Here is a 60,948-nt window from a genome sequence, read left to right on the forward strand (position 1 = left end):
CAGAGCCACAGAGCTCCAAGAAACCCCGAGATCCTTGGAAACGCAAAACGGGAAACTCCTCTCTGGGTCTTGCACCAGCAGCGTGTGGTTCTTAAAACTATTAGAGATGGCATTTGAGAGATGAGCGAACTCAGGCTGCTGCAGGTTTGCAAAATACCACTGGGCTCATTTTTTTCCCCCTTTGAGCAGCACTTTGTCCAATCCATCAGTTCGATATGTCCACAACGCCCGCGTCTTGCCGTACCGCACTGGCAGGCATCGCTACCAGAACAGCCGCAGACGAAGTCAGTCGCTGCCGCAGCCCCGGCGATCTCCTCTGCCGCAGGCGCGGCCGCCCCGCACGCCGTGCACCCACATTCTGCCGTGCACCCACATTCTGCCGTGCACCCACACTCTGATGGCTCCTGCGCGAGGTGACTGCTTTATCTCCACATCTCTGACCCCTGCGTGCCAGGCAGACTCCAGCCCGGTCAGAAGCGAAGGCGCTCTGGCTCGAAGGTCACAAGTTACTGAGCCGAACTGGGAAAGAAATTCCAGCAGAGCAGATTGGGATTGTTTTAATTAAAGGAGAGGGGCAGGGGAAGGGGGGCAAAGAAACACTTCAGCAATCAAACAATGTTTTCCCCTCGCGAAGATGAACGGTCTGAGGTAGGATTAAGAAGGCTGAAATTGTCTTTTTAAAGGAATGTAAAAATGTGGATGTTGAATGATTGACAAATAAAGGGCACTCTCCTTTAATTTAAATATGCTCCCAGTTTGTGCAGAATATGTTAATTTATACATTGCCTAAATAGCCAGTAGCTATTGTCTGTAAAACCACATCAGATCAGGGCAGCAGGGCAGTTAATGTACTGGCTAGATGTTATGGCTGGTCAGTGAAGCGATCCGAGCTTCCTTCCACTGGCTCCCAAGCCCTAAATGGAATAGCTGAGCTGTAAAAAACTGCCAGGGGCATCAACTGAAGTTCATTCTGTCAGCCTTCAATAGGACGCGGCTCTCCTTCCCACAAGGACCCGTTCGTACGCCCAGACCCAGCCCGGCTCCTGCGCCCCGGTGACCCCAGAGCTGCTCCCCTTCTGCTGGGGGCGAGCAGAGGAACCCCCGGAGCCCTGCAAGCCCCGGTGCCCTCCGCAGGGCTGTTTCCGGAGTCTTGGGGTGCTTAAAGCACATCCCAGGAGCTGGGGGACGCAGAGGCTGCTCACAGCTCTGCAGCGCCTTCCTCCGTCCCCGGTGCTCCCCCCCTGCCTCAGTTTCCCTCTCTGCAGGTTTGCCCAGCCCCTCCAGCCCAGCTCTCCCAGGGCTTGGTCACATCTTCTCTCTCTCAAGGTCCCACTGCGGCTCTTAGCCTCTGCACGACGTCCTCCTCCCCTCCTGCCATGCCATGCCTCTGCCCTTGGGCGTGAACCATCCCCGACCTGTACCCCTGCCTTCACGTGTAGCCACGACTTGGTCTGGCCACTGGAGTAATTTTTAATGCAGAGAGGCTTCTAATTAACAGGATTCTGAAGTTAATTAAGACAATCTTTCTCATCTCATTTAGGTCTATCCACAAGCGCTCACCAAGGCATGGCTGCTTTCCCGGGCACCTAGGGAGCCTCCGCTCACGTCCCAAGGGCTGTCAGGGGGCTGGGATGTCACCTCAGAGGCTGACAGGCCCTGGAACATATGTTTGTCTACAGGACCAAGTGATCGGCACCGCATCTCAGGCTCCAGAGGTTCCAGGACGGTGCCTCAGCCTTGCTGGTCCCCTCCTTTCACACCCTGCACAAACCCGCCGGCCGCGCTGGCTCCCGAGGGGCAGCTGGCCTCCTGCCTCCCATCTCAGCCCAGTAAACTGGCAACGTTACGGACTCATCCTGCTCAAGAAGTGTCCATCTCCTGCATTCCCGATGCCTTCCCATAGATCAGTCTGAATTAAGTTTAGAGTGATATGATAAGTAGTAATAATACCGCTGCCTTGCCCCTAATTATTTTCAATATAATTACGTACCCTCCAGAAACCTTTTAAATAGCGCACTCTCATCAGCGCTCTGGTCCAAGGGATTCATTTGTTTCGGGAAAGTAATATTCTTGGGGCTGAATCCCTCATTAGTCGTTACTTGAGAGACTCCCACTGCAGTCAGCAGGGCGCGTGTGCCCCGTCGGAGACGCGGGGCTGCGCCCGTCCGGGCAGCTGGCCACCAAGGGCAGATTTCTGCAAGCGCCTCAGAATTCGGTTTGTTGGCAGCATAAAGCATTTGGCAAGAACAAAAGCCTGGAAGTCTGCTGGAGAGTATCAACGCAAGATTCTGAGTTTCACCGCCTTTTATCAGCTTATCGCGCTTTCTTCTCTCATGTTTTAATCCCAGAGAAGTGCTGCGGCTCTGATGTGTGAAAGAAAAAGAGATTGGACCCCTTGGCTGCTCGGCTCCGAGTGTGAGCCGGCATTCCCGGCGTCTGCCCGGGCACGGGAAGGTGCTGAGTTGCTGTTTCACCTCTCGGTGCCCTCTGCACCAGCTGGGCCGGCCGGAGACACGGGTGCCCGGCGGCCGTGCGCCTGTGCCGGCCGCGAAGGCTGGCGAGGGAAGCTTCCCAAGGCACGCGGTGCCTGGGTGACGCCTGCCCGTGCCACCACGGCCGGTGTGCGTGGGGGCTACGGGGGCATCACCGTGGCACACTGCCCTACTGTGCGAGCAAAACTGGGAAGGGACAGCAAAGGCCAGTGTGTCTGGAGAGGAAGAATTGAATGCATACGTTGAATTTATGCAATATATTTTAAGGGGGACCATTATTTTACTGAGCAAATTGACTCTTCATCCAGGGTGCTCTCGGGTGGGGTCCTGGCTGTGGCAGCCCTGTGGAATTTCCTGTAAAAGCAAGAAGTCCTCAGCTGAATTTTCCGCTGCCCCCGTTCCCCGCTGCCCTCCCATCCCACCGCTGGCAGCCGGTCCAGGGGCCGGGAGCCCCACGCATGCCCACAGCCCGAGTGGGTCCCGACGCGCTCCTGCCTTCCCCGTTCAAACCTGCGCGATGCTCAACGCAGAATTTGGTTTGTGGGCTTTAAGCAATTCATGATCTTTTCAAGAGGAAAAATCTGTATAAACAGATGTTTTCCCATGATCTTTGGTTTTATTTTCTTGCTGGCACAAAGGCTGAGAGCCCACCTGGACTTTGATACTGCAGAGACTCTTCTGTGCCTATCGGGGTGCCCTGAGAGCTCCCCCGGAGTCAGGGGGTTATTCCTGCTGAGGGAAGCATCTGTGCGCGTCAGCGCCCGCCCGAGCCCCTAGACCAGGGATCAGGTCCAGCAGCATCACCCAGCCTGGATCCCTGGAATCCTTTTGGGAAAGGGAGGACTCCAGCTGGGAAGCGAACGCCCAGCCCAGCCCTCTCCGTGCATCCCTCACAACCTTCATTTCAGACTGTCTCTTCTCTGCGCCAGGGTTCGAAAACCAAGGACGAGTTTCTGAGGAAGTTACCTCACTGAAACAGTTAATGAGAAATTATACCATCCCCCACCTCTCTCCCCCCAGCTCACCACCCCTCTGAAAAAAAATCAGAATAATAATTAAAAGATGCCTAGAAACGCTCTTGGAAGAGCATAAATTCTGAAGATGAAAGTAAATGATTAAAATAATTAAATACTTCAAGTTGACAAGCAGAAGCAGAATCTTGCCAACGGACATTTGTCGGTAATTAGTTAATTAATCCTAACACAAATTATAAGCCATAACAAACCAGTGAGGCTGAACGCAGCCGGCTGTTCAGAATTAAACTTAGAGAAAGAGGGAGTGAGAGCAAGAAGAAAGAAAAGTTTTAAGATTCTTGCGGATCGGAGGGAAGATGCTGGGCAGGAGCTGGCGTCCTCGTGGGAAGAGCAGTCGGGAAGATGGGCTGGCTCGCTGGGGCAGGGGAGCGGCCGCTGGAGCACTCCCCGTCCCCCCTCCGCTCTCGGGGTGCTCCCAGCTGTGCTGCCTGCCCAGCCCTCCGCCTTCCCCGCTCGGCTCCTCACCAGCCTGCCCCCAGCCCTGGCTTCACAGGGGAGACCTTCGAGCACCCCTCGGTCCCATCCGCTGCTCCGGCACAGCATCTCCGGGGAGCGCTCAGCCTCCCGCTGCTACCGGCACCCCGAACCTGGGAGGAGCTTGTGTCCTCCCTGCATCCTGACATCCCTATGCTCCCATCCCATCCCATCCCATCCCATCCCATCCCATCCCATCTCATCCCATCCCATCCCATCCCATCGCATCCCATTGCATCCCATCCCATTGCATCCCATCGCATCCCATTGCATCCTATCCCATCCCATCCCATCCCATCCCATCCCATCCCATCCCATCGCATCCTATCCCATCCCATCCCATCCCATTCCATCCCATCCCTCCCATCGCATCCCATCCCATCCCATCCCATCCCATCCCATCCCATCCCATCCCATCCCATCCCATCCCACCCCATTCCATCCCATTCCATCGCATCCATCCCATCCCATCCCATCCCATCCCATCCCTATGGTGCTTGGTGGATACCAACAGCAAGCACAGACAGCAGCACACCCACCGGGAGAGGGGACGGCAGGCGCTGGTGGCCCAGCGAGCCCCTGTAAGGCGCTTGGAGGTGATGGATAGAGCAAGGCCGGGGCGATGAGCTCCGGGCTGGGCTGCGTTCCCACCCAGCAGGAGCACAGTGGGATGGGATGGGATGGGATGGGATGGGATGGGATGGGATGGGATGGGATGGGATGGGATGGAATGGGATGGGATGGGATGGGATGGGGATGGGATGGGGATGGGGACGGGATGGGACGGGACGGGACGGGATGGGATGGGATGGGATGGGATGGGATGGGATGGGATGGGACGGGATGGGATGGGATGGGATGGTTGGAGCGGGCAGCACAGAGCAGGACGCGGGATTTCCACCCTTTTTCTGTGAGTAAACATGGAACAAAGGCTTCCCAGCTCTGTTTCCAGCTCTGCCACCGACGCCAGCGTGCGACTTGAGACCTCTCACTGAGCCAGCCAAAACACCGAGCTGGTCTGCGCCGTTGGGGTCCCCAGCTCCCCGGGCAGAGCATGACATTAACTTTGTGCTTTCACAGACAGGAGTGGGCCAGCAGCTCAGAAGGGCTCCGTCTCGGGGGGCTGGGAGGGGGGCTGCAAACCAGCTGCCCATGAACACCCTGATCTAGAAAGCGTTTCCAGGACAGGGTGACAAAGCAGGGTCGGTGCTTGGGAGCTGGCTCCAGCCAGGGAAACTCGGTGCAGACAACACCGGGCCACGTGTGTGGTCAGCAGGGACCCGGCAGGAGCCCGGTGCACGCCAGGTTGCTGGAGAGACGGGCAGGACGGAGCCGCTGCTTCCCCTCGTGCGATGGGAAGAGGTTAATGAACCGCAGCCTGGTTTCCCACCTCCAGCCGCCCTGGCTCAAGTCCAATTTTCAGCCCCAGATTGAGCGAGCCCAGTGATCCACGGGCAAGACGCGGTGAATGACAGCTCGTACGCGGCAGCGGACCTCTGTATTAACACGTCGAGCCGGGACTGTGGACGCGCTGAAGAGCCGGGCTTTGCCCTTCCTCCGGCACAAAAAGGCTCTGAACAGGCAGGAGCTGGCGCTCCCGCAGAGGGGACCCGCGCGTCCCCAGCGCGGGGACACCTCTGTGTGACCAACCCGGCCGAACGACGGCAGGCAGAGCGGTTTGGGTGAGAAGTGGGACACACGAGTTGCAAATGGGCTTTTATCAGTAAGGAGAAGCAGGGAGGAAATGTTGTGAAAGAATGAAGAGACGCCAGGGCGGCGTGACGTTCCGGCAGATTCCAGGCTGCCAGCGACGGATGTGCCAGGTCTGGGCGTGCGCCGCGTGAGTGGAGGCGCGACCACGCGAGCACACGTGACCGTCTGCTGATGTGTCTCACACGCAGAGGAGAAAGAGCTAATTTACAAACGATAAGAACTTCAAATCGAAGAAACGTAAGGCTCAGCTTTTAGGGCCAAAATTCCCCGAGCCGCACGCGAAGCGGGTTCCTGTCTGCCGCAAGATCTCCCCAGAGCTCCGCTGAAGAGAAACTTTTACTCCGCATGTGTGTGAGCATGTGTATGCGTGTGCTCAAAGTGTTTTGCATTATGTGAGCTCTGACCTTCAGAGGGGAACAGAAGGAATATTTCCCCCCCTGAGGCGAGAGTTGTCAGTGAAATGTCTGTCTTTCTTAATAATTTCAATCCGGGTGACAGGGGACAGGGCATTTTGCTCTGAACGAACGTACTGTAAAATCTGTCAGATGGAATTTGTCTCAAGAAGCAACATTTCTATCTATTCAGGGTCATAATTACAGGCATCTTCTGACCTGTGGAGCAGCACATTTTTCTCAGCCGAGAAAAGGAGTCCTAAAATAGGCGGTTTGGCCTTCTGCAGAGCTTTGGGTTAAACCTAAATGGATTCTAACCAGTAATGGTGATCTCCAGCAGAACGCTTCCTTCGTTTGTTTGTTGGCTGTTATTTTTTTAAAATCCAGAACAAACTGTGCACAGAAGTGACGTAGCAGAAAAGAAAGGCTCTAAATTGCCATTCACGGGGCCGGAGTAATGGCCTATTTCGTCCTATATCCTGTCTCCTAACTGCCTGCCTCTGAATTTCCTCCACACTGACAGTGGCCAGCGTCTTTTTAATGAACTGAATAAGTAACTAAATGGGTAATTAACCAAATGAGCATGACGATAATTTGATTGTGCTTTCCTCACTTTTAAAGCACAGGAAATAGTAAGAAAAGTAATAATTCAGTGACTAGCAGGAATTCAAACCGAAGGACTGAGCTGGAGGAGCTGGAGAGCTGTCGCTAGATGTTGCTGTCTATGGATCTCCCCCAATACTGCAGAAACCTCTCTTTGTTTTGTTAAATATTTTGATTTCTTGATTTGTGCCTCCTCAGTGGGGAAAAAACTATCTGATGATTTGAAGCAGCTTTTCCTGTTCTGATTTAATTTTACAATTAGCAACAGCTATGAAATGGGTCGTCCCTCTGGACCCCGCAGAGCTGTGCGGTTGTGGGTCACACACCGCTCAAAGCGAGACGTTGTACTGGGATCCCCAGCCTGGTTTGGCATAACGGAGCTTTGACAAAGTTTGCCTGCAGTGCCCATAGCTTCCCCGCCTCACCAAGAAGGTCTGAGCAGCAAACCAAGCCGGGAGAGGGAACCGAACGTTAACACAGCAGGAAGGAGCCGTGATGCTCTGCGCTGCTGGGGGGGCTCCAGAAATGGGAAAACTGGGCAAGAAGGCTCCCCGTCCCTGGGCAGCCCAGCTGCCTGCGGTGAATATCTCCTCGCCCACCACAAGCAGACAACGACGGCCACCGCAGAACCGCTCAGGCAGGAGCATCCCGCTGAGGAGCGCGGCCCCAGCTGGTCTCTGAAACATTCTCACCTGCAAGATCAATCCTGCCAGAGACACACACAAGCGCTAATCAGCTCCATTGACACGGCGGGTGACAATCCATTTTCACCTGCACACCCCAACGGATGCCCTGTTCTTGCCTTCGCAGGTGGAGGGTGAACACCCCGCAGCGGGGCCGGGGAAGCAGAGCGGCCGCTCGCCCACCGCCGGCACGGGGGCTGCCGCGGGGTGCCGCGGGACTGCCGCTGCCAGGCACTGACGCTCCCTGATCAGTTCGGTGAGAATGAGGGCTCTTCGGAAGCTTTGCTGGCGGTGGGCAAGGAGGACGCACACCCTCCATGCTGACCTCGGCTTGGGGGTGTTCAGAGCAAAGCAGGCAAGCGCTGCGGGGAGACGCTAACAGCCCGCTCGGCGTCCCAGGAGAGCCAGGCTCACCATGCAAATACCACTGACAAAACCCCTCCATCCCGGTGGTGTTGGACACCCACCTGTCTGAACAAACATGTAAAAGAAAGACTGTGCCACTTTCGCTAGCTGAAGCGTCAGGACGAGCTGCTCTGCGGTGCCCCAGAGGCATCGTGGTGGGGAGCACAGGGCCAGAAGCAGACTGGCACCAGGGGCTGCCCACCAGCCCAGGCACGGAAGGAACAGTGCAAGGTGGGTCCCTGCCCATCCCTAAGGAGAATCTGTTTAAATATACCATGTTTAGGCTGATAGAAAGTCAGCTTGAGGAGCTCTGCAGAGCCCAGACGGACAGATTAAGAGCAAAGCTCCACGTAAGCCTCACAGAGTTCATTCCGGGGTTGTGTGATCCAAACGGCACGCTTCAGCAGCCAGGGAGGAGCTCAGTGAATCAAGACATTTCTATTCCTGTCCAGTCCGCCAGCCTGCCCTGTGATCTCCACTAAATCACTTCTCCTCTCTGCGCCTTCATTTCCTGCACCTGAAACAGCAGGAACGTGAGGATCCTTTTCTTCTCTGGAAAGCCATGAGCTCCTAGCAGGGAGCCTTGTCTAGGCGTGACAGTGACTGTAACAGCGTCTTTGCTAATACCATATTGAGACAGATGACAGCAAAGGGCAAAAGCCAGTGCAAACACTAGTCAAGCAGCCCCTGGAATTAACAACATCTCCCATACCGCAGCCGTGCGTCACACTGCAGCCCCATGCCAGCTGCCCTGCAAGCCGGGGACGGAGCAGAGAGCTGAGCCCGGGTGTTTCAGGCCAGCACTGCCCAGCTTTGCTTTAGCAGAAGGCAGCGGCGATGCACCCGGGAGGGCTCAGCATCGCTCTTCTGGAAGGGGAACGGGAACTCGGGATCACCAGACTGGGAGACAGGAGTAGAAACCGCAGAGCTTCCCTTTCCTCTGCCGCATTTAGGGAACTGTGTCCCCTCTAAACCACGTTCTGCTGTTGGAAGAGGTGGAAGAGGGGGGGATGCCAGTCGTCAAGCAACTAGCCAGCGGTATAGAAAACATGACAGCTACTCATCCTTGACAGCTTTTCCATCTACTTCTCAGCCCTCCATTTTTCCGTTCCCCAACCAGTCTGGCCTTGCTGAGTTTCCTTCACTGCGTGTATCTTTACGCTGGTTTGTTGGTGTAGAGCGGTCCAGGGAGTTATGGCAAGGCACACAAGAAATTCAAGCTGCTTCCCCCTTTGTGGGTGGTCTCTTTTTTTTCTTTTTTTTTTTTAATTTCAGGATTCCTTACAGGATCAACCTTCCTTTTTAAGAAGATACCACAATTCCAGCTAAAGAACACTCTACCTGCTAGAAGGTGTGACGGGCGGACAGGAGGGCGAGCTCCCCTCTCTGTCACAGCCTCTCGCTCTCTGTGCTCCCATTCCCGCTTTACACTGGGATGCTTCAGCTCCATAACTCACCTGGACCTACTGAGAAAAGATGCTCCAAGGACCACAGGGTCTTTGGATATCTCCATAGATTGGGTATAGGATGTCAGGATCAGGAACAATATATTGTATAGCAGGTATCTCAGTATGTGGAAGAGTGTGACGTAGGCTGCTTAGCACCCCTGTGCTGTTCACAGCTTCTGTTCTTGGAACAGCCCCCAGCGAGGCTGTGTAGCACACCCATGTACAGATACACACAGCTGCAATATTTGTCTTGCAAATAAAATGGGCAAAGGCACGTTCAATTTTAAGATATACTGGAGCCTGGACAATTTCCCTTTAATGGTGGAAAATATTCCCCAATTTCTGCTCGGCAGAGATGTCCTGCTGCCCTTCTTCTACCAACGCAGCGATGTCAGCGTCACCCTCACCCCAGGAGGAGAGGTAGGTGTGTACTGGGTGCACACGGTCTTCCGAAACAGGGAAATCCAATCTGTCAAGAAAATGCAATAACAACCTTAACATTTAATTGCACCCTAGGGCCCAATAAAAACCAACAAGGATGGTAGTTGTTGATTTTTCATTAACCTTATCTTAAAAAGGTCTCAAAAAATAGCAGCTATGTTAGACTGGCTAGCTGTATGTACATGTGCAACGCGTCTGGAGATCTATAGGGAAAAATACGTTTAACACTTCATGTGGGATCCGAGCAGAAAATGCTCCAGCGCTGGCGCAGAGCTCGGCCATTGTTAGGCACCAGGAAACATCCTGTTCTGATTTACGCACGCAGCACTCAATTTAACAAGTGTAGCTACAGGCAATTGGAAAACAGTCAAAATGGTGAATTTGCTGCTTACACTCATTTATACTGTTCCCTGAAGACAATTTGCTGTTGCTTTTTGGCACATTTAGTGTTTTTTAAACCACACAAAGGTTATGCCCGGTTCTCGTAACTGCACAGCACCTTCCCCGGTCGAGGTGCAGTTGGGCGCTTGCCACGCGCTGCAGCGTCCAGGGTTTCGCGTCCTGGGGCTGCCTCCTCTACGGCATCCGCCGCGGGGGCTGAACGCTTCGGCGGCCCCTTTCATAGCGCGGGGCTGGGCCTTGGCGGAGCCGCACTCAGGGAACGGGCTCGGGCAGGGGCAGAGTCTATTCAATAAACCAAGCACCAAGCTGGAGTTACTCCGCTCGTCAGGATGGCGCCTGCAGCCAGACGATGGCCAGGCAATTAGAGTATTCGTTTTGTTTCTCTTGTCATTAATTCTCTAAATTACAGCCACACCTGGAAGCTCCTGGGTGCTGCAAAGCCACCTACGATGAGACATTTTCTGCCCTGAGAAATTTAAGTAGATTGAGAGCGGGGGGAAAAGAAGGGGACAGCAGAGAACAGCATCTGATCAGTGGCTGTCAGCAGCCATGTCCAGCCAGGCGACGAAACTGAGATGCCACCCAAGCTCTCCAGCTGAGCCCACGGAGGGGGTCTGAGGCTAACAGAAATCCACAGGCACTTCTGCAGCTCAGGGGTTTTCTATTTCAACAAAAAAAGTCCTTTATTGGCTCGACAGGCGGGTCAAGCTAGGGCTCGTCCCTTTGATCGTGAGGGATCCTGCTCAGGGTGGTGTTTGGGGCGGCCGGAGGGACTCCGGGCTGGACGGGCTGAGCATGCCCTTGCAGTCACCGGCTGCAGACCGGCAGGACCGGCAGGCCGTTACCGCAGCCGGGCCAGGAGCCGCAGGGACCCTGCGCAGCAGCTCGGGGCTCGGCTCCGCACACAGCTGGCACTGCCGGCCACCGCCGACGCAGAGAGACGGCAGCACATAAAGCACTCCATCGCCCCGGGAGGGACCGCGTTTCCAGAAGAATCTGGGCCTACAAACAGCGGCCCTACGAGCAGGGTTCATCATAGAATAGAATCACAGAATCATTCCAGTTGGCAAAGACCTCTAAGATCACGGAGTCCAACCCTCAACCCAACAGCACCGTGCCTGCTAAACCCTGTCCCCAAGTGCCACATCTACAGGTGTTTTGAACCCCTCCAGGGATGGGGACTCCACCGCTGCCCTGGGCAGCCTGGTCCAGTGCCTGACCGCTCTTCCAGCACTGAAATTTTTCCCAATATCCAATCTACACCTCCCCTGACGCAGAGGTTTAGTGGTTTTCTTCCCAAGGGGGAAGAAAAAGAATCACAGAACGTTCAGGGTTGGCAGGGCCCTCTGTGGGTCCCCCAGCCCAACCCCCTGCCCAAGCAGGGTCACCCACAGCAGGCTGCACAGCACCGCGGCCAGGGGGGCTGGAATATCTGCAGAGAAGGAGACTCCACAGCCTCCCTGGGCAGCCTGGGCCAGGGCTCCGGCACCCTCAGAGGGAAGAAGTTCTTCCTCGGGTTCAGCTGGAGCTTCCTCTGCTCCAGTTTGTGCCCGTTGCCCCTTGTCCTGGCTGCGTGACCGCGGCCACGCCACTCCCGCACCGGGGCCGCGCCTGGCGGCCGCGCTCCATCCCGCTGTGCCTGCCCGAGGCACCGCACGCGCCGCATTCGTGTCCCAACAGCACCAACCCGGCACAGCCCCGCCCCCCCAACGGGGCCATAAACCGGGGCAGGGCCGCCGCCGCCCCACGTGACCCCCCCCGCCAACCGTGACGTCATCGCTGCGCGCCGGCGCATGCGCGGAGCGGAGGAGGCGCGGGGAGGGGGGGCCGGCGGCGGTTCGCTGTGTCACGGCGCGGCTGAGGGGACGGCGCGGCCGCCATGGAGTACCTGATCGGCATCCAGGGCCCCGACTACGTCCTGGTGGCCGCCGACACGGTGGCGGCCTCCAGCATCGTCCAGATGAAGCACGGTGAGAGGCGAGGCCCGCCCGGCGGGAGCAGGCCCGCCGCTGCCCCGGGGGGGGGGGGGGGGGGTGTCGGGGGGCTCTGCCCGAGGCGGGGCGGGCCCGGCGGGGGGCCAGGGCCGGGCTCCGCGCGTGGGGTGCGGGTCCCTGGGTGACCGGGAGGGCGGGGAAGGACGGCTGGCTGGTCTGTCACCGGGGTGGGCCCGGGCCCTGCCCGCGGGGGGTCCGCAGGCCTGGCGCGGCGGCACCGTGCTGGGCTCTCACCTCAGCTCCCAGCGCAGGCTCCTTAGCCGCAGCCTCGCCGGGCAGCGCGATGCGGTGGTGTGGAAACGCTGCGCAGGGACAGCGGCGGGTGAGGTTCAGTGCTCGGCGGTTCCCTGGCAGGAGGTAATTCGTGGAAAAAAGGGGATGCTGGAAGGAAAAGCACCAGTGAGGTTGGTAGCACAAGGCGTACGAGCCGAACTGCAGTGTGGTTTTGGTTTCTTTACATGCTAAGACGTCTGGGGCATTATCAAGCCTTTGAAATTCTCTAAAATTAATTTTTCTGCCTGCTGTTGCAGTAACCTAGACTGAAGTTGTTTGCAAGGTGTACTGATCTTTTTAATCTAAACACTGTGGTTTAGAAGCTCTTTTTAAAAAAAAACAATAAAGTGGATTGCAGTATTGCGAAACATCCCATAAATTGTGAATGTTGTAGTAGTGCTTTTACCTAAGATATTTCACGTCAGGTCTGTAAAAGTCAACTGGAGCAATGTTAGAAAGATGACTCAAAGGTGGTGGCACACACAAAATACAAATACCACTTTAAACAATGTTTTGTAAGTTAACGTTGCTTCCAAGGAGGCTTATTCATAAACTTTAAAGAAATGTACTTAGCACATAGCATTTACTTGTCTTTGGGAGGGGGCAACCCCACAAATTTCAGGTATTTGTTTAGAATATTGGCATTTACTGGCTTTAATCTATAAATTGGTTGCAAGGGCTGATCAGTGTCAGTGGCCTTTCCTGAATTCTCAAGACCTGCAGCTTCTGTGCAGCCGCTGCGCACTGTGAGAACTCCCAGAGTCCTGTTAGAGGATTGTGACACTCCGTACTTGCCTTGCAGCAGGGATTATTCAGCAGCATTTAATAAACTGAAAGTTCAGGGTTCAGAGGTGGCAGGTTAGCGCTGCTCCTCAGACCTGCCTTCAGTACAGAGAAGTGCTTTTCCTTTCACACCAGCAGCTGCTTGAATTTTTCTGTCTCGAGTACCTGAGAGCCAGTCTGCTCTCGTCCAGTGAGACTGCAGTGTTAGAGTGAGCGCAGAATTGTCTTCAGTGCCGTCATCGTGACGGCTTGAATTCCCTCAAATACACACAGACAAGTTTTTTAAACTGCTATTATGAGTAAAAGTGTAGTAGCTTACTGTTCCTTAATTTCCGTGTATATCAGTGGGCTGCTTTGTGATTTATAATCAATACTTAAGTGTTCATTTTTTTACAAAAAATAATGACAGGCAAAAACCTGTTTGTGAAAAAGCCTCACTCACCTAAGTTGCCAATTTCTGGGACAGTCCTGGATATCGGGAAGAGAGGATCATTTGACATGGAATTTGGTTCTGGGTTTCCGAAGATTGCTTTCGCTCAGTGTGTTGATATTTCAGCATTATACTAAAGGATTTGCTTCTGATGCAGCATGTTTAGGTAAAGTGGAGTGGCCACGGAGCAAAATTCTTGTTGCTGACCCCAGGAAGCACCACGTATAATGCTGAACTTTGTCTGAAGACAATATTGTGTGTGAAGTTTTAGTCTGTTTCTATGTGAGAAAGACCATGCCTCCCTTCCTGAAAGAAGCACTCTGTGCATTTCGTCTTTGTTTCTCTTGGTGATGTGTTTAACAAGTCTGGTGCACTGTGCCACCAGCTGTGAGAGGCTGAATGCCAGGTTTGCTCAGGAAGACTTTTTTGGTAGAACTCCAGGCCATAATGTAGTTCTCAGTGTCTCTTACTCTCTTATGAAAGAAATCATGTGCTATGATATTGTCAAAATAGTATATTCTTTCTTGTGACCATGGCTCTTAAGTGTTACGTTTCTTTGCCTAGACCATGACAAAATGTTTAAGATGAGTGAAAAGATCTTACTCCTGTGCGTTGGGGAGGCTGGAGACACTGTCCAGTTCGCAGAATACATCCAGAAAAATGTTCAGCTCTACAAGATGAGAAATGGTGAGTGAAGGAGAACAGTTACTCACTGAGGGTTTGGAGGCAGAGTCAACCATGGGTGCAGTTTACAGTTGAATGTTATGGAAAGTGCTGTTCTCAAAGCTGCTCGAGCTTTAAGGGTTTCTGCGTTTTTAGTGGTAGTGAAGGCAGGATAAACAAATGGAGATTGGACTATATAGCATGAACCAAGAGGTTTATCCAAAGCCCAGCTAACCTGTCTGTAGTTTAAATGACACGGTAATAGGTTTGTTAGTAAAATATTTCTGTTAATAAGTCCATTGCATGACAATATTTACAAGTTTTCCCTGATATACCTGACTGAAAAATTCAGGCCACCTGCCCACTGAATTTTAGTTTTTTGAATCTGGGTATTTTAGTGGTCTATACAGATATGAGCTACCTGGATTTTGGGGGCCCTTTTTATGCTTGTAGCTTTCAGAATAAACTGGAATTAGACAAATGACACTTTGTCATTCAAGAACATCGTGTTATTTTGAAATAGGAATGGGAAGTCAGGAAGTGAAACATGAATATGGATTTGTACTGTTATCAAATACACACATTTATTCTCCAGGTTATGAATTGTCTCCTACTGCAGCTGCAAACTTTACACGACGAAACCTAGCTGACTATCTTCGGAGTCGGGTGAGTAATAGCGGAAAGATTCTGCAAAGGCTTACAGGGGAAAACTTTTCCATTTTCAAGTGATGGAGTTTGATGAAAAGGTGGCAGCTTCTGTCTTTAGTGATGAATTCACTTTGCTGAAAGGATGTTTTATTAAAATATAACTCGATTTGCTTATTTAAAAAGACTTATCACATCACTTATTGATAAGTGATACAACTATAGTCTTATAATTGCAGCCCGGGGCCCGATAAACACGTTGTCACAAGCACTGCAGACAGCTAAGTGAATTAAGCCTCTTTAACATCGAGATAAGGTTGTCAGTTTTCATGCAAATGCACTGAATCCATTTAATCTTCTTGGAAAATGATTTAATAGAGCAAAGCTGTTTGATGTACTTAGCAAAACATGTCCCTTTTGTAAACAGCAACATGAGGCTTTCAGTAAATATCAAATCCAAGCTGGAGCTGTATTTTCAAGTTACTAAACAGCAGTTACTGATTTTTCTCATGGTAATTTTTTCAAAGTATGAGAAGTTGTCATGAAGGGGCACACAGACTTTTAAAGATCCGAGGTTAGGAAGCATTTCATTAGTGTTCTTCTCAATGTGCTATGTGAAAGAAAACGAGAAGGAATAGCATGTGGGGATGAAGTTGAACAGCTCTGTCACGGGTAGGGCATGGGATAAATGATGTTGCTATTTGAACAGTGCTGCACAGGCCTGAAATGAGGTTTGACAGCAGCCAAAAGCAATGTTAACGATCAGAGCTGTATTGCTGGGAATTACACACGTGTGGAGTGGGGCCCAGACCCTTCTTCCAGAACTCATCCGCAGGAACAACCCAAGATCACTGTTCTCATTTCTGACATGGATGACCGCTGAAGGTGGCAAGTTTTGAAGTTACTGAAGTTAGAGCGGGTTGGTGGAAGACCTCAGTGCGGGGTCCTGTCTCAGTCTTGTACATGAACCGCTACTCTTCTGGTTTAAATGACTGCAGCCAACTATGTGGATTAAGCGTGGCTGGTAGATGATGGCTGGCAGTGACACTGCTTGCTGTAGCTTTTGTTCAGATGTGATGTGGAAGCTCTGTGTGTGTTCTGTGGAACTCTGTGTGGTTTTTGAGGCTGGTGCGAGGGGGTAATGCTGCTTGGTGCCTGGCCCAGATGGCTGTTGGCTGCCTGGTGCTCAGGGGCCTCTGACCTGCGCAGATGGTGTAGGTGAGGCTGACACTGGATGTCCTGCCCACTTGAACAGAGGCAGCTATTTCTTACATACGACTTAAAGTACCTCTTACAGGAGTTATTTAGCAGGCTTTTTGATAAACTTAGCCAGCAGGATGTGGCACTGCTGTCTTCCCTTGCGTCATGTCCCTTGAGGCCTGATCCTCCCTGTGTCTCCCCTCCTTCCTGAGCCCACGCCTGTCTTCCAGCTCACCTGCTCCAGATGGGCAGCACAGTGGGGAGGACACTGGCAAAGGCAGATGTGTTTATTTACTGGAGACGAAATGTTGTGCTGCTGCAGATGGCGATGCCCTGGAGCAAGCGGCGCACTCTGACACTACCGTCACACTACAGCGATCTCTGTACTGTGGGGAGAACTCTTTTTCTTTAAACATAGCACTTAATGATTTGTTTGTGGGATTTAGAATTTGATGATACAAACCTTGCCATCAGAATTTTTTCCTGTAAATTTTGTTACATTTTCATCATAATTTGTGGGATACCAGAAGGATTAACACTAGCTCTCTGTATTTAAATTGCATATGTGATTCCTGGAGGCTACTAATTTAATTATGTGGATGATAAAAATAAAAAAGGAAAAGGTAAAACATGCCACCACTCCTGTTAGGAGTGGGAAAATAGAAGTAAAAAGTTTGGTGGGGGAAAAGGTAGTTTGTTGCTGTATTGCCACTCACCGTGTGAAGCTGTTTCTGTCCTGGAGGGCTAGAAGGTGTCTGAAGCGGGCTGGCGAACACTGAAACGGGGCTTTTTCGGGCGTTAAACTGATGTCGTGGCCCAGCCCAGAACAGAGCTTGTTCTGCGTTGTTAATCACTGTCTGGGTTCCTCCCGATGTTGTCGAGTTTGAGTTCATTTATGAACCTTGTGGCTCACGTAGGCCGGGTTCCTGATCTCTTGGGGATGGATGGCTGCCGTGTCAGGCAGTGCCTTGAAGTTGTTCTTTGGGTGGAAAGTATCAAATGTAATGGGGCTGGGCTTGTAACCTAAGGCCATTACATTACTGTGCTCTTTTCTTTTACTGAATAGTCAACGTGTTTTTTCATGACATTTCTCTTTTTAACATGAGGAGTTTGTGCTCCAGAGTAGGATCTGAAAAGAATCTTTGTTGATTTCTGTTCGTATGTTGCAATTGAAGCAAACCTAGAAACTGCTTTGGAGCCAGCAGGCTTCGCATCGGTGAGTGGGGCTGCAGTTCCTCTTCCACTGTCACCTGCCCCAGCATCTCACCTGATTCACCTGCTGAACCGAGTGCTGGGTTTCGTACGTTTAAGACACTACTGAGGTTGTGTGGTGGTGGGGAGTAGGAAAAATAACCCCCTGCCCCTCCAAACCCGATGAAGTTCAGTTTCTTGTTGCGGTGCTGTGTTTAATTATAGGTGAGAGGGTCTGGCCTGCGTCCAAAGGCAGGCTGTCAGTTCCTCTCTCCTGTCCACGCTTGGCGGGATGCTTCCTCACGCCCACCTTTCCCCCCTTGCTGTGGCTTTGGCTTCCGCCAGATGTCACGCCGCTGCCTGTCACCGTCCCACCTCCCGCTGCAGATCTCCTTGGGTTGGCGTATTTGTCACAGCTCTTCTCTTCAGCTGCAAATTCTGAAGAATTTCACACATCTCTTAATTGCTGTAGTTATTTTAAATCAAACAGCATGAAGTGCAAAGCTGCCTGGGATGAGAAATATTGCCTCTAATAGGAAGGTAAGTTTGGGGGGAAAGAAAAATGAATCTCTCCTGGAGTGTCAGTCACCCACTCATTTGGTAGCGTTTTAATTATACCAGGCTTCTAAATGAGTTTAGAACTGTTGGCATGGATTTAGTGACGAAGTCCAGGGCTGCCTTTGGAATGGACAAAAGGGTTGAGATGTCGAAGGAATACTGGTCCCAGCACAGAGGTGTTAGTCCCACTAAGACAGCAGGGAAAGGTGCAGTCTGCAAATGTCATTTGTAATCATGGAAGTAGTAAATAGATGATATATGTTTTCCAATGTTTAAATCCTGCCTTTCTTCAATAATAATAGGAAGGCATGGAGGATGCTTGATTTACATTTGAGTTTTAAAAAGTTGTCTCATAGACCATTAGCGGGAGAACTTACAACTGCAAAACAGCTTACAGATTTGTTCAAGTCTGTATAACACCATTTATTTATGGTTGAGCATCTCGCATATGCCAATGTTGGTAATTCAAAGTCACACAATAATTTGAGTGATCTTGTGTCACGGCTCTTAAATACCAACTTGTGTGATGTTTCAGAATAAATAAATGATGAAATACAGACTAATTAAACGAGTACAGCTGCATGGTAACTTGGTTCCAAAGATTCTTGAATGCTTTGAAGATTAAATCACACGATTTACAGTGATGTTTGCTATATAACTGTAGCCTGCTTTATTCTTTCTTACTATCTGGTGAAAGTCAAAATAAAGTATCCTGTAATATTTTTTTAGTGCAAATTCACTGTGCTTATTATCAAAATGAACTTTTTCTTGTAGTAAAGCTAATGTTTTGGCTTTAGGGCAAAGTTGTGCTTGCTTGTTCTAATCTGTTGTTAGTTGCATCATCACTGTTTTCTCATTTTGTTGCTTTGTTGATCTAAACTTTCCAGCATTTGAAGAGATATCCTGTTAGTATGATTAATAAGAAACATTATATAAATATGAAAATATTGGAAGTATATAAAAGCAGGTTTTAGAAAATAGATAAAATTCCAAAATTTTCTTCTGAGCCTACATTTAAAAATAATACAGTGCATGTGTGTTTCATGATCTTACGAAGTACACATCTTAGAAGAAGAGGTATAGGGATATCTGCTTTATTTGTTATGGTGCAACACACTAAACCTAAACCATGAAGGAAACAGCTAAGGAATCGCTAGACTTGTAAGCAGAGCACAGTAAAAAGGCATGGTTACATTAATGCAGTTGCATGGTCTTTTTGGAGAAGCTGTAGGTGTTTCTCAATCTTGTTTGATAGGCTCTTGCTGAAGTCATAAACAAGAATCAGAGAAGGCAGCAGATAAGGCAGACTAAATTTCTAGTTTAAGAAAACTGTTTCCAACCAAACAAGAAAGCCACTGCTAACGTGATGTTGCAGTGTCTCAGTAGTCAGTTTTGAATAGAAACAAACCAATTCCTGAGATCTTCTTCACTCACTTGGTCAAGTTAGCCTAATATTAAAGATTAAACTTGGTACGTGCAATAAAAATCTAACTGCTAATTAACAAGACAGCGCAATACTGTGCATAACTTTTGCACTGTATGTAAGCTTTCATACGTGCTAAAATGGCTTATGGTTAGCTGTAGTGTGGCTGAGAAAAGAGCATGCTAAATTAACAAAGAAGTTCTTATAAACGGCAAAATGTTCACATTGTGCTCACATGTTGACAGTAAAAGTCCACAAGTTTTATGCTGAGGTGAAAGAATCTGTTGTGAAAACATAATTAAAGTTTGCTTAAGTTTGAATGTGCTATGAAAGCTTTTTTCAAAAAAGCCCAGAACAACTAGTCTTCAGGAGAATTGGAGTTTTATGTTTTTACTGGCTTTTGCATTCCGTATTACCAAAAGACCTAATCATTTTTAGACTGAGATCTGTAATCTCCTGCAGACAGCGTGGATGTAGTTGCTAGCAGCATTTTGTGGCAAAGAATTGTGAAACCCATATGTCTCTGTTCTGTAGGTGGCATGGGGAATTAAGGTTCAAAGATTTGGGTGTGGCTGCTTTAATGAAAACATCGCTTCTGTCTCTAGACCCCTTACCACGTCAACCTTCTCCTGGCTGGCTACGATGACCACGAAGGTCCTGCCCTTTACTACATGGATTACCTTGCGGCTCTGGCGAAAGCTCCTTTTGCAGCACACGGATACGGTGCATTCCTTACCCTCAGCATCCTCGACCGCTATTACAAACCGAGTAAGTGGAGTCTACTGAGAAGAACATTCTCCTGTTGACGATTAATAAATTAAAGGCTTGAACTGGGAGACTGATGTTTGCCGAGTCGATCGTCTAGCACAGTGGCTGTGGTGCTACAGATTTGAACTTGACTTGTTAGAATAAATGCAGCTTTAAAGATTGCCTTCTGGTTTTGCTGAAATGGTAATGTGAAACTAGTCAACTCCTGAAAGTGTTTTCGTGTTTGAAGCATAACAGGCTGTAAATGAAGGAAGTTTCAATTTATTCTGAAAAAATGACTAGACTTTCCTGGACCATTAGCTGCTAGTAGTCTGGTTTTAATAAATAATGTTTTGTTAACTTTATCTTCTAGTTGCTTGTCTGCTGGCTATGACATGTACATTTTCCCAGAGTATCAATCTTTAGAGGGCAGTCCCAGATCCTGTTGCTCCATATCTTGGATAAGCTTTGTGTGTGATGTATTAAAAACACACAAGAAAAAAGATATTCCTAGCAAGATGGTCTTCAGTACTCTGGAGCGGTGGTGATAAAGATTGGTTGGTTTGGTTTACAGTTTTAAGCCCGTGGTGGTGTTGATTGTAGTTTTTTTTGTATGTCTGTACCTGTCGAAAGTTCTAATTTTAGAATCATTATCCAGTTCTTACACTGCCAAGGAGTAAACGTGGCCCCATCCCTGCTTTACTGATGAGGAAATGTATAAAGCTGGGAATGCTGTTAGTCTGACAGCTTTGGCTTTAGCTACAAAACTGCTTTACTCCTGTGTGGAAAGCTGAGTTTAATCTCATAGCAGAGATGTTTGCTTCGTAATACTTTCATCTATGTCCTGCAAGAAATGTAGCTATAAACTTGAGAATTCTGTTGTGATGGGACTTCTGCCTGACTAGTGGATGCAGGTCTGGAACAAACTCTAGAAACAGGTTTTGTGAGATCCACAGAGCTTAGTTGTTTTTCTAGTCATGTCCCTTGGAAATGATGCTGCTCCATTTTCACTGTTTCCTGTGAAAAGAGAAAAATAGTGAGCTACAATGCCTTGTCATGGCTTGCCATCCCTATAGAGTGCTGGATTTTATCCTAATGTGTGAGAATAGCAGGGGCATCACACACGTGCCTTTCCCGTTGTTAAAACTAATACCCAGCAGGGAACGTAGCCCTAAAACCACTCCCCGCCTACTGTCACTGACTTGCAGCCAGCTGAGGACAGATGGAGCTGATTTAAAACTGTAATAAACTCGAGGAGAGAGAGACGGCTGGACTTCTCCGAAGCCCGGTCCCTGGCCATGGGAGGCAGAATTCCGTCATGCTCCCCATTCAGTGTAACAAATCGATTCTCAATGGCTTGTTGCAGTGTGAGTGCTTTGGTGCAGGGCGTCCTCAGTACATCTGGAAAGTGTTTTCTGTGAGCTGGGAAGGAGAGGTTTTGGTGCTCAGCTGAAAAGTTGTTTAAATTTAATAAAGTTTCTGTTGAGAGAAATGGCCTCTAATTCAATCAATCTGTGGATGTTTTCTCTTTCAGGTATCACACGTGAGGAAGCTGTGGAGCTCCTAAAAAAATGTCTAGAGGAGGTGAGTTGCCAAACTCAGGCCCTCACGATCTTGAGAAAGGAATGTTTGTTTGCATTCATTTGCTGATATTTTCCTGTTCCTCCTGTCGCATTTTTTTGCTGTCTTTGCCAGAAGGGGTAATAAATGCACATTGACCAGATGCGGGATAGCTACTGAGGAAAAGGATTTGTGGGCACTTGCATTGCCTTAGTATGGTTCATGTGCTCCAGAATGTAAACTTGAAGCTTAATTGCTTTTCTTTTCTTCTGCTTCTTCCATGCTTAGCATAATATTGATACAGACGGTCTTCGAGTTTTTCCTTTTATGTTGCTTCTGAACATAACGCAAGCATCATTCTGCTACTTCTACTTACACTTCACCAGTCTGTACTTCTCAGTGCACTTCTCTTCCAGCATGTGAAGTGATATCTAGCTGAGGAAAAGATTTGACCTTAAAGTTTGTGATCAATTTTAGTGTAAACATAAATAACATAAATAAACATTTCAGACTCCAAGGCTTTTATTGCAGGAAAATATTCTTTGGCCTTGTCTTTAAGAGATTGAATTGAATGTAATTGGGAAGAAACATCTAGGGAAACCTCAGGAAGAAGTACTTGAAAGAAGTTCTGTTTGAAGTAGCTTTCTGATACGTATGCTTTGTGCCCTAGGTTGTAGCCCACTCTAGTCTTCCTGCTTAAATGTCTCCCTTATTAACAGGCTTCTCTGTTTTGCATCTCTAGGCTAGGCTTGTCTAACATGGATAGTCTTATAGCAGAGAACAAACTCGTACTAACTGATTCCTAAGCAGTGAAAAAACCACTCGTATTTCCTAATATTTCAGGTCACTAGAATCAGGATGGAAATTTTGATGTGCAACAGCACATCCCTTAAATTATGCTCTCCTCTTTTATTTAAGCTTTGAATGACTCTCATCTCTTTTGTCTTTTTTGTCTTTTGTTGAACAGCTTCAGAAACGCTTCATCCTGAATCTGGCTTCTTTCAATGCCCGGTTCATTGACAAAGATGGCATCCATGAAGTGGACAATATACCCCTTCCAAAAGCCATGTCCTAACCCCTGAGATCTTTCTTCAGCAGTCGTCTTTTTTTGTTCACTTTCATCTTTTTCTATTCATTTGAGGCACACAAGTCATGTAGTGCACTGGGAGATCGAATAAAGATTGACATTTATACAGCCGGTTTTATCTTTTTATTCCACTGATCCTTCCTGAGTTTCAGTAAATCATATTTAAGTAAATCGTGCTGTGGTGAAGGTGAAACTTGATTTATTGTTCATGGGTGCACATTCAGGTTACTTATCTTTCTTTCCTCTTCTGAGATTTTGACTCCCACTCCATAAGTTTTCTTATGTGGGGGCAAACTGTAACTATCAGTGTGCTGTCATCCACTCTCATAACTGAGTGTTAAAGCTCAGCAAACACCGGGCAAGTGTTTCATGCTAAACAAACAGCATCTACTTCATTTTTCCAAAGATGTTACTACTGTTTGCTTTATAAAAAAATAATAATTAGGTTGTCAAAGACTTCATCTGCTTTTGTTGTAATCTAACATAGAATCTTTTGTTTCAGTCTAATCCAAGTGAAGGGTGAAAGAACAGATTTTCAAGTGGAATGGGTTTTAAAATGCTAGTGTCATTTTTAACTCACCTGGCCATGGTTCTGTTACTGCAAAAGAACATTCTGCTGCTGGCACAGTAGGCTCATAACTACGTTACATCGGTTTGTACTTAAAATATTTATCAGTTGCATGGTTTTTCTTAGTTGATGTGTCTGTACATTTAGAAGAATATGAAAGAGGTTCAGTGAGAAATAAAACTGCAGCAATTCTCAAAGATCTTTGAATTACTCTTAACTAGCTGGAGCTTTCTTTCCATGAGAATAATCACTGATCTGTCTAGGCTCCAGATGATGCTTCCATATCAGAACTCCATTCACGGAGCAGCCTCAGGTAATTATCACGTGGCTGATGGCTGCACTCTGCCCAGAAGTGCCTTCTTCTGAGTAATTTTCATTGAGACTGCTTCCCTACTTGAAGTTGCATTGAAAGAGTTAACCATTTAAAATGCTCTTGCTTGTTTGACGTTTCAATAACCTTGGAGAAAGAACCTTGGAAATAGAAGGACGGATGTGTACAAGATTGTGTGTTACTTGTGTGGCATGGCGTAACACCCGAGTTCTCAGGTGGAAAAGGTAAGTGACAGACCTAACTGTTTTTGTCAAAGCTTTTCTGGTCTTGCCTCAGCAGTGTGTTTGAAAATGTTTGTTAGTCTCTTCCCCAGTAAGTTACTAATCTTAAAGACCAAGTATTCCCATTTTACTGAACATGAAAGAACTGGATTAGAGACTGAGACTCGCTTAATGTCATAAAGAAGGTTGCAGCTCCAGTGCCTTAACTCTTCTTGCCTCTTACGACTGCCCTTACTTAAAGCTAGTTCTTAACTGAAGTCCCGTCAGGGCTTATAGTTTAACTCTTACCAGAAAGAGTTGAATTATCAGCTGGTTTTGGTGTGGTGATTGCTGCAATGGCTTTTATTTAAGGCCAATGGTATATAACTGTCTGAAACAGTTTGTGAAAATTTATTTTGTCATCTTAAACATTCGAAAAGGTTTTTGAAAAGGAAGTCCCCAGCCTGAATATTTTCTCCTGGCAGGTCACACTGAACATGAGCAGAGTCTGACTGTTCCAGTTCCGTGGGTGAAATCTCACCCCTTCATGTTGCATTAATGTATTTGTTAAGCTTAATATGCAGCATTTCTAATTTATTTTACCACTGCTGTTGAATGTTTTTGCAGGTTTCTTGTTTCTCTTCTCAAAGTCATCATTGCAGGGTGGCTGAGCTGATGTGATATTTTTGTCACTGCATATCGAAGCAGCGATGCCTCCTTATTGGAGTTACTCATTATTTCAGACACCCAGACCGGGGTGTGGTGCTATGAGATCGTGTGAGTCTGGCAGAGAGTCTGCCTGGAGTTGGTATTGGCACCTATTTGCATGCAGGTGATTAATAAACATAAAACAATTATTCCCTTGCAAACCCCCCTGTTGGAGTCAGGTTGGAGTGGAACATATGTTTTGCCTGGGGGCAGGGCCCAGGATCTGAATCCCCCACGGAGTGAGAGATACGAGGGGTTGCATCAGAAGCCAGCAGAGCCGCAGCCTCTGGGGTGAATAAACGCAGGCCTGCATTGCAAAGCAGGAGAACAAAAGAACTGGCCCCCAGTGAGCTTGGACCCTAGCCTCTAACAAAGTAGACGCTTTTGATGACTTTCCAAGAATTTGCACTTTTTAAGGAAAGGTGTGATACTTAACGCTGTGTAACTTTGGGTTGTCTTAGAGGTCTACAGTGGTGATCTTTACATTCAGAAACGTTCAACTTTCATTTTTAACAGTAATATGTTTGAAAAATCAATCAAGTTTCCCATTTGCATTACTTAAGGAGAAGAAAACCTCTTACCTGCTTCAAATTTAGCCCTGAAGCTTTTGGAAATGGTTATTTTGCCTAGAATCCAGGAATACCTTTTGGAAAGAATTCACCTTTCCATTTGAAAAGCATCTGTATGTATCGTGACAGGCCTCTCTTTCATAAGAAATCTCTTTGAGAATTGAGCACTGCAGGAAAGTGCTGCTTGCTGCCAATAAGTTTTTGGTTCTTCATATTATAAAAAATTAATGTTGTAAACCAAGGTAAGGTATTCCTAGGGCATTGTAGCCGCAGTGAGCTGTTCTGCTTTGCTTTGGCTGGTAATTCTGACCATATGTTTTACTACCAAAGCCTCAGGGCCTAAAGAGTTAACAAGGCGCTTTTTCTTGGTGTAGGTTTCCTGTTTAAAGACCGTCCCTTCCTGAGCACTGTGCGTGTAACAGATCACTGCGCTGGCTCATCTCTTCCAGAGCTCCGAGCCTGCTCGCAGGTCGCTTTACAAGGGAGCACAGCCTCTGTGCCTTAGGCCACGTTACCTTGGGAGAGCTTTGCTGAAAGCAGTGCGTGAGTGTAGGTGCAGTGCTCGGAGGTCGCTTTCTTGGTGTTCGTTACACCTCTTTGTGGAAGAAAAATCTGCATTTTGTAGAACTTCATGCACGTGAGAAACATTGGCACAGCGGAGGTCATTGGTCATCCGCTCAGACAGCTGGCTGGATTAGTTCTTAGCACAAGTTTGTAATGTCATCAGGATGGTTCTGCGGTCCGAACAGTGACGAGATGGCTGGAAGTTGTCTTGAGTGGTGAGGCTGCTGCCCGCATGGGAAGGCGAGTGACAGCCAGGCACAGACACGCAATTAGGAACTGAAATGGCTGAAGGGTAGAACGCACCTCCCCTCTTGCTGTGTTCAGCCTGTACATGGCACTGCTGGGGGGGGGGGAGTGCCCCAGGTTGGTTCCCCTGAATGTTTCCCCAAGACCTTCCCAGCCCTATGAACTCGTGAGCCCGTTCAGTGAAGCAAACCGAGAGATGCTGCAGCCGCGCATCGGTGCGATGCCTTGGGCAGGGACTGCTCTTCCTGGGGGACCTTGGGGGCCTGCGGTAGGGGTGCTGCTGAAAACTGGTGGGCCAGCTGGGAGTCTGCATGGCAACGGAATAAGCAAAGATACGGAAATCAAGCATGTCTGGAGCGATCCCGTACAGTATTCTCGACCGTCTCTGAGTCTGGTTGCTGGTCGTGGTGAAGTGATGAAACAGTCGCTGGCAGCAACTGTGTGCAACCAATGGAGCTGTCGCTTCTCGGAGCAGAGGGGAGGGATCAGGCTGAACCCTCCCGAGGAAGTGTTTGTCTTTGCTCTCGTCTCTAGTTTTGACGCCAGGTTCCTACAAGAAGCGTGAGCTGGTGCCAGGGCTGACGTTATGGATGTCATTATGGATTATGTTCACCGTGCTTGGGATTTGGTCGGTTCCATTTTCCCGTCTGAAGCAGAGACAGAATATTCCTTTTGTATAAGACAGCCTGACATCTAAGGAAGGAAAAACCTCTGACTTTGCTGCCTGTGAAGCACTGTATGTATTGTGTCTGTAAGGGAAAATAAATTTATTCTACTCATAAAAAATTTATCCTTCAAGCCATTTTTATTTCTTTAAAGGTTTAACCTTATACAGAGTTTCCATGTGTTGTTATCAGTCTGCCATCAACAGTAATTAAGTGCAGGAAATTTTCATGTGAGCACTGATCAAACTAAACAGACATGAGTTGTTTTAACAGGTTTTAAAAAGCAAAATGGAAATGGTGGAATTAAAACATGCAGCTTCTCTTTTTTTCCACTTTCTTGACTATGTTGGTTTAAACTTCTGCGTACCCCTGACTTGCTGAGGACTATGCTAAAAATAAGTTAGTTGTCTTGAAAATGTAAAGTGACAGTTTAAGCGTTTTGTTTCTGTGCTAATGTGCAATTAGGTAGTTATCCAATAAGCTCATTCATGTAGTCTTAACTCAAGACAGCTGTGCAAGGAATGGCAAAAACCCTTACTGTTGAGGGATGCTGAGAGGGGGAAGGATGTTCAAGAGGATCCATTTCAGCATTGCTAGTAGGTTCTTCTTCCCTGTGTAATATAGTAAAGCGTTAAAGGTTAGCAAGATTTGTGAAAAATTAAATTCTGCTGATCAAATCTATAGAGAGGTGAAACTAAGATGTGGCTAGATCTGAATGCCAGCCAGTGTAGTGAAAGTTTGTATCTAGAAACTAAGGCAACCATGCAAGGTGGGGCCAACCTAATAATCTAATTGTCCAAAATGGTGACTTGGCGAAGTGTGCTTTGGTTTGGGTAGCGTACCTGTTGCTTAGCAGAGGCTTCCTTGGTTTCGTCAAATATTTCTAGCGTTTCGGCACAAACATGAAAGTAGTGCATCTCCTTGAGTTAATTTACAGAAGCCAAAGCAGCCTCCGTCATATTTTGCGTCAGTATTTGTAGGCTGATTGACCATCCTGCTGTGGTACCACCGCGATGGCTGGGGGCTTGAGTGGTGCTTCCTCTCCTCTTGCTGAACGTTGTGCCCAGAATGCAGCAGATGCCACTGCCGCTACCAGAGCTCTTTGGACTGGGTTTGGGGAGAACGCCTGTGCGTCTCCAGCCTCCTGCATTCAGCAGAGGGCAGTGAGCTTGCACGCACACCGCCTTGGCCTCGTCGCCTCTGCGCCGATCATCCCACGCTCGCAGAAACGCAGCGCTGTGGGGAGCGGTTAATGCCTCGCCCAGCAGCGGCAGATCGGGCAGGCAAGGCTGTTGCTTCCCTTGGAAGATGCACGCTTTATTTTTCGTTAGCGTCGGGGCAGCTGTTCCATGCAACAGAGTCATCCATGCGTTCACAAGCGGAGGCCAGGATAGCTACTGACTTGCCAAAACAACCAAAAAGAGTGGCTGGAATCCATCCCCTACTAGTTAGTCCAAGCATTAACGAGCAGCGATGTGGAGTTAAAGTACATGGTTAATTTTTTTAAGATAATGCCATTCTCCATTGCAAAAGTGCTCTTGACTTTTACCGTGTGCTTGGAGTGAGGGTGCTGGCAGTGTTTTATCAGCAGCAGTGTGCTGGGGAGGAGAAGCTACAGCACCTTGTGATACCATTTTCAAAGAAATTCCTGTGATCCCACAGCAAAATTTGCTGAAGAAAAAAAAAAATCAGGAAAAGTCTGAACTGGCTGGTTTGGAATGTGGAATGTTTTAACACATCCAACTGCTCTTACCCAACAAACCTGGAGTGTGTTGAGGCCACGGCTGAAAGGTGTCGTTATGGTCCTGGCTTTAGCAGAGAACGCACTTGTCTGTGTGATTAAAATGTCCGCAGTTGGAGTATCTGGGAATCGGCAACTTGAAAGTACAGAACCAGACTCTGGCGTTTGGGAATTGGGAAGACATTGCCTAAACTCTCAGATCATTTTGTGGGTTTCTTTTTTGGGCAACAGTTTCTTGAACCTTTGAATCTTCTGTTAGCAAGCAAGGCCAAGATAGAAAAGGATCTCCAGGGTTTACTTATTTCTTATTTTCTCTCATTTAGGGTTATAACTTTCAAACTTGTTTCTCTTTTCATTTGTTATAATCATCCTTAAAATCATGTAGCTCTGAGTGGGCACCTTCAAGAAGAAACCAATTAAAGCTGGGTTCTGATTTTGTTTGTCTTACAGCATGCACTCGAAGCACTGGAGAAACCTGTCCGAATCGTCACTCCTGGGGCTTTGCTCTGGTGCATCTGATCTCGCTGGGCTTGCGCAGGAGGGTTTGCCGTGGTGCTGATTGCCCGCGCTTTGACGCAGCGTCAGGAAGGCTGGCTGTGCGAGCGCTGCCAGAGCTCCGCTCGCCTCCGTCGCAGATGTTTGCGTAAGCTGGGCACAGATTTGAGGTTAACCTCCGCTGGTGTTTGTAGGAGCTGCAAAGCCATACGGTTTTGGTTTCCACGTTGGCTCCAAAATCTGCAGAGAGCTAAACCAAAAGGTTCTTTATGTCCAAAAGCTGTGAAAAAGCTTATTAACACATGGTATTAATAGAAAAAAATCTTTGCCCCAAACTGAACAGAGCTGTTTCTCCTCACAGCACTCGGCTGCATTGCTCCTTCGCTCAGCAGATTCAAAGGCACTGACAACTTTTTTCAGAATACTTTAATACAGGAATGTTCCTTTATCTTTTACCTTTTCATCAAATTCTTCAGGCTTTACCAGGTAAGACCTGTAGTGTAGATTCTCTAAACTGCCCACCTTTCTGCCAAATGTTACGAAAGATGCTCCGCAGGGTGGGCAGGTTTCCCACCTCTCTTGCCATGCTCATTTTCCTGGGGACAGCCAAACGATTCTCCATTTGGCCGAGCCCTGCCTCCCTCCCTGGTGCATGGCCGTGCCGTGCAGTGGCAGTGATGGGCTCCCCGTCCCATGCAGGGCTGCAGATGCCTTTGCTCCTCTTTTGGCTCCAGAGACCTGTGCCAAACCCCGACTTCCTCGCAGAGATCCTGGACGGGGCAGAGTCAGAGTTAGCTGTGCTAAAAGACTATTCTGATTTAGTAATTAGGCAATTACTGCATTCTTCTGGAGGCTCCCTGTGATGACCAAATTAGCAGGAAACTCTAGAAGGTATAATATGCTCCTGAGATGTGGCGAGGCTGGGGGAGAGGCAATGCAAGGAAAATGGGTCAGGAGTGGGAGGCCTGGGCTGGAGCGGCTCGCTGTGGGGCCAGGGTCCGTCTGGGAGGCAGAGCAGCAGCGCGTTACGCAGGGGGTGCAGCGAGGCTGCCCGTGCTGTCCAGCCCCAGCAGACTGGCCGTCCCATGAGCCCCTCCTCGGCAGCACCGACGCTCGGTGCCTCGCCTGCCTCCTGCGACTGCTGTTCTGTGTCTGTTGCGGCAGTGAGCCAACAGGCAGCAAAGCAGAGCAGTGATTCTTCAAGGAGATGATAACTTCTTATCATTGGAAATAAAATTATAAACTCACAGCCTGCTCCTCTGTCTGAAACAGACTGTTGAAACTAATTTTGGTGTTTTGTAGTTATGGTGCTAGGCTTGAATTATCCGAGTTCGGATCCCAGCTTTCTCCCAAACCCCATATGTCCCTCTGCAAATCGCATTAACCCTGTATCTTGCATCTCTCTTCTGTAGGACACAGGTAACGAGCTCCTCTGAAGTCTTGTCTGCTGAAACAGAAGTGTTGGGGTAAGATCTCTTTGCACAGGGCCTAATGCAGGGAGAGCGGGGTGTCTGATGGCACTGCTGGAACGTAGCTGTAATGCTCCTGGAGCAGATGGTCAGCTCTGCTGCTTGGGTTGGGTTGGGCTGGGTGAAGTGTTCCAGCAGAAAATGCTGCTCTTTTGAAAGTATTTGCTGCATGCAGAGAAGTAAACCTGTTGGAAAAGAAATGTTCCTGGATGATACAACGTGTGCAGGAAATACAGAGAGGTCCTCTGGTTACACTTCCATGCAGCTGTCGGAGTGAAGCCTCCGAGGTGTGATGGAACCCTGTGAGCTCCAGAATGAAAGCATGTGGTATTTCAGCCACTGGCGTTCTGAACCTCATCCAGCAAAAACCTCCATGGTTCCACGCTGGTCAGGGCTGTATCACCGTGTAAGTTTGCCTGTGGAAGACCTTGAGTGTCCAATGGAAAGTAATTTACTTCTTGTAGCATGCACTGAAAGATAAATAAATCCGAGATGCCATTGCAGAATTAGATGAAACTTGTCTGATCTTGAGATAACGAATAGAACCATGTAAAACACACAAAATTTTGGGTGTGGACAGAGGAGGATGGTGGACTGATGGTTGGTTGTTGTTGACTGCAGGTCATTCAGTCACAGCGAGAAAACACTGCCTCTTGGGGATGCTTTAGCCAGCTTGAGGCTCGGTGCCATGGAAGGACTCGAGGGGAGCCCAGGGCGTTTCTGCAGGACAGACCCATCATCAGGTGAGAAGACAGTGGTGTCCAGACACATCTTCTGCTGCAGAACTTCATGACTTGGAGCAATGGCTTGATCTTTCTCTGATCTCATTTCACACCCCAAAAAAAGCCGAGTTGTCTCCATTTAACAAACCTTCTTTGGCTGTAACCTTTGCTACTAAAATGAAGCCATGCTTATGGGAAATACTTCTGAATTTCAGGGTATAATTTTAGCCTTTTCTCTGCAGAAAAGGATCAGATGAACAGCATCTGAAGGTGTCAGGATAAAAACATCCAAAGGAGCCATCCAGAGAAACACCAGCATAATTTCTGTTGCCTGCCTGCCTCAGAGGTTGCTGGGATGCTTCAGCACTGCGATTATGGGGTCAAAGCTTGGGTGGATATCCAATGTCTGGAATTATTATTGCTATTTATGGCATCCTATTGGAAATTCAGTGATGCTCAGGTGGCCGTGGTGGGAATTCTTCGCAATATAAAGGAGGTCAGGCAGGAAGACCCAAATGATACCTTCTGGCTCAGCATGTTCAGAGCTGGTGTAATGACTGGGTTGAGACTGTTGCTCCCAAGGTCTGTTGGGATAATCAAGGCTCTGGTCCTGTGCTGCGCGTGATACTGTGCTGTTTGTCTAGGCTGCTGAATCAATAAGCTCTGAAGCCAGCCTTTTGTCGCCCTTGCAAATAACATTTGTTTTACTGCCTGATTTGAAAATGGTTTTGGTTTGGGTGTTTTGATTCGGTTGCGCTAACCGGAAAAACTTCCCTTGCTGACTGATGAGGTGGCTCCTTGGATTCTGTATGTAAAGTTTGGAATTTCATGGACTCTCTCATATATGAAGGAATGCATTAACTACAGGTCAGCAAAGTCTGCTTATTGTGTTGTTTTAGTACAGAGAACTATTATTACCCTGTTGCTTTTAAGGTAGGCTGCTTAAAGGTAATTGTTTAGTCTACCCAAAGCCACGCAGAATGCCAGCGCAGCCTCTGCGTGTTTGCATGAATGAGGCAGCGTAGAGTCACGGTTCGGTGCTAACCTCAGTTTACCCTTGGGATAGCTGGCTGTTGGGGAGTGAAGAGTTTCTCGTAATGTTCTTTTTCTTTTTCACTTGTCAAGGATTGTCATGTGGTTTCCCTGGACTTGTCATTCATTCAAAATTAATTCAAAAAAGATTTTTTTTTCAATTCCCCTTTAGGACTGAAATTCCAGCGTGTTCTATAACAAGCGTAGAAACCATGAGCCTGAATCTATTTTTACTCTTTGACACAATCCCACGTGTTTTCCCACGATAATATTTGTAATCAGTGTGGGAATTTATACCAGGGTTGAGCCCTGAATTGTGTAAAATGCCTTTTTTTTTTTTTTTTTTTCTTCTCTTCGGATGGAAAGGCGAAGAGCACACCAGGGGATGGCCTTGTCTGACAGTGAGCCGGGAGGGGAACTCCAGTCCTGACTCGGTACAAATAACCGTTGGCCTGGTGCAGCCTCGGGAAGCTCTGCTCTGCTGGGGTGTCGCTGAGAACAGAGGTAGGCAGAAATAAAGCTGTCCAAAATTTTGGGAAGTGGAAGTCTCAATGCTGTTAGAAAGTTGGCCCTACATGACATGTCCATCTTCAGGCTGGAGCGTCTGTGGCAGAATCAACAAGTGAATCTAAATCATCAGACTTCCTCCCAATTAAAAAGTAATTGGAGCATCCTGGCCCGTCCTCATAAAACTCAGAAGCCTTGCAGTTACCCAAAGAGGAAAATGAGGAGGGAGGTATTTTTCCAGCCGATGGACATAGCAGGCAATTACTGTCGGCATACCCTGATGCTTTGTCTGCATTGCTCAGCGCTGCTACGTCTAGGAATCCCTTGATATTCAAAGAGTGCCCTAACCAAGTCGGGTTTTCATAATATGGTTATATTATGAAATTGTATTTCACGCCTGAATATTATAGTGTGCACATCCACACTTTCATCATGTATCGGAGTGTAGTTTGCTCTGCTCTGATACCGTGCACCAGAGGATGTCTGCAAATTGAATTCTTTCAGGATGGTTGTCCTAAATAACTCCATGTAGAGAAACCTGTACTGTAGCACAGAGGCACCTCACTCTCCTTTATCATAATCCATTTTAAACATGGATTATGCTGATGCAGAACAGGGCACTCCTATTTTGGAAGAATTTTAAGTAGGAATAGTTTTTGTGCTTTCAGCTCACGCCCTGCATTATCCAAAGCAGCTTTGAAGTGTAGACAAGCCTCTAATGTGTCTGTCGTGTTTCCATTCTCGCCCTGGCTCTTCCTTGTTCCCCGACTCTTCCTTTGGGAAGGTCCAGAGCAAAACCAGACCTGCAGAGCCTGTTGTTTAGGTCTTTGCTTTCCCAAAGTTCATACCAAGGGACATTTCCAATGCGATTCCCAATATAAATGCATCCCTCAGCTTTTGAACGGAGTATTAGATGCAAGTTTTTGACTCTGAGCCATCCCCACAAATTATATTAGTATGTAGAATGTTTCCTTTTGTGCTTTTCTAAAAGGGAGATCCCTCTGGAAGCCTGTGGTCCCTTTTGGGACCTTTTGATTATTTCTCTATCATCGGCCTATTCTGCAACCTCCAGAGAAAACTGATGGGTACAACTCCGAGCAAGTTCCAATATAACAAGTGCTGCAATGACTTGCACCCGTGTCCGGCTGTGACAAGCAATGGGTGCGTGGGGAGGACTGCAAACACACTAAAATCACCCCTCTTCCATTTTGTGAAAAGCCACGTACACGCCTGCTTCCATGGAACGCCGTGGCTTCTTCCTGGTCTGCTGTCCCTTGCTGTAAACCTGCTGCCTGGCTATTTCATCTGGTGTCCTGCCTCCAGTTTTAGCATCACCATGCCCAGTTTGTATTCTTTTATACTCTTTTTCCCTGCCTGTGTCACACACTGCTCGTGCCTTGTGCAAGTGGTGCAGCCCCAGTCCCGGGGCCGTTCCTGGCAGAGACGTCGGCTCCCACCCACGCCCTCGCTGCCCGCTTTCCTCAGGCTTTGCCGGTTGGGCTGGCTGGGTCTGCAAGTGGCTCTCGGGGTAGAGCGATACCATGCAGGCACCCGTATGTCAGGCAGTGTAATCTCTTCTCTGGTTTGTTAGTCCTTTTCTAGCAGCTCCCGTAATTTGTATTTCCAACCTCCTGCGAGTACGCGGTGGCTGTTTGCAGAGTCCTGTCCATAATAATGCCTCAAACACAGCAGCTCACTTAGAGCTGCATTGCGTATGGATTAGTAGGGTTATTTTATCTGCTAATTTCTCACTCATTCTCCTGCTACCCTGAGGTCCTTCTGCAGCCCTTCGCAGACAGGTTTAGGTTTGACTGTCTTGAGCAGTTCTGAAGCACCCACAAACACCTCCTTGCGAGGTGTTAGCAGCGAGGCCGGCCGGCGACGGCGTGCGAGCGCAGGGCGTTACCCCCAGCCCCGGCCCTGCTCTGAGCTCTCTGGTTGCGACCGCCCAGGTCAGTCGGGCGGCAGCCGGGGGGACGTTGCTGCTTAACGCTGTGCAAGGTTTCAGGGTGCAGCCACGGAGGCAGAGATCCGTGTTCACAAAGACGATGGAGGTGCTTTCTTCAAATAAAAAGAGGTTTATTAGGATAACGAGAATGACATTGTGGTGTGGGTGTTGTACATCTATTGCAGCATTAAGAGAAACAACAGCAAGTACAAAATCCTCCAGAACTTCTATAGTCATTACCGTCACAGCCTATCTTGTCCATGCTACAGTTTTGTGTATCCAAAACTTCATTCCCACTTCTATGGCAGAAAATCCAAAGACTTTCATCTTTCCAGAAATAAACAAACCCAAAACAAAAAAAGGCAAAACAAAAAACCCAACTCAATTTGATATAAATAACTTGCACTGGACATTTTAAAACTTTCAGATTTTAATTACACATAAATAAATATATACAGATTTAGAACAGTTCAGTTTGGCCTGGTTCAAGTTCTGCTCCTTGTGCTTTAGTAATCATTAATTCTAGAAACTTGTGTGCTGTGAGCTGTAGGTTGTGAAGTTTTAGTTAGTCCTGGGTTTAACTTAACCTGCTTTATCCCCAGCTGCGGCCAGGAAGGCTCCCTCGGTCGGTGCCTGCCCGGGAGCCGCCGGCTCTGCGGTCTGTTCCTCCCCGCGTGCCGCGGCGCGGGGCTCCTCAGCCCGGGGGGAATCTGCCTCGAGTCTCGGCTCGAAAACTGTAAACGAAGTCTGCACCTGCTTTAAATCCGAAGCAGTTCTGCTGGCAAGTTCCTCTTGCCTGGCTTCGGGACTGGGCGGCAGTGGGGAGGTGGGAAGGTTCCCCTGTGTTTGCCTGTCAAAACCAGCTGATAAATCCAGGTACCGCCGGCGATCCGGCTCCCCGGCCTCTGCCGCTCGCATCCACGAGGCCTCTGCTCTTTCTTCTCGTTCTTCAGTTGGAACAAATTCCTGGAGCATATCAGGATTTCACTGTGGGTGTTTAAAAAAACAAAATAAAATTGCACATGACTTGGCTTCCTGCATCCATGATTTAAAAAAAAAAAAAAAGCAAAATCCAAAAGCCATCAACCTGGCTTATTTTCTCCATCTCACTGTGTCCATTAGAGTTGCTTTCTTCTTAAATTCTTAAAATCTTCTTTTTTGTCTTTTATTTGCTTTATGAGTTTCATCCCAAGTTCAAATGCAGCAGTTCAGAAGACAGTGCCCTGGATCTTCTTCCCCCCCAGCGCTACCTACGGCGACCGGGGAGAGCTCCCGCGGGGAGAGGGAGGGAGGCAGCACGTTACTTCCGATGCTTCGCTTCTTTCTCTGACGCTTTGGAGTCTCCGGCCGCGTGCCCGTTCCCTGTGCTGTTCATGAACATTTTATCCAGCCCCTTGAGGGACTCCACCAGGTAGTTCTGGAAGGCGGTGAGCGCTGCGCAGATGGCCGGGCCCCCGAAGCCGTGGGTTATCAAGCTGAAGTGAGTCAAGCAGCTCTGGACCCCGGGCTCCAGGATGAGGGAGGGGCGGCTGTTCCCCAGCGGCGAGCGGTCCTGGGCTATCAAGTCTGCAAACTCTTTACAGATTTGCCTGGAAGAGAGAGGTCTGTGTTAGCACAGATACTGTTGGGAAGCCACAGGGACGTGGGGATTCTTTCCCTGCTCCATTCCCTCCCTCCGGGAGTTTTTGGCTCCAGCCTGGGGAGAGCCCCTGGGTCGGAGTTGGAGCTGCTGCCGAAATGCTCCCTGGGGTTAGGTTAACCGGTTAACCTCTCCCACCTAGCAGCCAGCCCTTCAGCCCCTGCTAACCGTTCACCTCGCTGCGCAGCTTTCCGCATGCGAGACCGTCTCTTCCCCGCAGCAGAGCGAGCTTTCGGGGCGAGCGCTGCCCGGCCAGGCTGTGGGTACCGAGCGCGGCGGCAGCTCGTTGCCGTCCGTACTCACTTGGTAGCCAGCAGCATGTTCTTCCTGGCGTGGAGCTCGGTGGGGTCGGAGTGCTGCCGGCACAGGTACTCCGCCGCCGCCTTGGCTGGGAACTCCGTCTCGCACACGTACCCGAAGTCCCGAGCCAGGTGAACAGCTTCGCCTACGAGCGGGAGAGATGAACGAGCCGCGTCAGCGTCCCCGTGCAAGGGGAGCACTTGCTGTCACCTCTCACTGATGGGGCTGATTCCTGCCATGTCTGGAGCACTTTCCTGTCTCAGCTGCCACCCAAGAGCCCTCTGGGTGACAGAGGTGCTTCTCACTCGGGTGCTTCCCCAGCTGCTTCTTTCCCTCTCTACTTCTCCCAAAATTTCTTACTTGGCCTCTCCACATTGAGCAGAGTTTTAAACAGGGGCTGGAGGGTGAGACTGCGACCTTAGCCCCGTGGCCGCGAGACAACACGGGGGGGTGAGAAACGGGCAGAAGGAAGGGGTTTGCATCCCCCCACAGCGAGCAGGGCCCTCGGGCTGGAGGCGCGGGCAGCGCATCCATCACCCCGCGGAAATGCCCACCCACTGATGGAATTGATCCATCTCCGGGCGTCCCCGTGGAAATAATCGGAGCTGATGGCAATCGATCATGCCCAACACCCGAAAGCCCGGCCGGGCAGGCAGAGCTAATTTGACTCGCCCCCCTGCTGCTCAGTCGTATTAGGCCATCCATCCTGACAGCATTAACCTAGATCCCGTCGCAGTCTGCCCCGCTCCCGGAGCTCTGTGTGTGACGGGGGAAGTGTCTGTGCTTCCCGTGCAGCGGGAACACGTCCCATTTCATCTCCTCCTCCAGAGAAGGAGCAGATGAGGTAAACCCAGAGAATCAGAACTGCGGTCGTCTGTATGCGAAAAAACAATCCAAGGGTAACAGCTGCTGAAAACCAATTAAGGTGGCAATAACCAAGGGCGGTGTGACCTGGCGGTGAGAGCCCAGGCTGGAGCCAGGCTTTGCTTCCAGCCTGGGGAGGGGAGGCTGGAGGGGAGCGCTCGTGGGGCAGGAGGCTGCGGCAGGCAGAGGGGCTGCGGGGGCTGCCGGAGCCCACCCCTCTCTCTGCGGGCTGAGGGGTGTTTCGGAACCTGGACTATGGCCCTGCTGCTCCCCTGGCTCCGTGCTGGAGCTGCTCCCGCGGAGCAGGTGCCCAGGAGAGGGCAAACGCTCGGTGTCTGTGGTGAGGGCTCCCAAAGGAAGCCATGCTTCTCCCTGCGGCCCTCGCAGTGCTCCCTGGGTTCTCTGGCACCTATTCTCCCCATCTATATGAACAGCTGTGGGTCAGTGTAAGAAAAAGTATATGATTAGCACTCAAAAAACCCCCAGTATTTGTTTTTTTAAATGAACAGATATTGGGAAGGCAGAGGGGAGAAAACAAATTAAAGCAAGACAGCAAATGTCCAAGAGAGAGGGTGCCTGGGGCACAGGGGCACGAGCCAGCTTCTGTGTGCTGAGTAACGGCAACGCAGCAGCACCTTCCCCGGGGTGAAACGTCCCCGGGTACCAGAACACTCGTGGGTGGGAGGGAACCACCTCCATCCAGCACACATGGCACCGCTCTTTTATTTCCTATGAGCTGGTGAGCAGTAACCAAAACATCAGCAGCCACCTGAAATCGAAATGTGTGTTTCTTCCTTCCTTTCTTTCTTTCATTCTTTTCTCTCTTTTCTTTTAATGGAAATCAGCCTCTCATTCAGCAGGAACCAACTGCTCTCAGTAACAACCTCCGCCTAATGAAGCGGGTCATTTAATTTGCTGGCGACAATGGAGATGATTTTCTATTCAGAAACCGCGGGCAGCTGCCTCCAGCACGCTGGGCGCCAGCACAATGGCTGCCGAAGCGCGAAGGGAGCCGGAGCTCTCGCTGCAGTTGTTTGCGTCCCGTGTCCTTTTCCCCCAAGACGCAGTGGCCGCAGCATCATCTCCGCAGTGCCGAAGGTAGGAGGGGAGCAAGGGAAGAGGTGGCTTTGGCTGGGGCGCTGACTGGGCTGCCTGCAGCCCGGTTCCCCCGGGCAGCCCGCAACGCCGCGCTCTGAGGACGCTGCCGGGGGCATCTCCGCGGGGTCTCGCTCGTCCCCGCCGGCCCAGGGAGCAGGGCAGGGCTCGGGAACGGGGCAGCTCCTGCTCACGGGAGACAGGACCCGGAGCTGGGGGGTGGTGGAGCCTCGAGGAGCTGCTCCTCCAGAGCCTGCTAAATCCGTGGCACCTTCGTTGAAGCTTTTTTTGTATTTGGTTTTTGTGAACCTGACTTAGCATTATCGGAACCACTTCACAGAAGTGACCGGCACGCTTGGACGGAGCCGACGGGAAGCCTGCGGCCCCGCTCAGGCCGTGGGTGCCTGCTCCTGAAGGGCCGTGGCCGCTCCGACAGAACTGTCGGAGTTTCGGGAGACAGACGTGCTGGGATCGGCACGGAGCCGTACACGGGGAGGTTTCCAGTCTCCATCGGCGGTGGCTGCCTCATACTTTAAGTGTTCTCGTTTGTGGGGAGCTGCAAATGAAGGGCATTGGAGTTTCGGCACTCCCATCCTCCGCGGGAGTGGCGAGCGGCTCTTACCTTCCACGAGGGACGTCAGCAGGGTGACGTTGGCAGCTTTGCGCCTCCCTGCAGGCAGATTTAGTCCGATTTTCTCTAACCTTTCCCTTAAACACCGACCCCCGTTTTTTGATTTTGCTCTGAAAAGAGAAAACAAGGAGGGGAGAAAAATTATATTGTAATTAATGTTATAACTAATCTGAGTTTCAGGGTTTAGGTTTGAAAAGAAAGAAGAAAAAGCAACAAAAACGCTGTTCCCCCATATACCACACACCAGTAATTCCTCGTCTCTGTCAATCGGAGAGGTAAGAGCCGGTGCTGAACACGAAGCTTGCTCCGGCGTTACCCCCGGCGTTTCAGCGCCCAGGGGCTCTGGGAGCCGCTTACCTGCGGAGGACTCCGCCGAGGAGAGAGGCGTTGAGGCACTCGGGGGGTGAGAGCCTTCTCTGCACCTCCCCGACCGTCACCTTGTACTTGGAGGTGGAGCTGAGAAGAGAGAGGCGGCCGGGCACGGAGCAGAAGACCTCGTTAGGGTTCGTCACCCCCCCAATCAGGCCGTCTTTGTTCATCGCCAGGGTGGGAATGGTCGTGCCGTTGGCCTTCGAGGGGATGGGCACTGGGAGAGAAGGAGGGGAGAGAGAAGAGGGGACCGGGGCTGAGACTCCAGCGCCAGGGACGCTGCTCAGTGACCCTCCCGGCACCGCCGGCCGTGGCTGCCTGGGGTCTCAGTTAGGTTCCTGTTTTCCTCAATAGAAGAGAGGTGGGGTGATGAAACTGAACTAAATGAAGAAAAAAAAAATGGAAGCAGCCTGGACTCTGCTCTCGCCTGCTGTCCCACACCTCCCAGCTCTGCTGTAATTACACCCAAGATTTTGGGCTGGTCTGCTGGAGGGCTGGGGACCGTCCGCAGCATCGCTGCCTGGACTGTGAGCAGCTTCCCCGCCTGTCTGCCGGGCAGCCGTGGAGGTGGGGTGGGGGCAAAGCGCGGGCTCCTCGCGCTGCCCTGGGTGCCGTCCCTCTCCCGGCCTCGGGACGGGATGGCGGCTGCAGCCCAGCGCCGCGCCGGCACCCGGCAGCGTCCCACCGGACAGGGTCAGCGGGCTCAGCCACCACCGTCCCACCCTGCGGAAACCCAGGAGGTGCCAGGGTGGGCAAGGGCCGGGTTTGCCAGCGTGCGCCCGCAGGAACCAGCGGTAAGAGCCTCTCTGGCTGCAGCTTTGGGATTAGCCCCACAACAAGCCACGGCTCTGAACTTTCATCGTCCCTGGCTGAAAGGAAGCTTGAGCGGATCAAACCCAATTAATCCAGCACAGGCTTCTTTCTACTTAACGGGCAGAAGTCAGCGAACACAAGCGGGTGGGCAGGGAAGGGCGACGGCAGCGTCGCACCGGGCCCACGGCATTGCGCCCGGCGAGGAGGGGGCACGGTGTTCCCGTACGTCGTTCCAGTGAGCACCATTCTTAGACGCAGTACAGGTTTATGGGTCAGAGCTGTGGCTGCAACTCGTGCCAGACCTCCTTGGCTTTTATGTTCTGAAATTAATAACCAGGTTAACTCTGGAAAAAAGCAGGTTTTGAAAGAATCCAAAGAGGACTGCAAACGCCGTCGCTCCAGATCCTTTCAGCCCTGGCATTCCTCGCGGTTCCTCGGGAATGGCTGTTCCACAGCGCGCGTTCAGATGGCTCCTGCAGGTAACACAGCAGCGAATACCAGGGCGAGGTGCAGGTTTTATAAAGGAAATACACAGGCCCAAAATGAAATGGAAAACCCGAAAATTAATTGGGGAGGGCATGTACACTGGACCTATTAGGGGGTGCTTACAATCAACATATTGTAAATACAGCTCAACAACTTGTTAGTCTGGCAATAAAAAAGGAGCACATGTTACATAAAAATGGTTAATGTTTTAAGACCAAAAGATGAATGGAAAGGAGCTGAGGCACATTAAGTTTCCTCTCAGCGTGAAACTTGGGCAGAGTCGGGGGACTGACGGGCAAGATGCGCCGGTGCCCTGCTGGGGTCAGCCACGGCAGCGCTGGCCTTTGCCACGGCTGCAGCGGCTTGAGGGATGCTCAGGGAAGAGCAACCACGGGAACATCACCGTGCAAGGCAGGAAACCAGAGCTATTTCCAGGAAGCAGCAACTTCAAAGCTTTCTTCCACGGTCCCAGAACAGGTTCTATTTCTCTCTAGGGGACGCCCTTAAAATGAGAAGTCAGAGCGTGTTTTACAGGTATCCGTGCCAGTCCGGGCACCCAGGGGCTGAGGGTTCTGCTGCAGCCAGGGCCCCCCCAGCCCAGGCACCCCCGGAGAGCCGGTGATCCTCGGAGCACCAAACACTTTGTCTGTCCGCAGAGCTCTGCGTAGTTTAACTACTCGCGTCTCTGTGCATGCCTGCAGCCATGCGGTGGCATGCACCCGAGCCGCATGCGTGGCCGGGGACCCGCGCACACAGGAGGGACTGGGCAGGCATGCGGGAGAGGGGGGCCGTGCCTCCCCACGCGCGCCTGGGAGACGTGGCACCGGGAGGAGAGGCTGAGGGAGCTGGGCTTGTTCAGCCTGGAGAAGAGAAGGCTGCAAGGGGACCTTAGAAATGCCTCTAAATATCTGCAGGGTGGGGGTCAGGAGGACGGGGCCAGACTCTTTCCAGTGGTGCCCAGCGACAGGACAAGGGGCAACGGGCACAAACTGAAGCCGAGGAAGCTCCAGCTGAACCCGAGGAAGAACTTCTTCCCTCTGAGGGTGACGGAGCCCTGGCCCAGGCTGCCCAGGGAGGCTGTGGAGTCTCCTTCTCTGGAGATATTCCAGCCCCGCCTGGACGCGGTGCTGTGCCCCCTGCTCTGGGTGACCCTGCTTGGGCAGGGGGTTGGGCTGGGGGATCCCCAGGGGTCCCTTCCAACCCCGACCATTCTGTGATTCTGTGAGGCAAACCCGGCTGGCACCCGGGTGAGTTAACACCGGAGCCTGGGGAAAACTGGGCTGGAGGTGGGTCCGGTGCCGCTCCGGCGAGTCGCCCATGTGTGCCGGCGGCGTGCGGGGAGGAGCGGGGCAGCGGTGGGAAGGCACGGATGGGTGCGATGGACAGCGTGGGGACACCACAACACTTTTGAAACACGCACTGGCATTTTTAGGAACGATGCTGCTGTCAGAAACAAACCCCCTGACAAGCTGCAACCCGGAGCCCACCGCCGCGAGGGGTAAAGCCCAGGGCGGCCAGGTCAGCCCTGCTCCGTGCCACAAGCAAACCATGCAGGCACCGGGCACCCATGGCAGAACGTGGACGTTGGCATCACTCTTCTGCCCCGAGCCCCAGCCGGGGCCGGAGCCCCGACCCGTTCGGCACATGCAGGCGTGGGACGGGGCTGCCGTGCCGCAGCGAGCTCGCACCCCCGGCAGCGGGGCACACGGGGTGCGGGGGGAGCAGCAGGGCGGGTGCCTGGCCCAGCATCACGCAGACGTTAGCGGCAACGCTGGAAACCGAGCCGGCCTCTTGGGTCCTGTAACAGTGCTTCAGCCATTAGACAGCGTCGCCTCGACACAACAAGAATAAACACAGCCACATTTGCCATTAATTATTAATTATTGTTATTTGGCCTCACCTGCTGCTGTTTGCCTGGTCTGATCTGCAGCTTGTTTGCCCATAAACATGCTGCAGGAGGGAGACAAGCTACCATTAAAGCCTGACAGCTTTGTTTCCTTGGCTTTTGGGGAACCAAAATTGTCTCTTGTCATCTGAGTAAACCAAAAGTCCCCCTCGATCTTCAGCTGCTGCTTTCCTGTTCCCGCAAGCAGCAGGTGATCGGAGCACCTGAGCCAGCCTGCAGACGAGAAGGAAGCATGAGACGGTCGCGGGTCGGCACGGCGCGGCGCGCAGCCGACAGCCCGGCGCCCCGGCACCCTTCCACGCCACGCCGGGTGCCCCGAGCCCAGGGCTCACCCCAGCGACGGGGCAGAGGAACGAACCGCGGGCGCAGGGACCGGGCTGTCGCGGCGAGGTTTCTGGGTGCCAGGGGCTGAAGAGCCGCAACGCGAGTGGGAGGCACTGGGTGCCACCGCGCCCGAGCCGAGGAGCGGCTGGACCAGGCGCGGAGCTGAGCCCCACGCAGAGCTGGGCGCAGAGGTGTCACATCGGTGTCACTGCCCTGGTCACCTCGTCGGGGTTCCCCGGGTTGGGGTGTGGGGCAGGACATCGCCATCCCCTCTGCCAGCCGGCTCCATCCCGGCTCACCCCTGTGGCAGGGACTTGGGCAGGCTCTGCTCCACGCGTGGCCGTGGAGGATGGGGTTCTCAGCAGAACCCACGCCCCAGAGCTGCTCGTCCCTGCGGCGATGGGCTGACGCGGTGCCCAGGCTGAGCAGGAGAGGTGTGGGTGCCGGTGCCCGAGGAGCCGGGTGTCCCCTCCCTCTGGCCATGCCTGAAGAGGGGTCAGGGCTCAGCTGGGGTCCCCCCACCCCGGGAAGCCGCGTTTCGCTCTGCGGGGCTCCGTGGGGATGGCTGACGCGAGGGAAGGGGACGTTGGGCTTTTAGTGACTGCTCAGCAGCCTCTGGGGGAGGGTGAGCTCCTGTCTTCTTCTTGTGTCCCACTGCTGCCTGCTTCTATTATTATTATTATTATTTCCTGTTTCTTTCCTGGTTGGCTCCATGTGAGCTCTGCAGGCTGTGTGGTCGATGGGTGAACGGGGGCTGAGCTGGGGAGCCTGCGGCAGAGCTGGGGAAAGGCTGTTCCCTGGAGCTGGGGGGCTGCAGCCAGACCCCCCCCCAGCGCTGGTGGCCTCTGGCCGGGGACCTCATGGCAAAGGCGCAGCTGAATCTGGGGGACTGAGACGGCGAGCAGCCCGGCTCTGCTGCTGGGGGACTTGTTCTCGAGCACGAAACGCTGTGAGTGTGGGGGGCTTCTGAGAAAACGAGCGGCCAGGCAGGTTGGTGTCACCCAGGGAGCTGGGGACGGCGGGGGAGAGACCGAAGCCCTGGGCAAGGTGTGACTGGAGAGGCTGGAGATGTGTCTACATGGGGGAAAGTTAAAAAAATATCTTAATCTGCTCATTGGGACTTGGTGGCTTCACTTTGTCCCCCTAAAGATTTTTTTGCTCTTTCCTTTAGCTGCCAGCTGCTCCTGAGAGGTTTATTCCCCACGGGAGGGCTGCGTAATCCACCTGAATGCTGCTACATCGAATTCAGCAACTCCAAGAGGCCGTGGCCCGTGCTGGGGGTGCCCGGCTCCCCACGCAGAGGAGAGCTCGGCTGCGGGTTTCACCCGCCGACGCCCCAGAGAAGGGTTTTGCCTCCGGCCCCGGGGGTGCCGCAGCCGGGCGCGGGTAAGCGCTGCGGGTCAGAGGGGTCCGACTCGAAAGGGAAGACTGCTTTGGAAGGCAGGTTGTGCTGACAGACCTCAAAATGCTTCACGTGTTGCCAAGCCCCAGCACAGCGCCGGTACAGGACCAGCCCCTGAAGCCATTAACTCGCTCCCAGCGCCCGTGTGAGCCGGCTCGTTGCTGTAGCTGGGGAAAACTGAGGCACAGAGCAAGTTAAATGATTTACCAAGGATCAGGTACGTGGGCATGGTCTGAATGCGGGCGCTGCCGGTCGGTGGGAATGCTTTCCTGAGCAACCTGGGCTTTTGCTGTTGCTGCACAGAAATCTGCTTGAGCACGGCCTCTGCTTTTATCGCTCCAGACTCTCTTCAGTGCTGTGGAATAGAGGTGTTGGTCACTGCACCGTCCTGCCTCGCGATGCTCTCGTGTTCCGCAGCCAGCGGCTGCGCGCGGGGGCACGTCGGTCGCAGGTACGCGACGTCTGGCTGGGCGTGGGGAGGGGAACACTCCTCACTCCGGGCAACGTCACGGGACGTTTCCACGAGGCTCAGCACCTCGCCGCCGCCTCGCTCGCCGCGCTGCAGGTACCGCTCGCACTGCGCTGTGCATCTCGGTGCACGGCGAGCAGCCGTGCGGGCTGACACACGGCCCCACCGGACCGCCTGCCCCGGCACCGCGCAGCACGGACGCGCGGCTTCGTCTCGGAACCCACCGGGCTGGTGGGCTCCCAGCAGAGAGGAGTTTTTCGTGCCGAGTCGGATCCAGCTTGTTTTGAAACGCACCTCGGGTGTAACTGTCGGATGATGAGACTCATACAGCTCCGTTCGCTGTGGCACCAAACCCCCTGATGCAGGGAGAGCGAGGGATTTCAGAACAGGTCCCGGCTTCCACGAGCACCACCGGCTTCGCTCCCGGGCTGTCCTGAGCTGGGGGGCACGCTGCCCGCTCCCACGTGGCTGTGCCCCCGCGTCCCGCAGCCGGGAGCCCGCGGGCTGGGATGGCTGCAGCTGGCTCCCTGCGCTGCAGGGAACTGTTTTACGACACAGGGCAGGTCACCTCCCCGGTCTGGGCTTGACTGTCTCCATCAGCAAGGTGGAGCTGATAACATCCACCCGGCAGCGACGCGGCGATGCCCAGTTAAACCTCGCCAAGCGATCCCAGGGTGAAAGATTTCGCCAGGCAAGAAGTCCCTGGGTGGCAAGCGTAGGCAGCAGGAGCTGGTCCGGGGGCTCGGCACGGGGCGTGACGGTGCTCCTCGGAGAGGCAGGCGGGAGTGGAAGCGCAGTCCCCATGCACACGGGACCCCCAAGTCCCCCACGCTGCTGCGGTGTGGTGGGGGGCACAGCCCGGCTGCTGCGAGGGGTTTGCGGGCGGTGCTGGGTGGCAGGGTGGGAGACGAGGAGCACTGCTGGCCTGCTGCTCGCCCCGGTGGGGATCGAGCCGACAGGGTGAGGAGCTCAGCGCCTGCTGGGCGTCCCGAGATGGAGCAGCAAGTCTCTGACACTGTCGTTCTAGCTTGTAGAGTTGAGTCCCCTGGTTTTTAAGTTCCAGGCACAAAGGAAGAAGGAGCAAAAAAAAATACTTCTTCACAGGCTTTTTACCCAGGGAGCTAGAAAGCCTTGGAGAATTCCCTGCTGAGTTTCAGCACGGGCTGATCCGCAGCCCTGTGCCTCCGCTGCCGCCTCATCCCTCTCCGGCACGATCTGGGTGACGATGCTCTGTCCCCAAGCTCCCGCACTCCTTCACCTTCCTCCTCTGTGTTCACAAACCTCTGTGTCTGAAATTACCACGATGATTCCTGAAAATGGCTGCTTTTACAGGTCAATATTCAGTGCAAAAGGTGCATCCACAGCCTGGGCTCAGGCTCGGTGCGTGGCTGCTGCCGGGGGCTGCGGGACGGCGGTGCCCACGCTCGGGGGCTGGCTGCACACCGCCAGCTTTGGGGCTTTAAGGGAAAAGAGATTTTACCTACAAAAAGAAAAAGACGAAGTACTGACTCATTTCCATATGAGAAACGTGCTGCCTGCTTGCAAAATGACTGCTAAGCAGGAAAACGTGTGGTGCTTGGAAACTGAATTTCTTCCCGCGGTGTGATCTGCGCAGCTCCGCGTCCAGCTGGAGCTCGGGGTGCTGCAGGGGGAAAAGCAGGGCCGGAGGGAGCACGCACACGGCGGCCCGCCTGACAAGTCTGTTTGCTTCTCTCCTTAGATCCATTACAGGTAAATCCTCCTCCTCCTCCGCAGCGCCGAATCCCTGGGTAGCGGAGCTTTTGTTGCCACGTCTCTTTCGAAAGTGGGAGCGCGCTACGGCTTAGATCGCGTTGTAAAGAGGCGTCGGTTAATCCTTTTGGGAGACTACCCGGGACAAAGCAATCGCTCGTCTTGGGGCACAGTGCTGTCTCCAGGACCCCAAAAGCACCTCAGCCCCCCAGTCCCTCTCCGGGGCCACGTGTCGGTCAGCCCAGCCACGCCGGGCATTGCTGCAGACCCAGGGCAGCCCCAGAAAAGGGGCTGCGGGCGGCCGGTGACGAGCTGCCCTGCCAAGGGGCCGCCGGCACCGTGCAGACCTGTGGCAGGTCTGCTGGGCTTTGCTCTCCCCTGTCACAGGTCCAGCGAGGACGGCCCCGAGCCCCCCGGGGTTTGCTCCCCACGGTGGTTCGGGCGTCCCCGCAGCTCTGCCAGGCTGGCGGTGGAGGGATGCTCTGCTGGGAGGGTTTGTGTGCAGCCCCTGATGAAAGGCGCTCCAGAAAGTCAAGGGATCACTGCTGGCTTTCAGGAAGAGCTTTCAGTGAACTAATCTAACCTTCGTTTGAATGTCTCTGATGTAAATTATAAGATGGAGATACATACATATAAAGAAGTATCTGCGTGTGGGTGTGAGCCAGAGGCAACTGCTCCTGCCACCCCTTTTAAAGCCCTTTTTCGCTGCGGAGGTGCTGCCGAGTTCAGCTGCTGCCGTTTCCTGGTGTTTCAGAGGAGAGGTATTTATTGATGGTCCGGGGAAGGAGGTCAGTGCCATCAGCTGTATTTCAAACCCGTGGTCTGTAATTATCCTTTCTTCCCAGAGGGGATTATACAGGTATTTTCTTTATCTTGAATGCACAACCTGAGCCGAGTCCCCATCTCAAAGAGCCTCTCTAGGAAACGCCGTAATCGGCTCGAAGGCCTTTTCAAATGGAAGGATGGAAAGAATCTTGGGTTTATCTCTGGGCTTTCCAGATTGCTGAGTCCCGATAGGGAAATGGATCTCGGACCCTCAGAAGAAGAGAGGGAGCAGGGATACAACTCGGCAGGCTCGGACCATTCCCATGAGAAAGCTGATCAGGAGAGGTCCCATGCCCATGCAAAGCTCCCGCACTTGACAGTTTGTTTCCCATGCAAATCAACCCATTAGGTTATGAACTAAATGTTAAGGTGCCATGTGATATGAATTGCGTTTTTCTTGCTGTGCCTCTGTTTTACCCAGCCAAGTACCCACCGTGTGCAGGTCTCTGCTCCCGGGGAGCTTCGGGACGGGTCGGCGGGGCAGGAGGGCTCAGCCTCCCCGGGAGCAGGGGCTGCAACGTCTCAGTTACAGAGGGTACCTGCTTGGTGCATCACGTCTCGGTGGAAAGGGCCAGTCAATCGAGTAGCAACATTTACTCAGACCTCTGCAAAAGCACCCTGTGCTCCTTGAGGACGGGGAAGGGGATTAGTAAGCGGTCTGCAATTAAGAACTTCAGCCAATGCATTTCCCTGCTTTACCATTTAAGAACGACTTGGCCTCAAATATGCTGCTTCTGCAGAGTGTTTTGGGAATTTTTCGGGGACTGCTCACAAAAAATTTGTTGTGAGTTCCCACACATTTCCCTGCCGCCCTTCACTGTGTGGATTGGGCCGTGCTGCGTGGGGAGCCTCTGGTGCAGCAGCCTGAGCAGGAATAAAAGGAATAAAAGGAATACCCCACTGGAAAGCAGCAATTAGTCATGATTAAGATGTCCTCCTAACCAGTGGAACCCAAGCGCTTGAACCGTCACAGGACGTGAATGAGCAAGGATTTGGATTCTGCTTTTGGATGTTGAAGTGTATTTGCACATATTCGCTGCTCGGGGTTTTTGCTGTTCGCTGACAGAGCTGCCCCGGTACAGCAGAGCCCCGTCCCCCCCGTCCCCTCCTTCCCCCCTGCTGCACTTCTCACTTGTACCTCTGTGACTTTATCTGAAAGGTCACTTTGGTGCGGGAATTCAAGTCATTTCATTCCCCCTGGATCAAAATTGGTTTTTTCTGACTCTGCAGCTCAGCCCGTTCACGCCGACCCCAGAAGAGCAGCAACAGTTCAAAACCCGCTCGGCGAGCGACCGCTCGGGACGGACGCGTGCGGCTCTGCCGCCGGTTGCACAGAACCCGCGTGTCTCACGGCACACAGCACGCCCGTGTCAGCAAGCGGAGGAACGGCACCGGGAGGCTGCAGAGCCCGGGGATTTCAGCCAAGGGGGCTGGGAATCTGTGCTGCTCCGTGCTGATGCCAGGGAAAGTTTCTCAGCCGGTGTCACCCCAGCCCGGGTCGCTCCCGGACTCGCACCCCACGGCTCTGCCCTGCAGCGTTAACCATCACAGGTTTATTCACTGAGCAGCACAAACTCCCATTACATTTTGGCAACCAGTCTAGGGGATCTTTATGTGTTTAAACAGTATAATCCATTTTACAGTAACGTGCTTGAGAGGTTTTCCCTGTATTCCCTACAGAAGCGCCTGGATTTGTGTGGCTTGGATCTACATCGTCCAGAAAGGGAGAACAAAGCTGCAGTGTCTTCTGCGAACGGCAGCGGATCCTGCGTAAGCCACGGTAACGCTGCTATCAATTTGTTGAAATGTATTTAGATTATTGCAGGGCAAAGGGACCCGTCAGCAAAGATCAGACAGGGATAAAAATAGAAAAATACTTCTCTTCATACAGAGCTGGCTGCCGATGGGCAGAGCACGCGGGAGGGATCCGAGCTGAGCCTCGGACCGCAGCAGTGTCGATCTGCCGCTCCGGAGCCGCCGGCTCGCCCGGGGATGGCTCTGGGGACAGGCACCGCTCGCCCACCACCGCAGCGAAACGGCTTCTGCTTTTCCTTGCTTGCAAGGTGCCCTGGGCGTCTCACACCTGCGCACCGGCGCGATGTCCAGCAAAGCGGGCGTGTTGCAGCCCGGGCGGCACCGTGCCTGGCCGGGACGCACAGCCCAGACCTCTCTGCAGCAGCCAGACCCACCACGGAGCCGGGGAGGAACCTCAGGGAAGGAGCAACGTCCTCGTCTTTCTGTGGGGAAAACTCCGACCAGCACAGAAGCAGCGACAGGACAAGGGGCAACGGGCACAAACTGAAGCAGAGGAAGCTCCAGCTGAACCCGAGGAAGAACTTCTTCCCTCTGAGGGTGACGGAGCCCTGGCCCAGGCTGCCCAGAGGGGCTGTGGAGTCTCCTTCTCTGGAGATATTCCAGCCCCGCCTGGACACGGTGCTGTGCAGCCTGCTCTGGGTGACCCTGCTTGGGCAGGGGGTTGGGCTGGGTGACCCACAGAGGTCCCTGCCAACCCCTGCCAGTCTGTGATTCTGTGATCAGGAGAGCCCAGCCGCTGTGCGGGGGAATGCACACACGCACGGGGGGCTGCGGGCAGCTCCGGCAACATCGACAAACCCTCTGGTGACGTTTACTCAGTGACTGCCCCTGTCTCTGGCTAACTCGGATCTTGTGCTCGAGGCAACCCTCAGCACCCGAGGGCAGACCCTCTGCTCGCACCCCAGCAGCCCCAGGGCTGCAGCCCCGCTTCACCCGGCGCGTGGGGACCATCTCGGGGCTCCCCGGGGACGCGCCGGCCCCACGCAGCCACCTCCTTGCTGGGGACACCGCTTGCTCCCTGGGACCCGTCCAACCAGTCCGGAGGGAATAGGGCCTGACCGGATCCCTCGCTCCCTGGCGCCTCGGCACTGGGGTGACTGGTGCCAGATAAATGCCTGAGATAGAGGGTGGGGAGGCTCGGCCTGGCTGGAATCCCAAGCACGCGCTGCAGACGCTGCGACGGGTTTTTTGGGCTGCAGAGGTGAACCTGCCGGCAGCTCCCCCCATCCCGCTCCAGAGCCCCTCGCTCCTGAGCTGCGGGCACGCCGTCTTCTGGGGTGTCCAGTGGCAGTGAGTAGTCTGGGCTCATTTCTAGCAATTCTTTCTCGCTCCCTGGTGCTTCTCTGCTCCGCCAAGCCACGGCAGCTCCCCTCTCCCCGGACCGAAGGCGTACCCAGGCGCAGCAGAGCTGGGTTCGGGATACGGCACGGAGAGGAGGGCTGAGCATGCAGCAGCTCCGAGCATCACATCCACATTTGCTAATTAGTTCCTCCATTAAGAATTAAAATAAACAAACAAACAAATAGAAGGACAGCAAGAATGAGTAATTCCCTAGGATCACACAGGAAAGGGTGGGATGGTTTAGTGGTTAGGGTGCTGGTCTAGGACTTCAGAGAACCTCAGTTAGGATCTTAAATAATTAAGACAGATTGCAAACATTTTTTTTTCCTGAGATCACGTATCTTGGAATATTACTAAATGCGGAGGAAAGGTCTATGCTGACCTCTGCTCTGATGTGGGTTTGGTGTGACACTGGGCTGGGGGCACACGAGCAGGTCCCCATGGGTCTGCCTGTGTCTGCACTGCCACGGGTGGGTGCCCCGTGGGACCCTGGCAAGGAACGTGCCTGCTGCGTGGCATCATCTGCAAAATTAAAATCTCAGCACCACCTCCTTCACGGGGCCGATGTGGGGACAAGCCCCATGGGTGGATGTCACCCGGCCGAGGCCGCTCCTGCTGGCCCCGCTGCCTGTGGGAGCCGGGGCTGCGGCGTGGCAGCCGGGGAGGGTGGGAGTGTGCGCTGCGCCCTTCCCCAAAAGCTTTCACACCTTTATGTGGCTCTTTGGATCAGGGAGGGAGCACACAGGGTGACCGGGTGGCCAGGGGACAGCCAGCCCCTGGTGACCCCTTCGCCCAGGAGTGCGGACGGCTGCCACAGGGGCTGCGGCAGCCCAGCACCAGCCGTGCTGCTGAGCTGCAGAAGGGTCTTGCAGCCCCCGGAACGGAGGCAGAGCTGCCCCAGAGCCAGCCCAGCGCGTCCGTGGTGCCCCGCTCCGTGCTGTCCCACAGAGGAGCCTCCCCGGGGTCCGGCTGCTGGAGGAGAAGCGCTGCGGGTTTGACTCACAAGCCACAGGCCAAAAAGCGACCCAAGCTGGCTTTTCTGAGCGTACCCTTTAAGAACTGCTCTTTACTTCTAACAAAGAAAAAAAAATTCATTTAAAAACATCTAATTAAACACTAAGTCATGACAAGGTGCATGAAACTTGGAGATAACGCATGCCTGGGAGGCAGCGGGGAGGTTGAGACAAAGCCCAGCGCCTTCACCGGTACCCGCGTGTGTTATCTCGCATGAACACACACCTGGCTTTATCCTGGTGCAATTATAGGACATTAAAAATATAATTTTAATGGAGGAATGGTGATCTGGATGCAGTTCAGAGTAAAAACTTTCTTTCAAGTTTCTGGGTTTGATTAGTAGGTGTTCCTGCCACGCACGCCTGCGTGCGCGCGGGAGAAGCGCCCGGACCGGGAGGTGTGACCGTGCTTTGACGAGCGCTCTATCTCGTGGTGTGTGCGAGGGCTTGTCTCAACTTCCCAGCCTCCAGTCAAGACCCGGCTTGTCCCGGGTGAGCCCCTTTTCCCACTCGGGCAGACGACGGCAGCAGGCAGAGCCGCAGCGAGCCGGGAGGGCTCTGCCAGCCGAGCTCAGCACCCCGCATCGGACTGGAGCCCCAGCACCTCCGCCCACGTCCGCGGACAGGCTGATAAAAGACATGTCTTCGCAGCCCCGGGTGTTTTACAGGGTGACCTCATTTATTACCTCGCTCGTCACAGGAAATGATGTTTATCTAATCTACCCTTCTTGCAGGATTTTTTGGTTTTTTGGTTTTTTTTTCCTTCTGCCACATCTGGCTTCACGCGGCGTTCCTTACGGCTCGATTCCTCTCTGCGCTGAAACGGAGGAGAAGCGGCACCGCCGTGCCACGCCGGCACCCCGGTCCCACCGGCAGCCCCGCACGCCAAGCCCGCGGGGAGGTTTTACTTCGAAACCCGGAGCTCGCGTGCGGTGGCGAGTGAATCTAAGGATCGCGGTCTAAATCTCCCTCCCCTGCTGCATTCTTTAATAGTGACAGCTACCTCTCGCAGTATTTCTAAACGTGGGCTTGGAGCACTCTAAGGCACAGCTTTCCCTCCGTCTGTCCAGCATCCAGCCAAACAGGTCCACATTCCTGCGCAGAAACGCTAGCACTGCCGCGCCGCAGCAGCCGCAAAGCCTCGGGTGGAAATTTCAACGAGTCACAAACACGCGGGAGAAGCGCGGCGGCCGAATCCTGCTGCCTCGGCGTGAGGCCGGGGGAGCTGGGTCCCCACCAGCCACCCAGCGCCCGTGCATGCCCAGGTGCCGGCGCGAGCCCACGCTGCCTGCGCCCTGCTCCGTCTGTACTCCGGGTTGTAAAACGTCGCAGCCAAACCGCTCGCCCGCAGACGGGGTGCGCAGGCCCCCGCGGCTCTCTCTGCTCCCGCTGCTCGCTGGGCCCCGTCTCGCCACGGCCCGAGGTGCCAGGCAAAGAGATTCCTGGTTTTCTTTCTAATAAAACCCTCTACCAGAAGCTTTCGGCTGATCCTGAAGGGATGTCAGAGCGATAAAACCCCTCCTTATTTTACGACCAAGCTGCAGGATTTTTTGCTACCGAGCGCGATGGCGTAATGCTTGATTTCACAAGCAGAAAATCGCCCTCTCCTCACAAGCAGAAAATCGCCCTCTCCTCGCCCAGGCGGGGAAGGACCCGCAGCAGGAGCACCGGCCGCTCCGGGCTCGCGGGGTCTCCCGGTTCTCCGGGGGTTTCGTGTCCGGGCGTGAGTCGCTGTGCTGGGCGTCTGCACACAGGGCAGCAGGCGAGCCGAGCAGAAAATGCCTGCAGCTGCCGTAGCCTAACGCAGCCAGAGCCACGGACTTCAACTTTTTCAGAGTTAATTTTACTGTTTTCAAGTCAAATATCTTCCTGGTCTTATATAAATTCTTGGGAGGGGGAAAAAAAAAAAACAAAAAAACAAAAAAAACAAAAAAACAAAAAAAACAAAAAAACAAAAAAACAACCAAAAAAACCCCTAAAACAAACAAAAAAAAAAAGAAAAAAAACCCTAAACAAATACAACAACAACAAAAACAAGACAGAAAATAATTTCTGAAATACTTTTGAAAAGGAGGAAGAACAAACAAAGGTGTATACAAAAAATTAAATATTCGTAAAAGCTCTTCTACCCCGCGCAGGGTTTTACCCGTTCGGTTCTGGGAGCGCCGCGTCCCCGCCAGCCCCCCCAGCGCGGGGCAGCTCAGGCTCCGCTCTCCCGTGCTGGACGCGGGACCCCGGCCCTGCCTCCCTCCCGCAGCTTCCCCGCCGCCCAGGCCCCCCCGCCCCGGGATCCCCGGGACCGGCGCCTCGGGGTCCCCGCGGGAACCGCGACCCGGAGCCCCCCCCCGGGGGCTCGGATCTGCCGCCCGGGGCTGTCCCCGCCGCGGGACCCGGCTATGCGGGAGTCGCGCAGCCACGGCCGGGGCTGCGGGACGGGGACCCCGGGGCCGCCCCCCGCCCCGAGCCCTTGCTGAGGCGCCATCCCCCCCCCCCGGCCTCCTTCTCCTCTCCCCCCACCGCTTCCTAAACTCGAGGGCACCCGCAGCAAAAGGCCGCTGCGGGCTCGGTAAAACGCACCCGGCGGGTACCTGGGCGCTGCACCCCGCGGAGCCCGCCGCAACCCCCCGCAGCGACGCGAGCTGCTGAAACCCGTGTTTAATTAAGAAGGAAACGAGGCGGGGGGAGCGGCCACGCAGCCGGGGGTCCCGCATCGCGCTCCGGGCCGCTCCGTCCCAGCAGCCCCGCAGCCCCGGCCGTGCGGGGGACGGTCAGCGATGGGACCCCCCAGTGCTGGGGACGAGCCCGGGGCCCCGGGGGGTGGCGGGGAGCGGGGGCAGCACCGGGGGCTGCCTGCGCTCCCCTCCCGCTCCGGGGGGCTCAGCGGGGGCTGCGGGGGCCGGGGGCGGGTGGCTCCGGTGCTGTCGAAGTGGGACAAAGCACCTCGGGGGCTGGTTGCGGGGGGTTTCTCTGTAGTCACACGCACAGATTGACACCGGGTCCCTGCCCGACGGCCGCACCGCGAGGAGCTGCGGGATCAGCCGGCCCCGGTGCGGTGCTGGAGACCTCGGCGCGATTTAGAACAAAAATGCGTTTTTTAACGTTTACCGCCCGTCCCCGCGGAGAGCGGCCCCGCTGCCCGCCCGAGCACCGCTCGCCGTTCGCCTCTCCTATTTTTAATATTAATTTTATTTTTTTCCGAGGGTGAGATTGGGGCTTCCCCTCGGGCTCATCTCCGGGAACCAGAGCAGCGCGGGCAGGGCCCGTGGAGGAAGAGCGGCCTCGTATTTCGTATATATATCTTTATCTATCTATATATATAAATTAAATAAAATAGAGCCGAGTCGGGGCGAGGCGCCGGCGGGCCGCAGCCATGGCCGATCCCGCACGGCAGCGCCCGGCGCGGAGCGAAGCGCCCGGTTGCTCGGGACCCCCCGCACGATCCCGCCGGTCCCGATCGCTGCTGCCGCTCTGGGGGGCCGCGCCGTGTTCCCCCCCCCCAACCACACACATTTAGCTCGGGATTTCTCCATCTCTCAGCCGCTCCCCCGAAGTCGGGGCGCCGAGCTCCCGCGCCGGGCCGGGACCCCCGCAGCGCAGCTCCCGCCGCGAGTTACTGGTTTGCTTCGCGTCTTTATTCCACGCACAGCAGGGAAAAACGAGAGAGCGGGGCGGGGGGGGCTGCGGACCCCCTGCGGGCCCGGACCCGCTCCAGCCGGGGATATTTGGTTATCTCCTTTTTTTCCTTTTTTTCCGAAGAGCGCCCGCAGCGCAAACCTGGCACCGCACAACAACGAATCCTCCCGACGGGAGACGAAACTCCCGAAGTAATGGCGCGGTTTAATAAAAGGAGGGGAGGGGGGAAAGAACCGCACTGCACCCTCAGCCGAACCCTCCCTTCGTGGGCGTTTTGCGGAGCGCTGCCAGCAAACCCGCAAGCGGCCGGCTCTCCCGCCCCAGCGCTGCACCCGCACCCGCCGCCCCTCGCAGCCGCTCCTCACCCCGCGATGCTTAACGAAACGCCTCTCGCGAGCTGTAATTAACGCCAGAATAATTACGGCCGTTCACGCTCCGCAGAAACCCCGCGCGGCGCGGAGCCGTGTCCGCGGAATCACGATTTTGGCGGAAAAGGGGCCGGGAACGCGGCTCCCCCCGCGCAGCCACCGCACCGCCGGCGTCGGCGGGGAAGAACCGCACGGTCGGGATATTGCGGGGGCGGGGGGGGGGGGTCACCGGGGGGTTCGGCTGCGGCCAGGCCGTGGGAAACCTCCCCCGAGCCGAGCCGCGGCGGGACGGGAGCGGGACCGGCCCCGCAGCTCCCCGCAGCCCCGGCCGCCGTTAACGACCAAAACCTCCCGGTCTCAGCGGCGTTTTGTCAGCCCCCCCCGGCCCCGGGGCTCTGGGGGTTTCGCCCAGCAACCCGGCTACTCCCGGTCCCCGGCCATCACGCATTTCTGCCCAAAACCCGCGGGGAGAAGCCGAGCGCAGCGCCGGGACAGCTCGCAGCAGCCATCGCCGCTCCCGCACCCTTGCTCCCCGCAATGCCCCGGCCGAGTTTTCCTCGGAACGATATTTGGCGAGGTTGAGCTGCTTTAACGGCGGGGCTTGGTCGGGAAGCGGAGGGGCTGTTCAGCGCGGGGGGAGCCGGCAGTAAATCAGGAGAGGCGGCGGGGGACACCGGGGGCCGTGCGGGGCCCTCGCCCGCAGCCCCGCTTCCCCGGCCCGGCCCCGGGGGGGGGCGACTGCCCTCCCCGCCGCTCCCCGCGGCAGAGCCCGGTTGCGGGCCCGCAGACGGGGCAGTCCCCGCGGGCCTGGGGTTGCTGCCGAGGCGGGGGCCGAGCCGCGGAGCGGGATGGGGGCGGCTGCCCGGGGCTCTGCGGGACGCGGCTCCGGTTCCTACGGCCGCGCCAGCTCCTCGGCCCCGGTAAACGCGTCCTTCCCCCCGGTAAGAGCCCCGACGAGCGGGCCCGCTCCGCCGCGGCCCGGCGCTGTCCCCGCCGAAGCGGTGCGGAGCGGTGCGGAGCCCGGGCCCCTTCCCCCGGCCCCGGCCAGGCGGGACCGGCAGCACCGGGAGCCTTCGCCGAGCCCCGCCGGGGCATCCCCGGGGCTTCTCACGCAAACCGGCCGCGGCCGCCGGCGCGGGGGGCCCTGGAGCTCCCCGACAGCCGGGCCCACCCGTGCGGGCCCCTCGGTCCCCGCTACCGGGAAGGAGCCGGGGCCTCGGTACGGGGGGGGGGGGCTGGGGGCGGGGGGACGCGCCGGCCCGCCGGGACCCGCCGCTTTCGTTTGAGCCTCGCCGGGGCCGGCAGCGAGCCCGTCCCGACGGGAGGGGAGCGGCCCAGCGGGGAGAAAACCCGACGCGGGGGAGCCCCGAGGGCAGGAGCGGGGCGCGGAGCCCGGCCCGGTGCCGCGTCCCGCGCTGCCGCCGCGCTCTTACCTTTCTTGATCACGGACTGATCGAGCAGGTTCATCCCGCCCTCGTCCACGGCCTGAAAGCACCCAAGGCAGAGCCGTCAGCCGGCGGCTCCCGGCGCGGACGGGCCCCCCCGCTGCCCCCGCCCGCGAGGGATCGTCGGGGCACGAAAGAGCCCCCGGTAACGGGGCTCCCGGCTCGGCGGCCCCCCTTGCCCAAGGGTACGGACGCCGCGGGGCCCGATCCGTCCGGGTCGGGAACCCCCGCGGTCGCACAGACGGCGGCGGGATCGGTCCCCGCCGTGCCCCCCCCTCCCCTCCCCGCAGCCATCCCCCCGGCCTCCCTCCATCCCCCGGTACCTGGATGTCCTCGATGCCGTGGTGGCCGAGGCCGTGGAGGCCCAGCGGGCCGTCGGCGAGGCCGTGCCCGCCGTCGGGCAGCCCGTGCAGCAGGCGGGGCACGGCGGGGTACTCGCGGCGGGGGTCGAGCCCCAGGGCGCGGTGGGTCTGAGAGAGCAGCCCCGCGTCGTCCTGCCGGCCGCGCTGCGGGGGCCAGGCCGGCTGCTGGTGCTGGTGAAGCGGGCTGAGAGCCGCGTAGGGGTCCCCGAGGTGCGGGTAGCCGGGCTCCTGGCCCTGCGGGTAGGGCAGCGGCGGTTGCGGGTACGGCGGGGGGAAGTAGGGCGGCTGGAAGTCGGCGGCGGGCGTGTGGCAGAGCGGCGGGGCCGAGCCGTAGGGAGCCTGGTTGAGCGCGGGCAGCTGCGGCAGGCGGGCCCCGGCCGGTGCCCCGGGCAGCCCCTCGGTGCGGTCCTGCGGCGGCGGAGACAGCGGCGGTGAGCGGGGCGCGGACCCCCGGGCCCCGACCCCCAGCCCCGGCCCCGGCCCCGGCCCCGGCCCGCGCCCCGGCCCGCACTCACCATGCCCGGGTAGCTGTGCACTAGCATCGGTGCGGGCCCGCGGCGAGCCCCGGGCGGGCCGGGCCCCGGGGGTGCCCCCGTCTCCGCCCCTCTACCCCGCCGGAGCGGCGTCTCCCATCGCCCGCCCGCTCCTCTGCGCCGGCCCCGACTCCATGCGCGCCAGTTATAGCGGCGGGGGCGCGCCCGCCGCGCCGGGAGCGCGCGTCAGAGCGCGGGGACGCGGACGCGCCGCCCGCTCCCGTGGGGCCCCGACGGCGACCGACGGTGACCGGCGGGTCCCGACGGCGAGCGGCGGGCGCGGCGGGAGGCGGCCGGGGCGGGGGGCGAGGGGTGCCCGCCCCCCGGGGACCGCGGCCGGGGCCGCTCTGCCGCTCCCCGCGCCGTCGGGCCGCCCCGCTCCCGTCTCGCACGGTGCCGCAACCCCCCCCCCCGGTGCCACCCCCGGCTCCCCCCGCCCGAGAGCCCTGCGGGGAGAGCCCCGGGCCCCACCGGGGGCCGAGCCCCCAGCGCCGGGAGGGCCCGAGGGTGCGGGCGGGCCGCGGGACCGCGGCGATGCTCTACGGTTTGACTTTATTATCCCGAGCGGGAGCGGGGGGGCCCTGCCGGGAGCACAGCGAGGGCCTCGCGGCAGTCGCAGCCTCTGCCCGACGGCGACCGGAGCCGGGGCTGCGGGAGAGCCCGGGGGTCCCCCCGGGGCGCTTCCCCTCCCTCCCCGACGGGCAGCGGGGAGCCCCAGCCCCGGCCTGGGGAGAGGGAAAAGTGTTTGGGGGTGCTGCGGGCCTGGCTCCCTGCCCGAGGGGACGGGCGGGAGGGAACGAGGGAAAACCGGGCAGCGACGAGCGGCAACGTGCCTGCCTCCCCGCCCTCCCCTCCCTCCTCCAGCCCTCCCCCCTCCAGCCCTCCCTCCCTCCTCCAGCCCTCCTCCTCTCCATCGCTCCCTCCTCCTCTCCCTCCCTCGCCCCCCCCCGCTCGGGCCCTCCTCCGGCGCAGGACTGGACGGGAGGACGGGGCGGTCCGGGCAGCGGCACAGGGTGATCCCCCCACCCCCCTCGCCGGTAACACGCCGGTGCCGTGATGCCCGCCGTGCAGGCACACGCAGCACGCACCCCCACGCACCCACGGACGCGTGTCCGTCCCCCCCCCCCGGGGCCCACGAGCGCCGTGGACGGGCTGGGCGGGGGGGCTGTGGCCCCGCCGTCTCACCGTGCCCCCCCCGGGGCTGCCCATTGCCTCGCAGGGGGTTCCACGGATGCGGCGTGAAATCTGCGTGCGAGCGGCGAGCGAAGGCTTCGGCCGCAGCCGCAGCGCCGTGGTGCGTGACCGGCGCTGACGAACACCGTCCCACGTTGCGTTTAATTGAATTCCACTCTTCCCGCCCCGAGCTACGGCTCCCTTCATTTTCATTTTTCCTCTGAATTCCCACAACTCAGACCTCTTTGATTTCCAGGTTTAATTAACAATGCTCATTAAGTGCATTTTTATTCAGTTCTTTTAATATTACCCTGCCACCTGTCTTTAGGAGGCGAGGGCTGATCATTTATTCTAATTTATTTCTATTAAGGATGGCATTTAGGGGAGGGAGGCGCAGAGGTGTAAAGGGCTGAGCTGTTCAAATCTCTGCTTCCCCCTCAAATGTCGTTCAAGGACGCCGCTCCTGGAAGTTCTCTGTTTATTTTCCACCAGATCCGTTCCATTTGCTGGGAAAAATCGGATTGGACATGCTGCATTTTGCAGTTATGTTCCAGCTCATTCTCAACGCCCCTCGTTCGTCTAGTCCGTATAATTCCGAGTCTTTATTCACCGGGAAGAGGTGAAACGGTGCAAAATCCGGAGGGGCAGGGCTGCGACCCACCTGCGCGCAGGTCTGCGGGGCGAGCGGGAGATGCTCGGGGGGGAGCCGTGTTTCCACCCCAAAATGGGACCGAGCAGAGGAGCCCTGCGACGCTGCCAGACAAAGGGAAGGAAAAACAAAAGGCCAAGCCACCCCGCCGCCACCGAGCACGCCGGGCAAACTGGGCTGGTGGCAGTGCGGGGGGCTGGGGTGGGGGGCCGGGGCTGCTCACCCCCCCAGCCCAGCGCTGCCCAGGAAGGGGACAAGGGACCTCGCGGCAGAGGAGGGCACAGGGCTGTGGCTGCTGCTGGGGGCCCTGCGTGCCCGTGCCGAAGGCGAGCTCTGAGCATCCTCTGCCCCGCGCCGCATGCAGCCCGGCAGCTCCTCCGGCCTGGCCCCCGCTCCGTGGGGAGCACAGGCAGCACCCTCCCAGCCCTCCGGTCCTGCCCAGCAACACGCTCAGCGCCCTGCAAGCACCCAAACGGTCCTTGTGAGTTGCCGGAGCCCTGCCTGAGTCCCCCTCTGCCCCGTCCCCTCCGCACAGCTTTGTGGAGAAGGTTTCCACCGGCCTGGTGATGAGGACAAGCCAAACCCGGGGTCTGCCACGGGCAGGGGGCAGCCGCTCAGCCACCACTGGCAATGCCGAACAATTCTGCGCTGTCCCGAGGCCCTGGGCAGGGCCCAGGACTGTCACACCGGGTGACACACACGCTGTCCCAGCAGCTGCCTGACGCTGTTACTGGTTCAGCACGGCCGGAGGAATTGCTGGGGGTCGTCTAAACACAGGGCGCTCAAACGCAGCCCGTAGCCTCCCGGTTCAAGGACCATGTCCATGTCCAGCTGGCCTCGTCTCCTGCTCTACCAAACACCCTCCGTGTTAGCTAACAGAACGACACGATCACGCCCAGGTCCCCAACGTGAGAGCTGCCCCCTCGCCCCCCAGCTACGGGGAGCGTTCGCTGTGGGTCCGGGCCACGTCTCCACCCCAGGGACCATTTGTTGCGGTTGCACCCAAGCCAGAAATCTCTGAAAAACTGGTTTTGTAACAAAGGTCCCAGCACTCCTTCCCAGGGAGATCCATGTGTGTGTCAGCTCTTCCAGGAGCGTGCGAGCGGCTCGGGGCAGCACCCTCCGCTTTTGGGAGCCAGCAGCGAAAATGCCTGCCGAGCAGGGCAGCGGGGGCGAGGAAACCGCAGCTCGAGCTCAGCCCTCTGCCCCGGCCAAAGCTGGACTGGTTCTTCCCCAGCAGCCCGCTCCCACCAACGCCTCAGAGCGACGCGGGCTGCTCTTGTCACCCCCTCCCCGGGAATCCAGGTGGGGAAGGGAGCTCCTTGCTACGGGGCTGGGGAGCCGGGCAGGGCTTGG

At 54.5% G+C, this 60,948-nt stretch overlaps 2 protein-coding genes across 2 annotated transcripts; one reads left to right on the forward strand and one right to left on the reverse strand.

Annotated features, from left to right (window-relative positions):
- Positions 1–11,877: 11,877 nt before the first annotated feature.
- On the forward strand, positions 11,878–22,745 carry PSMB2 (proteasome 20S subunit beta 2). Its single transcript, XM_075438043.1, has 6 exons — positions 11,878–12,057; positions 14,132–14,254; positions 14,826–14,896; positions 19,853–20,015; positions 21,529–21,578; positions 22,522–22,745. Exons 1-6 carry the CDS (start codon positions 11,967–11,969, stop codon positions 22,627–22,629), a joined length of 606 nt encoding a protein of 201 aa, XP_075294158.1. The 5' UTR covers positions 11,878–11,966; the 3' UTR covers positions 22,630–22,745.
- Positions 22,746–35,706: 12,961 nt separating this feature from the next.
- Positions 35,707–57,779, reverse strand: TFAP2E (transcription factor AP-2 epsilon). Its single transcript, XM_075437981.1, has 7 exons — positions 57,753–57,779; positions 57,199–57,645; positions 56,864–56,915; positions 39,293–39,521; positions 38,927–39,045; positions 36,349–36,490; positions 35,707–35,995 (listed from the first exon to the last, which is right to left on the reverse strand). Exons 1-7 carry the CDS (start codon positions 57,777–57,779, stop codon positions 35,707–35,709), a joined length of 1,305 nt encoding a protein of 434 aa, XP_075294096.1.
- Positions 57,780–60,948: the final 3,169 nt, after the last annotated feature.

This window comes from Opisthocomus hoazin, chromosome 17 (genome assembly GCF_030867145.1).
Source record: "Opisthocomus hoazin isolate bOpiHoa1 chromosome 17, bOpiHoa1.hap1, whole genome shotgun sequence".
Lineage (NCBI taxonomy): Eukaryota > Metazoa > Chordata > Aves > Opisthocomiformes > Opisthocomidae > Opisthocomus > Opisthocomus hoazin.

Bases quoted from the DNA above. Each gene is read 5' to 3' on its own strand.
- PSMB2 (XM_075438043.1), top strand. From the start codon at position 11,967: ATGGAGTACCTGATCGGCATCCAGGGCCCCGACTACGTCCTGGTGGCC. The intron at 12,058-14,131 runs GTGAGAGGCGAG...TTCTTTGCCTAG, and splicing joins CATCGTCCAGATGAAGCACG to ACCATGACAAAATGTTTAAG. The intron at 14,255-14,825 runs GTGAGTGAAGGA...TTTATTCTCCAG, and splicing joins GCTCTACAAGATGAGAAATG to GTTATGAATTGTCTCCTACT.
- TFAP2E (XM_075437981.1), bottom strand. From the start codon at position 57,779: ATGCTAGTGCACAGCTACCCGGGCATG. The intron at 39,046-39,292 runs GTAAGCGGCTCC...TTCTCTTTTCAG, and splicing joins CTCGGCGGAGTCCTCCGCAG to AGCAAAATCAAAAAACGGGG. The intron at 36,491-38,926 runs GTAAGAGCCGCT...TCCCGCTCGTAG, and splicing joins GCTGACGTCCCTCGTGGAAG to GCGAAGCTGTTCACCTGGCT.